The sequence below is a fragment of the Amphiura filiformis genome, unplaced genomic scaffold (assembly GCF_039555335.1).
Source record: "Amphiura filiformis unplaced genomic scaffold, Afil_fr2py scaffold_29, whole genome shotgun sequence".
NCBI lineage: Eukaryota > Metazoa > Echinodermata > Ophiuroidea > Amphilepidida > Amphiuridae > Amphiura > Amphiura filiformis.
In genome coordinates, this window is record NW_027305493.1 from 1,437,711 (window position 1) to 1,509,799 (window position 72,089).

At 36.9% G+C, this 72,089-nt stretch overlaps 1 protein-coding gene and 1 long non-coding RNA gene across 2 annotated transcripts; one reads left to right on the plus strand and one right to left on the minus strand.

Annotated features, from left to right (window-relative positions):
• Positions 1-27,597: 27,597 nt before the first annotated feature.
• Positions 27,598-46,812, plus strand: LOC140143809 (uncharacterized). Its single transcript, XR_011857802.1, has 2 exons — positions 27,598-27,845; positions 41,333-46,812. It is a non-coding gene; the product is annotated as an uncharacterized lncRNA (long non-coding RNA).
• A 6,392-nt stretch (positions 46,813-53,204) lies between these two features.
• On the minus strand, positions 53,205-65,621 carry LOC140143839 (eukaryotic translation initiation factor 4E type 2-like). The gene is made up of 7 exons (XM_072165648.1): positions 65,462-65,621; positions 64,204-64,303; positions 63,344-63,481; positions 60,810-60,914; positions 59,242-59,394; positions 58,242-58,375; positions 53,205-54,925 (listed from the first exon to the last, which is right to left on the minus strand). Exons 1-7 carry the CDS (start codon positions 65,479-65,481, stop codon positions 54,883-54,885), a joined length of 693 nt encoding a protein of 230 aa, XP_072021749.1. The 5' UTR covers positions 65,482-65,621; the 3' UTR covers positions 53,205-54,882.
• Positions 65,622-72,089: the final 6,468 nt, after the last annotated feature.

A 72,089-nucleotide genomic window follows, 5' to 3' on the forward strand; every position in this document is an offset into this window, starting at 1 on the left:
GTCTCTACATCAGCCGCTTTGGCCCGCTCGCTCACACTAGAAATGGAGCGATCCGAACCACAGCGGCTGTGTAGAGAGTAGAGACTGACGTATTGCAATTAATTCAGGATCTCAGCATTTTTCCATTTGCCCATGTGTTTATGATAAACAATCTAAAGGGCGCACGACACCAAATCACTGCGCGATGGTGATGAGTTCCGGTTAAAAGTATATGGCTACTGGAGACAATGTGGTGTCCTTAGGGACCATGTTCTTCGTGAGGTTGGCATGTTCTGATTTAAATGAAAGATGCTAACCTATTAATGACTAAAATAGATATGAAATTATACAAATCGATTTCACCAGAAAAGTAGGCCCTCTCCGAATTACTGCTAACGGAACAAGTTTTAATGCTCGTTTTGGCGTTGAAATAGCGGCGTCGCTTTTCAACATTTTTTAATAAAAAACTGAATCTGTAAAGTTCCCCAAAATTGAAGCTTTTAAAATGCTTTTCAATGGAGGGTTTGGATAATGTGCGAGTTGCGAGTTGCGAGTGCGAGTTGTGAGTTGCGAGTTGCGAGTGCGAGTTGCGAGATGCGAGTTGCGAGTTCGAGTTGCGAGTTGCGAGATGCGAGTTGAAATCTGCGAGTTGCGAGTTGAAATTTGCGAGTTGTCAAAGGAAGTTGCGAGTTGGATTGCGAGTTGCGAGTTGACATTTGCGAGTTGAAATTTGCGAGTTGCGAGTTGAAATTTGCGAGTTGTGAGTTGAAATTTTGTGAGTTGCTAAGAGGAGTTGTGAGTTGAATTGCGAGTTGTTCACAAATTCAACACATGTCAACATAATATTCTTCACATTCTGAATGTTCTGAACATTCAAAGCCATAATGTGTGATTTGTTTACAACTCAGTTTTTATAAAAAAATCTCCATGGCATGGTTAACACTTGGACTACATTGAAAATTAAGTATACAGGAATATGCAAAGGGTAAAGCAGGGCAAGCATTGAATCTGGGTGTCAAAATTGATGCTCACCAGTAATTGTTTATGAATTGCACACATCCCACAATACATTGTACTGTACTTCAGAAATGAAATCACCTAAATTTGCCTTTTATATGGGCATAAGACTACATATGAGAGTATTGACAGTTGCTTTGAAAATATTTCTCCTTAATCCTTATAATATAAAAGACCTATATCTTTTTCAGTAAAAATTGCAGCTGACTTTGGATGTTAAAAGTACACATACATTGTGTAGCACTACTTTCAGGCTCTGTGAATATACTATCAAGCGGGGATGCATTCATCGCGGTTGCTCGCGACACACACTTGCTACGTGTGTGAGGGCCACAGACTGTGGCTAACATTGTGGAGCATAATGGGATGAACAATGTATTTACTGTGACCAGGTTTATGCCATGTGTGGTGGCATGACAGCTCTAAGAGCTGCTCAAAGAACACCATAATAGGCCTACATGTATAACATATGAAAGAGCTTTAGTGGGGTTATGCATCATTGATTCTCCCACTTCTGCACAAACAGGTTATAAATTAGCTAGACTTGTACCCGAGTCTACCTCATCTGAGTCAAGCCGACTTGAGTATACCTCGTCTAAGTCAAGCCGAGTCCATTCGAATCTGAGTCCGAACCACTGACCGAGTCCTTTTGTGTCTGAGTCCGGACTCAAGAACAGGGTGCCGATCAAGTCTGAGCTAAATCCGAGTCCAGCAAAACTAAATGAAATGAGTCCGGCTCAAGTCCTGACTTACTTTGAGTTCATGTTCAAAATTAAAGTTATGAACATTATATCAAGGATTCCAAATAGAGATGAATATGAACCAATCCCATTTATGTATATTGTACACAGCTACAATGTGTGCAAGTGTTATTCTCAGTGTTATTATCTCTTAGATTTCAGCTGTTTGACTAGAATAATCCCGGGAGAATAATAAGGGTTGTGCAAAAATAAATTTAAAAAGGAAAGTGGAAAATTGAGTGAAGCACTGGTTTGGACTTTGGAATGAGGAATAGGTTACACACAGGGTAAATCTGGGCCTGACTGCAAAGGTGTACAATTTGTTACATCCTACATTTTACATGTACATGTAACAGTATGAAACCTGTGTGCTATTTGTGCTACCTGCTACATGTCCCATTCACACCCTAACTGATACACATTGTCATGTATTTTCCGTGTTCACAGATGTTGTTTGAATGTGGAATTCAACAGGACCTTATTCATAAAAATAATTTGAAGTGTTAATGCAACACATCTCCAATATTTTGCAAAATCGTCGGAAATTATGCTAATTTGTGACCGATCGCTATGAATCATGTTAAATTTTGATAAATCACAGCAACTTGAGGTAAATTTTACAAAATTATTTCAAATTTTGATCAATCGGTAAAATTGCCAAAATTCTGCTAATTAGAAAGCTTAAAATCTACAAATTGCTGGAACTTATGCTAAATTGTGACCGATCACTATGAGTCGTTCAAAATTTTCATAAACCACAGCAAATTCAGGTAAATTTTACAAAATAGTTTCAAATTTTGATCAAACGGCTAACATCGCCCAAAATCGCTTAAAATCTACAAAATGGAGATTAATGAGCAGAGATTATGCAAATATATTGTGCGATTTACCACGTTTTCCCATGTGACATGGGGTCTCTTACATTGCGATAAGCCGGATGATTTTGTATGTAAAACTCACACATATGTATGTTAAAATGATCTGGTTTTAATGGGTAATGAAGGTCTAATTCTAATAGGGGATAAAATAGGGGGGTAAAACAATGTCTGTATATTTTGACAAATTTGAAAAATTAGCAACTCGCAACTCAGAAGAACTCACAAATGTTAACTCACAACTCGCAAATTTCAACTCGCAACTCGCAAATTTCAACTCGCAAATGCCAACTCGCAACTCGCAAATCAACTCGCAACTACCCTTGGCAACTCGCAGATACCAACTCGCAACTCGCAAATCAACTCGCAACTGCCATTGGCAACTCGCAAATTTCAACTCGCAACTCGCAGATTTCCAACTCGCATCTCGAAACTCGCAACTCGAACTCGCAACTCGCAAAATACCTTTACCCTTCAATGGAGAAGTTATTTGGTGGTTTACGCCCTAAAGTCGTATCTTTTCGAAAGATGATTGCAGTTGCATGCAGTTTTGCCAATATCATGTCGCAAATGTTTCAGATGAATAAGAAAATCATGAGTGTTTGATAGATGAGGATAAATTCTGCATCAATTCGGATTCTGAAATGGATTGATGGCGCAGATAGAGTGATAAAATGGACCCGGAAGTGACTGTATGAAACGGCGGTAACGCCGATGTTCATTGTTCAGTCTTCCGAATTTGATAAAAGTAATGCTGTAAGCTTTGGTCACAAACACTGCATAAGGGTGGGGGTTAAATTTTTGATAAAAAGGGTGTCTGTCTAAAAAGTGTGGGGGGAATATGTGGGTATTTCTCTGAAAAGGTGTACTATTGGAAGATAGGCAAATATGAATTTGAAAATGATTATAAAAATGTTTCCTTTACATATCTGTAAGGATGTAAGTCTCTAGTGCATGAAAACAATATTTGGCGCAATCTTTAGGGCGCCCTCTATATTATAGAGGGCGTAATCTGAAGGTTGTGCCAGGTGAGCATCATCTCCGTCACATTTAGGCCAAAAAGGAAAAAAGGACAAAAAAATTGTTAAAACTCTTAATTATGAGTTTTATGGATAACTTGTAAGTTGCTTGATTCATGTTTGCTTTTTTTCATGTAAAAAAAAAAATATGATTTTGTACTTTCGTCATTTAGTTGGGACAATGAGATGCAGGCTGTACGGAAAATGTCATGTCTGTTAGTATTTTTTTTATACAAACTTAAGTGCAATATCAGATATTTATTTAGTAGGGTTGGCCACGGTCAAAATTTTTTTTCTTGCTGAGGTGAAAGGACTTTGGTTGGAGGTTACAAAAATGCATTTCGAAAATTCAGCTGAAGTTCGTTGCCATGGCAACGGCCCGATTTGTGTTTTTTACAATGTTCGACTATTTTGGAGCTAAAAAAGTGAAAATTGCCCTTAAAAGGACGCCTTGTTGCCTTAATATACAAGTTGGTATTTAAAAATAAATTGTATCATAAACAAGCCCTATCCTTGTCCTATCTACAAACGAAGTTGTGTTTAGAGATTCGTTTTTTAAATATCGATTTCGGACCTGGCAACACTGCAAGTTTTTCAAATTTGAAAAATGCCATTTTTTACCGATTTTGGCGATACGAAAAATTAACTTTCGCGCTCACCTAGGATTTTGTCGTTATGGTTATTGGTAGAACATACCTTGCCCCCAACATATATAATAATAACAGCTTGGGGAAATTTATTTTTCTAAGGAAGGTGTTGCCAGAAAAACATACATTTTGTAAAAATTCAAAATTCTCATAAAAAGAAAATTTGCTGCATTTTGCCCTAGATTTAGCACATGTGATGTAATGAGTTGTATGTAAAGTCAGTTTATCATCATGGTCAACTATTCTGAATGTTTCGAAACAATAAATGAAGTTTAATTTTAATGCGGTGTTGCCAGATGCCCAAAATTATGAAAGCTACATTACGCAAAATAGCCCAAATAGGACAAGTTTTCATGTATGAATCTAGTCAATCCAGTCAAATCACAGTCTATTATTATAAATCATTTTATCATAATTTCACCTGTTCTGAATGTTTGGAAACAAAAAAGTTCATCATACAGTGTTGCCAGATGCCAAAAGTAGAAAAGGTACAATTCTGGTTTACCCTATGTACCCTGTGTTTTTAATACCATTTTTGGTTTACCGTGCGCACTCTATTTTCATAAACAGATAAATGGACATTTTGTTCCAATTTGCCCCGAATTTAGTACATGTGATGTAATGAATTGTATGTAGAGTCACATTATCACCATGGACAACTATTCTCTATGTTTCGAAACTTTAACTTGCAGTGTTGCCAGATGCCTAAACTATGAAAAAAAGGACCAGTTTTTATGTATGATAAACAATTTCTTTGATGATGCATCTAAAATACAATTAAATTATAATAAATTATGATATGACCCCTTAAACTATTTGTTTAAATTGAAACCCTGGGACCGTTCACAAACACTTGTTAGGGGGGGCTGATGCAAAAGAAAGGGGGCTGAAATGTTTTGACCCTCCTAAGTGGGGGGCCTGATAAAAATGATCAGAAATTTTCCTGGGAAAATTGAGTTTATATGCTTTTCTATGGGGTTGACCCATAATTTTCATGTCAAAAAAGGGGGGGCACTGAAATTTTGAGGTCTGTAAAGGGGGCCAGGGGGGCCGAATTATTTTTTGCATCATGCCCCCCCCTTACAAGTGTTTGTGAACGGTCCCCTGTTTTCAGACGAAAATTTGTATGTTACAAGGAATTCAAAATAATTTTATCATCAAGGGACCCACATAGAGGAATACGACATCGATCGTGAGCCAATCTGCATTCTGTTGCCTGCAAAAGCCGAAGATCAGAATGAATTCTGAAACGACCATGACCAGATATTTTCTTAATTTCTTGGTAAACTTAAAACGTATTAAAAACGCCAAATTGCAGTCACAAAATTGATAATATTAGTAAATCACCAAAGCGAATGGTAACAAAGGTATGCGGAAACGAACTGCATTATCAATAACAAAGTATGTACCCAACGATTTGTCTTTGGCATGTCGCTTTTTGAAATATCACCAAAAATGTTAAATTTTGGGGAAAACACCCCAAAATTGAGAACAAACACGAACCTTCCAAAATAAATACATATTCACACTCGGCGGCCCAGTCACGACCTGCTGCTGTGATTTGGGTTAACTCGTTGTTCCCCTCTTCAGATACCTGTAGGCCTACTTCAAGTATACCCCACGCCTGTACATCAAGAATGTCTTGTTAAACTCAAACTTATGTTCTGGGAACACTTTTTGATCAAATACCTGGTCATATAATCATGAAATTGGAACACTGGTAAAGAGTGTATGTGTATTGAAAAGATTTGATTGGCCAATTTCTTTTCCAACTTTTCAGCAATATCTGAAATGAAAATGAAAATTGGCGATACTGAGGACTTATATTAAAGTAATGAAATTACAATTTTGTTTACTGGAAAGTTTATGTCAATGTTAAAGTGGTTAAGGGATTTGCAATGAGCGTTTCGACAGCATTTTTTGTGGGACATGAGAGCACATCAGACATAGCGAATTGCATTCTGAATACGAAGAATGTCTTTCTGATATCAAATAATTTTCATTTTATGAAATTCACGATATAATACAAATTTTATGACAAATTATTAAAATTTTACATTTTTCACATTTTGGAGATATAACAGCCCTCGAAGTAAATTTTATCAATTTAATGATATAGTCTTAAAGTGTATGTAGCTGGGAGGAAAAGCCGACGATCAATTGAAAATGTTGACCTTTCCCAAAAAGACCTAATTTTTTTTGGTGTTTTGGGAAAAAAATCCATATCTTCTATACGAAAGGTCAAAATTTTCAATTGATCGTCGGCTTTTCATCCCACCTACATACACTTTAGGTAGAAATCGTCAGATTTAAAAAGTTTACTTCGAGTACTGTTAAATATCAAAAATATCAATTTTTAATGATTTGCCATAAAATGTGTATTACATTGCGAATTTCAAAAATTAAAATTATTTGATATCAGAATGCAATTCGATATGTCTGATGTGCTCTAATGTCCCACAATAAATACTGTCCAAACGTTCATACACCTTCCCTTAAGTTAAGTACAAGGTTTAAAAAGCTCTGAGATTGTATGGCATGTATGGTGTATATTTTACAAAATCCTCCTATGTCTGCTAGTATTCGGCATCTGGCAACACTATGTTAAACATTCACAACTGACAAACAGATAGGTTAACATGGTTAAAGGGGTCATATCGTAATTTATTATAAATTAATCGTATTTTAGATACATCATAGTTGTTTATCATACATCAGTTGAGGCATCTGGCAACACTGCATTAAAATTAAAGTTTCGAAACATATAGAATAGTTGTCCATGATGACAATGTGACTCTACATACAATTCATTATATCACATGTACTAAATTCGGGGCAAATTAAAAAAAAAATTCCTTTTATGAAAATATGGTGCCCAGGGTTAACCAGAATTGTATATATTGAAAACACAGGGTACATAGGGTAAACCAAAATTTTACATATCTTTTCTACTTTTTGGCGTCTGGCAACACTGTATGATGAACTTTTTTCTTTCCAAACATTCAGAACAGGTGAAATTATGATCAAATGATTTATAATAATAGACCGTGATTTAACTGGATTGACTAGATTCATACATGAAAACTTAGACCTATTTGGGCTATTTGGCGTAATGTAGCTTTCATAATTTTGGGCATCTGGCAACACCGCATTAAAATTAAACTTCATTTATTGTTTCGAAACATTCAGAATAGTTGACCATGATGATAAACTGACTCTACATACAACTCATTACATCATATGTGCTAAATCTAGGGCAAAATGCAGCAATTTTTTTTACAAATGTATGTTTTTCTAACACCTTCCTTAGAGAAATAAATTTCCCAAGCTGTTCTTATTATATATGTTGGGGGCAAGGTATGTTCTACCAATAACCATAACGACAAAATCCTAGGTGAGCGCAAAAGTTATTTTTTCGTATCGCCAAAATCGGTAAAAAATGGCATTTTTCAAATTTGAAAAACTTGCAGTGTTGCCAGGTCCGAAATCGATATTTAAAAAACGAATCTCTAAACACAACTTCGTTTGTAGATAGAACAAGGATAGGGCTTGTTTATGATGCAATTTATTTTTAAATACCAACTTGTATATTAAGGCAACGAGGCGCCCTTTTAAGGGCAATTTTCACTTTTTTAGCTCCAAAATAGTCGAAAATTGTAAAAAACACAAATCGGGCCGTTGCCATGGCAACGGACTTGAATTTTCGAAATGCATTTTTGTAACCTCCAACCAAAGTCCTTTCACCTCAGCAAGAAAAATTTTTTTGACCGTGGCCAACCCTACTAAATAAATATCTGATATTGCACTTAAGTATATTCATAATTTTGCTTGAAATAACTAAATAAATTTCTATTGACATAGTAAACACATACAATATCAATTACATTTCCAAATAGTAAATTCCATGTTGTCTGGGTCAAAGGTCAAATAAAGGTCAACAACAATTGTGATGGAGATGACAATGCTGTGATGGAGATGATAGTGATGTGACGGAGATGATATTTCTACACAAATTCCTATAGAGAATCATCTCCGTCACAGACATTTGATTTCAGTAATGTTTTCACACTACTTGAAAATGAAATTCATACAGATGAGAAGGTTTAGAATTGGTAAGCATTTTCTGATAAACTAAACTGGACTTCGATGGTGGTGATGTGACGGAGATGATATTTCTACACGAATTCCTATAGAGAATCATCTCCGCCACGGCAAATTGTGACGCCAACTGATGTAGCGGAGATGATGGTTCAGACATTGCTTACGATTAATAGCAGGGTTAAGCTTACCCACGTGTTACATATCACCACAACAGCTTGTGGGACATATTCAACCATCATTATTTTCCGGAAAAATTCAACAATAAGACTTATATCAAATTGATCAGAAACGTTTGGAGATGATGTTGAATAAAGGTACGCGCGTGTATACTTGAAGATACCCTCAAAATTGGCAGGAAAAGAGTGCCAATGTGCACCTATTCCGGGTTGATGTTTTTCGTCGTCTGTAAAAGGCAGCGTACAGGGTCAAATTATTGACCTCTGATATTTGGTCTTCACCTCCAGCCGTTTTGATGCCAATGTGACGGCAATGATGCAAAACCAAGGGACAGCAATTTTTTGACACAAATTTTTGAATTATTCCATAAAATTGACTTTAGAAGTGGTTTTAAGCATTTAAACATTCTTAGACATGATATTTACCCCAGTCAGTGGTAATTTTCACTTCCCACACTTGCTCACAAAAATACTACAAAATCACTAAAATTCGGTGCGTGACATCGGGACATGGGGTTTTCAGGGGGGTCGTCAGATATTGAAGAATTTTTTGACTCCAAGAAATTAATTTTTCCCCACTTGGATGTTCTTAACTATTTTTATACATACAAAAGTCCATGACTAAGCCAAAAAAGAATAAAAAATCCGCTTTTAAAACTTTTGTGAGCGCCGAAAGTCGCGGGACTTAAAAGTTCCCCTTTTCAGAGAATCACCCATAAATGGTGGGGGTTTGACCCCCTGACAAACGTTCGAAATTTGTAGTTACTACAACTGATCATCATACTATTTAATTCACTAGAATCTGTTCGTTTGTTTGTCTGTGTCTGCCTCTTTTCTCAGAGACTAGTGTAGTAGTAGCTCGTTCACGTAGTGATTCCGTTGTCCCACTGGCCTACTAAACGTAGATTGCATGGCGATCGGAGTGTTATCGTCAGAGCACCTCAGACTAGCATAGTAGGGGAAGCATGTTCCTCAAAATTGGTGGTTGGTTGCATCTTTAGTACAACAAGTCACACGTACAATATTTTCTCAATTCGAATTTTATCCTTTCTGGGTATGACTGATTTTGTTACCGTAAAATTTGCGTCAATTCCCGATATCACATATTAGTACCGTACACTATAAATGCACCACATTTTGTAGGCTCCAATTGCTGATTACATAAATGAGAACAACTGGTAACCAGCGGCACTGCAGTACCGGTCTGTTATTCAATTGCGTTGTGTGTGGGTTACGTGTATTTTATGTGTAAAATGCCTATGCGGTGATCCACCCAAAAAACAAAATCATTGTATAGATCCCTGTACTAGGTGCATCTTGACCCCAGCATAAGTTTGTATTGGTTAGTGGGTCAAAGTCACATGAGGTCATCCAGGGGTCATCTGAGGTCAAATTTGCAAAAACTGTTGTAGGGGCATGTAACTTGGTGGGTACAGTCAACCTTTGGAGTCAAATTTTGGGAAGGTCATTTTGAGGTCATCCGGGGTCACATAGGGGTCATCTGAGGTCAAATTACTAAAAACTGTCGTATGGGCATGAAACTTGGTGGGTACAGTCAACATTTGGAGTCAAATTTTGGGAAGGTCATTTTGGGGTCATCGGGGTCATCTGAGGTCAAATTACTAAAACTGTCGTATGGACATGAAACTTGGTGGGTACAGTCAACATTTGGAATCAAATTTTGGGAAGGTCATTTTGGGGTCACCCAGGGGTCATCTGAGGTCAAATTACTAAAAACTGTTGTATGGACATGAAACTGGATACAGTCAACATTTGGAGCCAAATTTTGTGGGGTCGCATGTTCCTCGAACTTGGTGGGTGCATCTTGACCCCAGGCAGAACAAGTTTGTATTGGTTAGTGGGTCAAGGTCACCTGAGGTCATCCAGGGTCATCTGAGGTCAAATTAGCAAAAACTGTCATATGGGCATTAAACTTGGTGGGTACAGTCAACATTTGGAGTCAAATTTTTGGAAGGTCATTTCAGGGTCAACCGGTGTCACCCAGGGGTAATCTGAGGTAAAATTGCTAAAAATGTCATATGGGCATTGGTGGGTACGGCCAATATTTGGAGCCTAATTTTGTGGGGTCGCACAGAACAAGTTTGTATTGGTTAGTGGGTCACGGTCACCAGAGGTCATCCAGGGGTCATCTGAAGTCAAATTAGCAAAACTGTCGTATGGGCATGAAACTTGGTGGGTACAGTCAACATTTAGAACCAAATTTTTGGAAGGTCATCTGAGGTCAAATTACTAAAAACTGTCGTATGTGCATGAAACTTGGTGCGTACAGTCAACATTTAGAGTCAAATTTTTGGAAGCTCATTTCGGAGTCAGCCAGGGGTCACCTGAGGTCAAATTACTAAAAACTGTCGTATGGGCATTAAACTTGGTGGGTACAGTCAACATTTGGAGCCAAATTTTTGGAAAGGCATTTTGGGCTCATCCGGGGTCACCCGGGGGTCATCTGTGGTCAAATTAATTCAAACTGTTGTATGGGCATGAAACTAGGTCGGAACAGTCAACATTTGGAGCCAAATTTTTGTTGGAATGGAAAGGCATTCTGGAGTTATCCAGGGTCACCCAGGGGTCATCTGAGGTCAAATACAAACTGTCGTATCGGCATGAAACTTGGTGGGTACAGTCAACATTTGGAGCCAATTTTCGGTAGGTCATTTTGGGGTCATCCAGTGTCACTCAGGGGTCATTTGAGGTCAAGTTACTAAAAACTGTCGTATGTGCATGAAACTTGGTGGGTACAGTCAACATTTGAAGTCAAAATTTTGGAAGGTCATTTCGGGGTCATCTGAGGTCACCATTAATTTTTAGAGCCAAATTTTGGGAGGTCATGTGGGGGTCGTCTGAGGTCAATTTAGATGAATTCTAATAGTTGTCAAGGCTCCTATAGTTGTTGAAAGCTTCAAATACTAAAAAAGGGGGATTTTAAAATTTTGCAGAACAAATTATTCTTGCTGGTTCAGTAGTAATTTGCACAATAATGAATTATTTTCAGATTTTGCAACTCTAATGCGGCAAAAAATAATAATGCGGCGGAGGAAGATTGACCCCGCATCGAGTTTCAAGGACCGTATTGAATATTTGTGGGGAATTTTTTCAAACTGAAGGTTTAAAAAAATTGACCGACCTACCCAACCTTTCCATAAAGCTACCAACCTATTGCGCGTTCGACTCCAAGAACAATAATTGCTTTCCCACAAAAAAAAGCGTAGAGCCACAGCGCCATTGGTGCTCTTGTTGATGTTAATCATGATGAAAGCATTCAGTTGAACTCGAAATTATACTGATATTAATTACATCAAAATACTAGTATAAAATTGTTATGAAAAAGTTTATATAATTTAGTTATATTAGTGACAGTAAAAGTAAAGTGTACGTAGGCTTATATTATTGAATGCAACATATCATAATGTCATAATTGTATTGGCACTTCAATACTGAACAACTCTGATTTTAGAATCTGCCAGTTTATTAATCGCGAAATTCCATGTTAAAAATAGACTATGGACTTTCAATTTTAAACGGATTTTGAACGGGCAAAGTCCCTAACACTCACACTGTCAATCATACTTGTTTATCAATCAAATTTAACCGCAAGCAAATACAAGACGCGTTCATGCACTTATTGACGCGTTCATGCAATTACACAACACAAAGGCGGGTAGGCCACATACTTGTGTACCATGTAGTTATTAATGGTAATGACAGGTACCCGGAGGATTTAAACCATAACGAGATCGGGGCGACCAATCACAAGCCAGATCCATTTAAAGATGCATTACATCATGGCCAATTTTAGTAGGCCAGATTTCCGACAATCTCATCCATAGAAGCTCATAGACAGCCGTGTTAAGCATCTCTGACCGCAATCCAAAGTCAGTAGTCCAATTGGAAGCTAACAAACAGAGGGAGTAGGGTGACTGAAAAGAACAGATGTGAAAATCTATCAATTGTGCACACATTAAGTAAATCAGAGTTTTAGGCTTAAATACAATATCCAGAGTATGCACAATGGGCAAGTGGACTGCGGGGTAGTTTACATCAATCTTTATAACAAACAAATTATGTCCGTAATCTAGCTACTACGAATTGTGCAGCGAGCAGGGAGTGGGAGTAAATGTGGACGACAAACTGGCAACTGGTACTGTGCAAATATTACAGCTGCTTCTGTCAATAATAATATCGTTGCAACTTCCGCTATGATCAAATGTGATTACACTAGGTCATGAAAATGTCAAAAGTGAAACTAAAACAGGGGCGGAAGCGCGTACGCTTCTCGCCAAAAAATTTGAAGCATTTTGCTTGCAGCAAACAGCAAATCATCCACAAACAGCTGCACTTTAAGTAATTCATTAAATCTTTTGTTCGTACGATATCTATATTGCTTAGCACTTTTAGTTTATGCCAACTTCCACGAACTCGTTTTTATGCATGGTATATCGAAACAATGGTGAGCATTTAGTACAAACCAATTAGGCCTACAAGTAACGCGGTATCAATATTGCAAAGGCAACAATTTTTAAAATTATGACTTGCCATTCTAAAACGATATCTATAGTGCTTAGCACTTTTAGTTTATGCCAACTTCCTCGAACTCGTTTTTATGGTATATCGAAACAATGGTGAGCATTTAGTGCAAACCAAAAAAAAAGTACATGTAGGCCTACGGTATCAATATTGCAAAGGCAACAATTTTTTAGATGATTTGCATTCTAAAACAGTATATGTTTGAACAGTGGCGTATCGACGGGGGGGGGGGGGGGCACGGGCCCTGGGCGCCACCTTGGGCGCCGAATTGACCAATTCAGCATCGATTTTTCGCCCCCCTCCAAGCGATAAAAGTTAAAATCTTCGCGCGCTATTACCGAGTTAGAAAACTTCTCGTGATAAAAAAATCGAACGGTGGTAGGCCAACATGCATTTGCAAATTGCATTTTTGCAAAGTAATACATGTACGTACACCCAGGACATACCGAGTTAATACGCCGCATATTCGCCTCATTTTTTAAATTTTAGCGATTAAAGTCCAAAAATGAGCAAAAACAGCCTAAAATAAATTATCCAGAGTCCAAAAAATACTGTACGGTTACTGCGTACGCCTATATCTTATAGGTGGTACTACACCCCTGGCCAATTTTATGATACTTTTGCATTTTTCTCAAAAGTTATAGCACATTAGTGACAAGTAAGATATGCATATTATAGGGGCAAGGACTACAACTACTGTAATGAAAATTCAGCAACTCAAAGCAAGTAGTTATTGATTTATTGATCAAATATTGGGTTTCCCTCATTTTTGACTGTAACCCCACAACTGTTGTCTGTGCTGAAATAAAATTTACAGTGAAGTAGTTGTAGTCCTTGACCCCTATAATATACATATCTTACTTGTCCCCAATGTGCTATCATTTTTAAGAAAAATACAAAAATAGGCACAAATTTGGGCAGGGGTGTAGTACCCCCTTCAGCATCCTATCCAGGGTCCAAAAAATACACGAGCCGCCAGATTACGGTTTTTGGTCCTTCATTTTCATGATTTATTATTTTTATCAATGAAAATAAGATCCGTTTATATTTTATTTATGATTCTTTTTGTTGTGGCAACTTCTAATTGTCTAACATTTTAGGGCATCGAGTGCACACGACAAGTTTCATTTTTTAAATTCAAAAATGGCAGAATTGTACTTTTCTATTACCATAATATGCTCTCCACAAACAGCTGCACTTTGAGTAATTCATTGAATCTTTTGTTCGTTCGATATATCTATGATAGTTCTTAGCACTTTTAGTTTATGCCAACTTCCTCGAACTCAAGGTCTCAATAATTTTCACTTGCCATTCTAACATTATAAAACAATCTTTACACTCACAATCAAGTTCTATAGGGCCCATAACATGTACGTTTTATTCAACATCGCACATTCGATGCAACATGTCTTCGTTATTTAATCTATTTCCATTCTAGTTCCAATCATGTTTACCTTCTCATGCGCGTATTTTTTTTTTTTTGGGGGGCTTTGGGGCGCCAGCCCCGGGGTCAAAGTAGGGGCGGCAAAAACGAAGGGCGGCGGAAGAAGAAAGGGCGGCAAAAACAGGGGCGGCAAAAACGAAGGGGGCGGCAAAACGAATTAGCAATGAAAAAGGGAGAAAAAAATTGAAAAAGCATAACAATTTTGAAAATAGGTTGCTTTTGGGACGCTAGCGCCTAAAACCCGTTTTTTTTTTTTTTGCTCTTCACTTTTCAAACGACCGTGAAAAAATTGGGTCAACCTTTTCGGGCTGTTAAGGAAGGGGCGGCAAAATTGTTTCTTCTTCAGCCCCCGGGGTTGGGGCGGCCACGGTACGCCACTGCTTCTAATGGTTGTTGACGTAAAATCGATGATATATTTCCAACAGACTATCGACAAAATCATGATAACTGATTTGCCGTCAACAAACATTCGTTATGACAAAAATGAATTGAAATAGATTGAAAAACGAATACTTGTTGAATGAATATTCTACGTCGAATATTTGGAGTCTGTATGGCCCTTAACTATTCGGATTGACTTCCACGATGTAAGGGAGATCGTACACCAGTTACATCCTGAGTAGACAGGGAGCCGGGGGGGCACTCAACTTTAGAAGTGATGGGTATGTGCCTACCGGCGTCGCGAAGTAGGCCCGGGGAAGTAGGGGCCTATTGGTACAAAACGTTGGGGTTTTTTTTTTTTTTTGGGGGGAAGCGGGGGGGTCATTGGATACAAACAAAATGAAAAAGGGGGTCATTGAGTATAATATTTTTTTAAATGGGGGTCATTGGGTAGAAAATTTTGCAAAATGGAGCAAAATTCTATTTCTTGCTCCAAATTTCAGATACAAAATTTGCTGAAATAAGAGAATTTGAAAGTTTTCGCCTTATTTTGTGGCATTTTGATAATACAATTTTAGAAAAAAGGGGTCATTGGGTAGCCGCGCCTAGAAAAGGGGGTCAAGTTGGGTAGCCGCACCTAAAAAAAAAGAAGGGTCATCGGGTATATGCGACTTCAAAAAGGGGGGGGGCATATTGACAGGCACATACCGTCACCGTCGGCCTAACTATATAATACATTAGAGCATATTAAAAACACTTTGACCAAGTTTCAAGGCAAACGTATGCAAAAATAAAGTTCCATGAACATTTATCCATTGATTTTTAGCAAAATATTGGCAAAAAATGACATATTAATGAGCCTTTTCAGTCTTATTCTCATTAACTACATTGATTATTAATAAAAACAACTTGATAAGATACAAAGAAAAATATAAATTGATATATTATGAAAAACCGTATAGCCTATGTCCGATTTGCTTCAAACAAAAGGCATATTGGTCAGTGTACTTCGCCCTACTCCATTATTCTGTTTAAAAAATGGTCAGACCATTTTCTATAGTTTCCAGAAAATGCCTCATATACCACCTTAATAATCTAACTTGTGAGTTTTAACTTGACATGATGTTTGGATAAGCAGATTCCTTTCCGCCACAAGTCCAGTAAAACCGCATATTTCTACGATTTTTAGCCAAATACTTTTACATTATGACGTTGTAGCGATATTACGTTGGGAATGTTGGTACCTATTTTCGTCATGATGCAGTCATGTCTACAGTAGAATTCACCACGACCTTTGCAGGACTTAAACCCCATTAAAAGCTATTAAACCAAGATAACACTCATTGTAACCAGCTCAACTGATTAAATCAGATCTTCTCTGGTTAAATCCACATTACACATGTGTCTGTTTAACCTGTGCAATAAGCAATGAGCTGGTATTATAGTTTCAGTTGGGTGAACGATTATAAAGCGAAAGCAAAGTAACAATACTTGTGGGCTTTTGTTTACGAAATGAGACAATAGTGTGCCTATTGTTAACCAGCGTTCTTGAAAATGATAAGCATAATGGTTTGCAGACTTAACATGGTTTGGAAATAATTTCTTCATATTTTTTGGTGTTATCTGTCGTTTACCTATCCTTCCTAAAACACAAAAGTGCTTATATTTCCAAACACCTAAATTAGCTAAAAAATGTGTACAAAACTATATTTAGAATTTCAGAGAATACTTTAAATATTGCCCGGTTATTTTTCACACAGTGACGTTAACTAGGCAATTGCCTATACTTCTAACATACACTACTTGTAGAGGTTACGCGTCAATTGTGAGAGCTCTGTGTATTGTGTATATAGGAAAACGGACAGTAACTGCAGTATGTATCATTGAAAAGAGGAGACCTTTTATAGTTATCATTGGTATATCAGATCAGGGAAGTGAGACAGATGGAAGCCGGTCAAATATTACACCAAAGTGAGTATCAGACTTACCGCGATGCTGAACAAAAGAAGTACAGGTGGGAGGGGAACAATTGAGCCAACGTGTAGCATGTCGAAAATCAAAGTTCCCGCTTAAAAATCAATAGCAGTACGAAGACATGCCCTAAGTCCCGACAATGGGCTATGTTATATTACCGCAGAGCGTGACTAGTAGTATAAACCCAAACAGATTTCATAAAATCCCTACGCATTACGTTTGGGTTTTGGAAAGAACCTTCTGTTAAATCATGCATGACTCAATTACAAATCTCTACATCCCTTTCTTCTTGTCTATTGATATTTTGAATAGTGTTTATCTTTCCCTAATAGATAGCGCCCTGATCGATTCTTCCTGCATATCAATATGCTTCATTTACATTACATTACAGAGATCGGACACTAATCTCTACAATAACAAACCATAAACAATGATCACCTATATTACAGGTGATATAACAGGATTAGATTAGTAAACTATGATCTATTTGCAAGTATTATAATATACTGCGCCAATAAAGTATCCTTACACTTCGAAAAATAATCACAATTTAAAAACTGAACAATATTGGGGTAAATTTGTTTTTTAATAGATGCACTATCTCATTCAGCACATTATGACAACACATTGAATCCGATGTGACCTCAAGAAGTAAAGTTACAAGCAATTAAATAGACGAAGGTCCAGTTTTAAAAGTGATAAACTGGCCTATACAAGGCGCAAAAAGATTCCCAACAAGCGAAACAAAGACACAACACAGTTTCTTCAATGAAGCGTTATTTAAAGCAGTTTTTCAGTTTTTACTCCTCTGTACTTTTCATAACTTTCATTTTATTTGTCAGTTCTTTTGTTTCAGTTTTCTTTTGTTCCTTTTGTTTTAAATCAAAGCCAAACGCATAAATCAGCCATTCACCACTCTCAAACCAGATGTCTAGTCTGTGGAGTTTTGAATAGGCCAGTTTGTCACTTTTAAAACTGGACCTTCGTCTAATCAAATGCTTGTAACTTTGCTTCTTGAAGTCACATTGGATTCAATGTGGTGTCATAATGTGCAGCATTATAGAGTGCATCTATTAAAAAAACAAATTTACCCCAATATTGTTCAATTTGGAAATTGTGATTATTTATCCAAGTGTAAGGATACTTTATTGGCGCAGTATATATTGATTGAGCAGGAAAGATGTGATACTATTTTTTTGTATAGTAGTCTAGTTGCCGGCGTCAGGTATACATAGAATGGTTTTTTTTATGATGATGACATGTATGATGCAAAATCATTGGTGTTGTGCGTTTGGCAATTTGGGAGGAGGTGGGGTTCAAAATGACCCCATAGGATTATAAAATCAAATACCTCTTTTGCTCAAATACCTCCTTCAAATATATCAAATTATTTACATAAATAAACAAAAATAAATAAATAAATAAATAAATAAATAAACGAAAAAAATTGAACAAATTGTAGCGTAGCATTAAAATAATAAATATAACCATTGCTGGCAGGAGGACTCGAACCAACGATATTGACATTAGCAGTCTGATGCTCTACCACTGACCCATGACAGCATGTAGTGATGAGGGTCGAGTTTTTAGCTTATACAGTGTTTGTCTGTGATAATGCCGCCTCGTGAAAGAAATAAATATATAATATCTCAATTTCTAATTTAAATTTATTTGATAATTTTCTAACCTATATTTTCTTTAGAGCAGGGACAAATATTTCCCCTTTTATCCAATTTGACCGCTAAATAAGAATCTATATACTTCTTTTATTACTAATTTAATTCCGCGATTTGTTCCATTAAGTAATATCAAAGATTAATGTCAAGCATCTCACAACAGATATTTAGTTGGCTTAGTGGTTTTGCACAGTGCTTTTTAACCGGGAGGTACCGAGATCGATTCCCACCTCTGCCTGCAATTTTTTAAAGACTGGGAAATAATAACCTGACATTCGCCGCTGACATTCGTACTGCAGAAGCGGAGTTATAACTTTTAAACTTTGCTCCTTCCGTAAAAGGGTACATTATTTTGGCACTTTTTCTTTTTTTTCCTCATTGCTGGTATTAAATATCAAATGGTCATAATTGGCGGTCACTTCAAATCATCCCCAACTGAACGAGGTTCAGGAAAGTCCTCTTATTGTCAATTGTTGGTTAGCCCACCACTTGAACAGGATTTAGCCAAAGCAAACAAAGACTTAAGCTTTTTACTAATGCTATACATAAGTATAAGCTTATTATCCTCTTCAACAATAGGATTAAAGATTGGTGCTTGACTGGAATTACGTGCTAGTGTCATTGGTTATTGTTAAAAGGCAATAAGGTGTGTAATTGCAATATTTCCTCTGAATAGGAAAGACTCTCTACATCGAACCATGGATGATGAAGGTTCGCAAAACTGTTATTAGCTGTTATTTAGGGGAAGGTATCTTCCAACCCCAATTTCAAATGGCAATGCTCAGAATGCTATTTTCATTTATACAATTTTATTAAAGCTATTTAATCATGTGAAAAGCTACCAATTAAATGTAATTAAGTTCACTCTCAGATAGCAGTGACAAAACAGAAAATGAAATGAAATAAAATTTATTTTATGCAGAATGTAAAGATAATACCCGATTCTAGAACATTCTCATCAACAGCAATTTTGGGATGGCCTGGGCCCACAAAATAGATGCTAGATTAAATTTACAATGTAATTTATGTGTCAAATGCGCATATCAATTTATAGCGATAATTGGCGGTTTAAACGTAAATGACAGATTTTCAATATTTTAATTTTTAAAGAAATCAGTGAGCATATGGGCGAATAAGATTATTTTTGTTTGATTTCTGTAATTATGGACTATAAATTTAATGTCACTGTTACTTTTTCTCGAATAAAGCGACATATTTGAAAATTAATCAAGGAAAAACACAATTTTTGTCGATAATAATGAACCTGTAAATAATCAAACTGCCAATAGGAGCGGTATATCTGATCCACTTCAAAGCCACGTTGACTACATTATTAGCACAAAAGCTTGGGTCGTACCTTCTATAGAATATTACGCAAATAATTCAATAGATGTTGGATTGACCACTTTACAGAACAGTATAGTTTTTTAAATATAAAAATCTAGAATTGTGTTACCTGAATGTTTGACTCCATTTGAAATCTACACCCCCTGTGTGGGAAATTAAGGTCATGCATGTCTTCCAGAGGAAGTGTGTGGATTTCAACTAAAAAGCCCAAAACGTGTAATAGGCAGTGGCGGCACTAGTGGGGGGGGTTCCCCAAATATTTTTCTTGATTTGACTGGACTAGTTTGACATTAAGCTGTTATAATATCTTTCCGGATTTTTTTTAAATCGCCCCATGTCATGGTGGAGACATCCCAATAGACAACTTGCATCGAAAACCGCCACGATTCTAGTTCACATCTTTTTTTTCTTTTTTTGGTGCTGTAAAATATATATCTTGTCTACATTTTAAACGTCTTTTAATTTTAGCTATATACGGTAATATTTTTGCTGAACCATGAAATGGTATCAGCCTATATAGTGTATGTCCCTTACTTACTTACTTATACCAACCATTTGGTCTAAAATGGACATATCTTTAAATGCCACGAAGGTATCAACCCCCCAAGTGGTGTCAAATGAAAGAGAAAGAAGTAAAGAATATGATAAAAATATTTCCTAATGTCAGAGGTCATCCAAGGGGTCACAGGGGTCAAAAAAGGTCATTTTAACCAAAAATGCTCCAATTAAGCTGAAATTTATATGCAATGATCCTTATGACATTCTAAACATGTTTAAAATATTTTAATATTCATTTAAGGTCATTAAGGGGTCATAAAGGGGTCAAAGGTCAAGTTTCCAAAAATGCTCCAATTGAGCTGATATTTAAATGCAATGATCTTTAAGGGGTACTACACCCCTAGCCAATTTATGTGCTTATTTTTTGCGTTTTTCTCAAAAATTATTGCGCATTGGTGACAAGTAAGATATGTATATTATAGGGGCAAGGACTACAACTACTGCACTGAAAATTCAGCAACTCAAGGCAAGTAGTTATTGATTTATTGATCAAATATTGGTTTTCCTCATTTTGACTGTAACTCCATTAACTGTTGTCTGCGCTGAAATAAATTTCCAGCACAGAAATGTTGTCTATTGGGATGTCTCCACCATGATATGGGGCAAGGACTACAACTACTGCACTGAAAATTCAGCAACTCAAGGCAAGTAGTTATTGATTTATTGATCAAATATTGGTTTTCCCTCATTTTTGACTGTAACTCCACAACTGTTGTCTGCGCTGAAATAAATTTCCAGTGTAGCAGTTGTAGTCCTTGCCCCTATAATATACATATCTTACTTGTCACCAATGCTCTATAATTTTTGAGAAAAATGCAAAAATAGGCACAAAATTGGGCAGGGGTGTAGTACCCCCTTAAGACATTCTTAACATGTTTAAAATAATTTAATATTCATTTAAGGTCATTAAGGGGTCACAAAGGGGTGATATATATACATGTACCACAATATACTGCCAAAGCCCCATGGTTCAGCTATGGTGCGGTAACCGCTCTAGTTCAAATGTATATTGTAATGTAATATTGAAATTTAAGGCTTCATTGTGTTTTCATTGTTTGTGCTAATATTTAATGCTAAATAAACAGCTGCACTCGTTCTCTATTACAAAACAAATAATGGGGCGTACATTAACGCGGCTGTGTACTCTAGACATTGTTTCTTTCTCAAAATTTAATTTATTTGATATGTTTGTACTTTGTTATGTTTTTTATAAATACAAGGAATGAAAATCCAGATTTGTAAACTCCAACTGCAATATTTTAAGGATTTTATTTCACTATTCCACTCGTGTTTGAAATTGAAAGAAAATCTTTGTTGTACCAGCAGGGTACACGCACGCAACAACGCATCGCATTGCGTATCGCGCAATTTGTTAACGCACGAATACGCTACGCATACGCGACGCTTATCTGCATGCGCGGCGCATCTTATGGAAGCACCGCGGAAGCACTGATTTCACAAAAACCTAGCGGTCAAATGGCTCCGTTTTAGCTGATAAAATGTGGGTTTTTGCAAGTTCTTTCCCCAGATTTAAATATCAAGTTATGAATGGATTTCGCTCAAACTTCCCAAGGGGCTGTGGATTTACCCGATGTTCACGTAATAATAGGTACAAAAACGAAAACTGCCGAAAGTGCAAAATGTGACCACTTTAAACTTCAACGGCCATTATTTCAATGTTCATATTTTTCTCGGTAAAATGACGATTTAGGTACACGATAACTCAATAAATACAGCATCTATAGGTAAGCAAATATGATCATCGTAAAAAGCATGATCGACTCAAGAAACGGTTTTCTCATAATAACATTTTTTGAAAACATTTAAAAATATTGTTGTAGTGTGTTTTCATACAAAACGTTTTAACGTTATCATGACCTTTATATAACCCGACATTTTAATATTATTAAAACGTTTTCACTTAAACCAAAAGCCAAAATATAACTTATTTAAAACATTTTTAAAACGTTTTTGTGTTTGCTGGGTATATCCACGTCCAGATACTAATTTCGGTTTCTCTAAATGTGGTAAAGGGCAGGGCTTGGAAGAGGCGAATGATGGGTTTCCAGATTATGGGTAGGCCTACCGAACTACCGAAGTAAGCATCACACCTATAAAACAAACAGAGTTGATTGAGTTATGTCAAGTTGGGTCTTGATCATTGAGAGACGCATTTCATAGTAGTTTAAAAAGTCAGGGCAGGTATATGGGTAACGGGTTTGGGTAATTAGAAATAGGCCTATCACGAGAAGCGCCCGACCCGAGAACCGCGAAATCTATTATTGTTATATTAACTCGGATTCGTTTATTCCTTATTCCAAACATCAAAAACAAATCCTATACGTAAAATGATATCCATGCTTATTCTGGAATATCTACTCAATTTTTATATCTGTCATTGCACTTTGCATCAAGAATCCAAACAATCCTCAAAAGTCAAAATCAATCAAACAAAAACAAAGAAATAAAATACACAAAGAAAAATTACTTTTTTTTTTAATTCTTAATAAAGAAATCTTTGGCGTATTTCTTTCTTTATCGTGAATAGGTGGTGGAAACGGGGGGGGGGGGGGGGACACAATCCCTATTAAATTTTGCAATGGGGATGACCCCTAAAATCATAACAGGAGAAGTAGGCCTAATAAAGCAATAATAATTGCCCTGTACATTTGAAGCTAAAATGGTCTGAAATTGAACAGTTTCGTGCAGGCACGCAACAAAAGTCCCAGTAAAACGCAAATATGCTCGTCCAACGACCCCCCCCCCCCCCTAAAGCTGAACTGTGCATAAATAATGACACACACTGGCACCTCCCCACCCACATACACCATGACACAATAAATCAATCAATAGATACATTTAACAAATAAACAATAAATAAGTAAAGGAAATAGTTAAATAAATAAATAATAAAATGTCACACATCCACACACACACCCTACCCCCACACACCCACCAAGACACAAGAAATAGAAATAAATTAATTAATTAAAAAATAAAAAAAAAATAAAAAAAAAAAAATAAATAAATAAATAAATAAATAAATAAATAAATAAATAAATAAATAAATAAATAAATAAATAAATAAATAAATAAATAAATAAATAAATAAATAAATAAATAAATAAATAGATATATAAGAACAAAAAAAATCGTTCATAAAATTTCTCAAAAAATTTTTGATTCATCATGCACTTTATTGAATTAATTATTTTGGATTAAAAACATATTATCCTATTTTGCCAAATGAAACATGTTTTAATTAGTTCTAATTTTAATATTTGGCCAATTTTTGGAAATAAGGACCAAACTAGCGTTTTAAGGTGTTTTTCGTATATACTCTGACAATCAAGCCCAAATATTTGTAGGCCTACTTTTAAGTACAAAGTCTTAAAAGACTACTTTCAGGTCATAATTATGTTTTCTAACAAAATCAAAATTAACATCAATATTAAAGTTATGAGCAAACTCCAAACTTTTGAATGCTATACAAAGTCATGTATAGACGTGTACCAAGTCTTTCAATATATTGACAGCAATTGTTAGAAAACATGCAACATTGTTTCATGTTTTGGAGCAATTTTCCTTCAAATCAGGCCTTGTCGTCTAGATTGTAAAGGCGATTGGTCAATCACTCGAATCACTCTCTGGTGGTCCAATCACTCTCTAGGTCTGGAAGATTATTCGTAATAATATCAGTGGCGTACCGTGGCTGCTCCTACCCCGGGGGGCTGAAGAAAATTCAATTTTGCCGCCCCTTCCTCAAGAGCCCGAAAAGGTTGACCCTATTTTTTCGGTGGTTTGAAAAGTGAAGAGCAAAAAAAAACCAAAAAAAAAAACCAAAAAGGATTAATAGGCGCTATAGCGCCCGCCGCCCTACTTCTTTTTGCCGCCCTTCTCCTTCCGCCACCCCTTCGTTTTTGGCCGTTCCTGCTTTTACCCCTGGGGCTCGCGCCTCAAAGCCCCCCCCAAATACGGGCATGAATATGGAAAGCACTAGTGATCTTTTGTTTTCAGGGATTAAAGGAGTATTTCGTGATCCTACCATCCTATTTTTATGATATTGTTCAGTACATATCCACGAAAAAAGCATAAATTTCAGTTGATTCCGATATTGCGTTTGGGAGTTATGCATGATTATGTGTATTACACTGCTCCATAGAAAATACGTTGTAATTTCGTTCTGGTGCACCAGAACGAAATTCAAATTTCACGATATCTTTGCTAAACGAATTAATCTGCAAGAAATATTTTGTACATAAACATTATGTAGCCAGAGGTTTCCAGTGATATAAAAATCTCAACTTTTTTGAGAAAAGTGGGGGATGAGGCTGTGGATCACGAAATGCCCTTTAAGGCTAATTTACTACTACTCGATTTACTACGATACATTGAAGTGTTGAAACTTGAATATAAGGATGATAAAAATTCCTTTAAAAGGAAATGGGCGTACCAAAGAAAGTGCGCATGATGTAGGGTATTATAAATGTTTATGACATAAGTATTGGAAATAATAGTAGGAATGAGTGAACTGGGATAAGCAAGCAAGCACGTGTAGTATTTTACGATTTTTGAAAAGGTTTTTAAGTGTGATTAAAACGCATTTTTTTTTTATATTGCAAACACAACACAGTGGTATCTGCACAAGGACCCCATTTTGCATAGCCTATATACCGTACTATAATGAAAATGGGGATAGGCCTACAAATTGATGAAGATACCTTGAATCACGGTAGACCTATCTTACCAACACCCAACAACATGCTCTGCAATTGTGATTTGTATTGAACCCCCAACGTGGAGTTGTAAATGTATACGTTATTTGCGCTGTCTACGGTTGCAGGCGTGTCCACGTTTGCATGCTAGGCTTATAGGAACCGAGGAAGGGACTTGTGGGGGGCTTAGCCCCCTCAATAATTTTGGTCTAGGGGCTCAGGGCTACAAAAGGAGAAAAGTTATGTAAGAATGCATAGGCCTATCATATTTAGGTCTATAATATAGGGAGAGAGGGGAGTGTTCGCCTATTTTTTTTTTGACCAGCCCAGCGATGTCAATTTTATGGTTAGGGATGACCTGATTATAGCCCATGTGAAAGCCCTATGTCTTAGCTATATACTACCACAATCCCAGAACTATAGGTCTTACAATAGCAACAGGATAGAGCAAACAAAAAAGTTTTGCAAAGTGGCGAACTTGCCCCATATTGGGGCAGGTTCGCCCATATGGTGGGGTAAGTTCACCCTATTTCATGCTAATCAAACAAAAAGGTTTAAACATTGCATAATAATAACATATTCTGTGCAAACATTTAGCAAGAGTATACAGGGCATTCATTCTCTTCTGGGGAATCACTAAATTTGTTGCAGGGGTCGGGTCAGGGTAAAATGTAGGGCCCAAGCTTAAACGTATCATATTTCAAACTTCAGGGGGATTTTGGATTAGGACATAAACAGTGGTACTATGAGTAATACTGATACCACATAAATTTAAAAAAAACATGCTTTTCAGTAGTTTTACCTTGTTTAATGGTATAATTATCAATATTTTGCATAATACGCTGATGGGGCAGGTTCGCCCTGCAGTTTGGGGTAAGTCCGCCCGGGAAGATATAAGGCGAAGCTGGCGAACATACCCCATCCTCAAAAGGGCGAACGTGCCTCTTGTGCATTTGTATTTTCTTCAGGGTATGCAAAATACAAATCGAATAAGGAGTTTATAACTGCATTAAATCTTTGACAAATCCCATATGCTCCCAATACAGATTTCCATTAAAACCATCTGCATTTATGCATCAATGATAATAGAACATTATTAATGCGGGAAAAAATTACGTTTTGGTGTAATTTTTTGTTTTGCTGCAGTTCGATGAACACGTCCCTATGTCATGTAGCTAATATGAAAAGTTAATAATGACCTATGTCACCTAATTTTGCCATCACCAAATCCCCGATAGCCGTAGTGCTGAGAAACAAGGGGTGGGCGAACCTGCCCCTAGGGCGAACACTCCCCGCTCTCCCCTACTGCGGATGATAAGTTTTAATTATGCATGTAATTATGACAATCCGGTTCTGTCCGGTTTCTATTGTTCTAAATGGGAACCGGGCGGAACCGACGGTCTGAACACTGGTCGAGTTTTGATTTCATCCCTAAATTGGATCAAGTTTTGGGTGATTCGCAGCAAGTGGTGTTTAGTGTCTATGGCGAATGGATAGTCGCTCACCAGAAATTGAGTTTGGGCGAGCGGTGAAGAGCGAGAGCGATTAATGCCTCAAACGGCAAGCCCTGTCAAATGGCAAAATATTTGACTTTTATTGCCAGTTAGTATGGTTAGAACTAGCTAAAGGATTAGGATTTAGCTATAGTTTGGTCAGCTCGTAATGATATTAAATTATTTTGAAATACATAGGCTTATATTGCTCTCACCGGGATTGTAAAATATTTTGTCAACAGTTAAAAAACGTTATGTTTAAATGTTTTGCATCACGTTTTCAAAAATGTTTAATGAATGTTATTAAACGTTTTTGTATATCCTTTTTATAATCCGACATTTAAACTTTTTCTGTAAAATGTTGTGTGTTTGCTGTAGATCTTGCGATAGACCAGGACTACCAGCAATCATACAAATGTTCTTAAAACGTTAGAACGTGTTAGAGACACGTTTTGGTTTAATTCAAAACGTTTTAATAACATTTAAATGTCGGGTTATATAAAGTCATGAAAACGTTTTTAAAACGTTTTATATAAAAAGACACTATCACAACATTTTTGTTATTGTAAAATATTTTGCATGTAGTTTTTAAAAATGTTTTTGGAACGTTATCAAAACGTTTTATTATCTCTAACCCAACAATAAACATTTTATGTAAAACGTTTTGTGCTTGCTGGTCTCTGCTACATAATGTTGCAATTTTAGGGCATCGTCGATTCTGGTCTTTGAACTTGATATTGTCTTGTTTGCCTATAGATACTGTTTGGTATCTAGCTAGTTTGGTGTTCAGTGGTTCCTTGCAGGACGGTCATTGGTTAATGATCGATCGCCTGTAATTTTAGGCGTGGTCTCTTCTGGCTTCATTAATAATTTTAGTGCAATATCATGGATTTGCCATAATGCGACGCCACGGTGTTACGAAATTAATCTTACCATTGGTTAGACTAACATTATTATTAAGAGCTATTAAGCATGCGCAGGAGAACCCAAAAGGTTTGCGAGGCTATAAAAAGCAATGGTTTACAACCAATCCTTACACAGCATCACCAAGACACCTGTGAGGTTTTAAAAAACAATACAGCGATTCTTCACAAAAGAACCTATCGGCGAGACAGAAAACTTACTAGAAAGCATTTTGGCAGACTTTGGAAACGTTTGTTGGTAAGTCTTAGTTGGTGTTCATGTACTGTTAGCGTGTTTGATATTTTACAATATTAACATTTAGGACACTTCGTGATCGACAGAGTACAGCCTCATCCATACAAACATGGAAGCAATACACTTCCATGATACAAACAACTTTTATAGGCCTATTCCAAAATGATCAAACCCAAGACTACGTAATGTCCGGGCGTAATGTTCGTGTGTTATTATATGCGTTCATGTGTTTGATAATGAAATAAAACTGTTAACGTTTGTGTGCATGACATTTCTTGCATATTCGGTGACAAAGATTGTTTTTTGGCCGGCTATCGACAGCCCGAAATGTCAGCACACTGCCCCTGCGAGGAAAAATTTCCAAATGGCATGCCAAATATGACCCCCCCCCCCTCTAGGCAAGAAAAAAATGGCTTCCTCCCCTCTTGGCCTGCTAAAAAATTGTTGCCCCCCCCCTTCCCAATTTGCAAAGTTTGAATGGTCTCGATAATGATGCGTGTGTAGCGAGCAGGAAATTTTGCATGGTTTGATCGTTTCAGTAGTGTTTTCCGAAGCCTTTTTAAAGCGTGTTATTTAAAAGGTGCCCCATAGATGTGTGCCAAAACTATTTGCACCTCCCCTCTCGGCCTGCCAAAAATTGCTTACCTTCCCCTCTCGGCCTGTCAAAAAATCTTTGCCCCCTCCCCAAAAGGGCTCATAATTATTACACAGCCCTATGCGTGACTCTCAAATTCAATTTTCAAATCAAATGAAATTTTGGAAATTGGCTTAAGGGCTGGGGTATGAGCGACCTTGAAGTACCGGTATCTGGAGAGGGGGAGCAATGAGTTACCCCAAATCACAGCGGCAGGTAGTGACTGGGCCGCCGAGTGCTAATATATATTTATTTTGGAAGGTTCGTGTTTGTTTTAAATTTTGGGGCGTTTTTCCAAAATTTGATATTTTTGGTGATATTTCAAAAAAGCGACATGCCAAAGACAACTCTTTGGGCACATAGTTTGTTATTGTTATTGCAGTTCTTTTCCACATACCTACGTATAACATTCGATTGGGTGATTTACTAATATTATATATTTTATGACTGCAATTTGGCGTTTTCAATGCGTTTTACACGTATCATGAAATTAACGCAAATATCTAGTCACGCTGCTTTTAGAATTTTTACCTGATCGTCGGCTTTTGCAGGCAACAGAATGCAGATCGGCTCACGATAGATGTCGTATTCCTCTATGTGGTTCACTTATTGATAAAATGAGTTTGTATTCCTTGTAACAACACACACATTGCCGTCTGATAACCGGGTCTGGTACTGATTTTGGGACAGCCATAGACTTCAGCGCCGTATCAAATCTCATAAAAACCACACGACTGACGACTATGTGTTTATGTTTCCCGCACGAAAGCTTGTGTCTACATCTATTACTATACTTCTTTGGAAACGTTGACCTTTGACCATTCTTTGTATAACGCCCTGATATGACCTTGATATGTTCGCTTGATTGGGTACGTTATATCATCCATTTCATTGAGTTGTTAGGACCAGGCGGTGATGGAAGCGATATCGCCAATTTTGAGGTCGCCATTGGATTAACACATAATCATGAAATCTTCATAAACAATTCTAAATTTGTTATGTGGTGTCAAAGCAAAATTATCTTACTCTAAAACCGTCGGGGTACGACCGTGTACCACAATGCAAGTATGTTAATTTTCCATTTGTAATTGCTAACCGTGTATTTTGAATGGGGCTGTCAGCCCTGTATCTTCGCCAGCCTCGTACGTCACGTGTTGCGCTTCCTATGCCGCCTGGTTAGGACTTGGTCAGTAGATAATACTATACAGGGATACAATAGTTTAACATGGTGTGTGAGCATGGTGAAAGACTCATTATTGATTAGGCGCGGACATATTAAAGGCACAGGTCCTTTGCGTGTATAGCAGAAAATTATAATAGAATGTGTGAATAGAATGTTTGGAATGTTGCAACTAAAATACTAACTGCATTCTGCATTATGTATTTATTTATTTATTTAGGCCTATGCCTATTTATTTATTCACTGACTTATTTATTTATTTTATTTATTTGGTAGGCCCTATATTAGTTAGTAGGCCTAGCTTAAGGTTACACGAAGAAACGTATAAAAACGTATAAAAGACGTATAAAGTTGTTCTCTAAAACCGCGTTTTCTCAGCAATCAAATATCGCAGTGAGTCAAATGTTGGTGCATGGATGTATCTTAACATTATTTTTGTGTGTTTATACAAATTTTTAGAATCCGTTTGAAAATCCTTCGTTTAAATCATTTTTTACGCACCATGTTCACAAGATCAAAAACACGTTCCATGCAGTTTTTTTCAAATATTCGCTCCGTATAAAACCACGCCGAGTGGTTGCTTTCTTCTTTTTTGTATTGTACTACAAATCGACCAAAGAAATAATGTTGCCATGGGGAAGAACCAAATACAGTACCGATTAAATTTTATTAGCCCGTTTTTTGGGAACAATTTTCGAGAATCTTGTACCACAAAACACTGTTATGTTACATTATCGATATCTGGATTGTGGAACGTTAATTTTGATTTCTAACTGCCTACATTATTTCTCAAAAGTATGTCGATTCCTTTACCATTTGAATTTCACTCCAAATTTAAGCTACTTTTGCAAAAATCGAGGTTTTTCGCCATCGATACCTCCGACATTTACAGCGGTGATGAGATTGTTTATCATTTATGCACTATTCGATAATAGTCAGTTTGAGATCAATCGATTTCACAGGTCACTCAGTAGCTCAATCGGTTTAAAGCGCGCCAGACTCACGTTCGACTATATAATACTATAGTTTTGAGCTGGAAAACTTTGGTACGTGCCCAGTCGAGTCACTATGTGGTCCATTCCATCTATTTTTATTTTATTTTTCTCTCACTTTTTCTTTTTTTCTTGTTCGTTTCTTTCTGACTGCAGCGATTGATTGTTTTTGCCCGTTTTTTTTTCATTATAGGGGCCTATAATTCAGGAATTTTTAGGCTATAGGCCTAGGCCTACTAGTCTAATAATAGGCGCGGCCTATGAATATATTTTTACAAATTAGATTAACAAAATATTGGTTGTTGGTTTTGTTACTGTTGTTGTAGTTATTGTTGTAGGCCTATATATTGCATAATCAGGGTAGGTATAGGCATACTAGGCCTATTATAGCCTATACAAGCATTGATTTATTTCACGACAGATATCATCCAGGATAATTTTAAAAATTGAAAATTTAGAAAATCCAAAGGAAAATTGCCGAAAACGGCTGCCCACAATCCTCCCCCATCAGCCCATATGGGAGTATCATGGTCGCCCCTTCCCTATCCCTACAACATAGGATGACTCACGAGCCGCGGTTTGTACGTGGCCCTAGTTCAGATTGATACACTATTGTACGCGTGAATTCATTCTTTTCTGCATGGCTGTTTCCATTATTAAACTTACGCCCCTCTGCAATCAAGCCTTGAAAATCAATTGTATTTAACCTTAATAGTAATATTCCATGATAGGCCTACGTCGGTTTATTATTGATTGTTGATAACTTGACAACTTGATTAATAATCGATTGATAGTCATTTCACATTATATTCCTAGTTTATAGGCCAATTTGAATAGCATCGTACATTAGATAGACCTATCAGTATTGATTTATTCTATTCAGCAATATCAAGGATTACTATCAAACTTCTCAAAGCTAATTGTCAGTTGGCTCAGTGGTAACGCAGTAGGTTTTACAACACGGAGGACCCGGGTTCGATTCCCACCTCTGCCTATTTTTTGCAAGGCTGAGCTAGAAAAAAATGAAATTTCTGGACTGCAAACTTATTTGGCGCGCGATCTGAGCTGGTCCTTTTCTGGCGGCTGTGTCTGTTACAGGCACACTTTTCTGCATCAAACCAGGTTCACGCTCATTACACCTCCCTTAAGCTTTTTTTTGTGGATATCTATTGAACCATACTCACGAAGTACCGGTTCAAAGATTTGCCTCCGTTGGCAACTGTGTGGTTGGCAACGGGTATGTTAGGAAGTGATCTGATTATAATGTCTAGGCCTATGACATTCTATATCCGATGTGCATGTGCAGTGCACTCTATAGGCCTATACTATGTTCGTACATTCCTTATCACATAGGCTATAGGCATATGATTCAAGTATAGGCCTACTCGCATTATTATCAGCAGTTGTTGCAAAACAAATTTCCATGTAAAAACACTGAACATGCTGAAAAGAGCGAAACAGGGGGAAGCCACAGCAGTATTATACGTGAAAGTGTTTCTAAAATGTTTTTAGAATAAGTATGTATTTAATGCTAGTTTATTGCGCAGGCTAACGAAACCTGATTACTTTTTTTTTTTTTTTTACAATGAAATATTTTTATGTAAAAACTGAAGCATCCTATGTATAAAAGAATATGTGAATATTTTCATATATAGGCCTACATGCATAGGCCTATACAAGCCTACCAATTATATTCCGACTTGCTTTCACGGAATAATCAAACATTCGCGCACATGAAGGGTCTTCAAAGACTTAAATTCAAACCCACAAAATGGGCAATGGAGATATTTTGTCTCCATTCTTCATGGTGAGCTGTCTTTCTTTTAATATCACGTGCTATAATATAGGCCTATTAGGCCTTTATGTCAAACCGGGTTTCTTGTAATTTTCATGAGATCAACTTTTTGGCGATTCATTAAATCTTTATATTTAGGCCTACTTTTGTAACGTGCAGGCTACTGTAAAATGACATGCGACAGCTTCCTCTTCCTGTTCTGGGATAGACTATGCCATAGTCGAATTTTATTAAAAATATGTTATTATTAGTCATGATGAACCCATTTCGTTGAACTCAAAATTATACTGATGTTTATTAAAATTAAAGTATTCAATAGTAAAATGGTCATAAAGAGTTAAAAATATTAGACGATTAGTGACAATAAAAGTAATTGAATGCAACATTATCTTGCATAATTATAACGGCTCACTGAACAATTCTGATTTTGGAATCTACCAGTTTATTGATAGCGAACCCCGAACTTTCACTTGGGTAGACTATGCCATAGTCGAATTTTATTAAAAATATGTTATTATTAGTATTAGTCATGATGAACTCATTTCGTTGAACTCAAAATTATACTGATGTTTATTAAAATTAAAGTATTCAATAGTAAAATGGTCATAAAGAGTTAAAAATATCAGACGATTAGTGACAATAAAAGTAGGCCTAATTGAATGCAACATTAGGCCGTATAAAATTAATGTTTTGGTTCTCGTCCAGAGGATTTTCATGAATTGATGAGGGAGGGAGGTGTTTTTTTTTTTTCAATGTAAAATTAGCATTGTCAGTAGTTTTCGGTCTTCTCCAACAGTGCTCGAGGAAACGATGAGGCCCTTTTTTTTTTTCAAATGTGAGATTCTGAGGATAAACCCCTAGAGTACCACAAAAAGACTTGGAAGTGATGCTTGTTCTCTAATAAACTTAGGCCTATTTATATGTACTAGCAGGATACCCGCGCTTCGCGCAGGTCCCCGCTAGATGAGTAAATGGGAGCGTTCACTATAACAGGAAGAATTACTGGACAGGTAGAATCATCGAAAAGATACATTTTGATTTTTCGTTTCCATGTTATTTATTTATTTAAACCCGTTCCCATTTTTTTCTAAATCTGTTATTTGTTATTTCCCTTTTAGCTTCATTTTTTATTTGCTGCTTGTGATTTCCCGTTTCCATGTTTTTTATTTAATTCTGTTATCATTATTATAGCTTCTTCTTTTTTCTTACATTTCCTGATTAGTTTCTTTCCTTCTTTGTTTCGTTCCCGTTTCATTTAGTTAATTTAACCCGTTGGCCTAATTACTCGTACCTCTTTTTGTCATTTTAATTTCATTTTTCTTTATAGTATAGGTCTACCGCTTCATTTTGTTTATACAACACACATATTTTTCCCGTATACGTCCTCTCAGAGCGTGTATGCGGACGTGTTCATCTTTATCATAATCCCGTGACCCGTCCATGTACCTTTTTTGTCCTTTAATTTTTATTAATTTTTCCTTCTTTCTGTATTATCATGTCCACTGGTCTCTGGCTCGCAAGTCGCGTGGCTCTGCGCCGTTTACGCGCGCATTGGCGTAGTGCGAATTACCGCAACTCAACGCAACTCGTCGCATTTCCAAGTTAAAATGTATTTAACTTCATTGCGATATCGCAATGCAGTATTTTGCAGTGCGACAACGCACCGCATCGCAAAGAACGTTTAGACGCATCAACATCAGTTCGCATGCATTATTTTGTCTAATTCCTCTCCCAACAAGTACTACGCGTTCATTAACCTAGCAATATTTGTTTGTCTTTTAACATGTCTTGAATGACAAAGAAAACAGTATTTACCATGATAAAATCATTGACATGCACACAGGGGCGGCGGAACGATTTTGAAAGTGGGGGGCCAGTCAGGCCGGGTGATGTAAAAAAATCAAAATAATGGCCGCGAAGCGGCCATCGCGTCGCGCTTGTGCGACGCAGGGGAGTGTCTGAGGGGATGTGCCCCCTCAGAAGTGAGAAACTTTTGCAAAATGAAGGCCCAATTTAAGCCATTTGGTGGACCATTCTGGCACTATTATTGTGTACAATTTCAGTTTGAAAAATCCGAAAATGGGTTAAATGAAGGCCCAAATTGAAGCCATTCGTGGATAAGTTTTCACTATAATTGTATAAATTATTGCTTTTAGTGTTGGGTGTCCTAATACAGGGGAGTTGGAAAATTTTGCAAAATGAAGGTCCAATTGAAGCCATTTTGTGCATAATTTTTACACGTTCTTTAAGCATGTTAAGGTCTAGAATAGAGATTTGATTATTTATGTTCACCCAGACATGTTACACACAGCACATTATGGGTTAAAAGTGGGGGGGCCAGGTCCCCTCAGTCAAAAAAGTGGAGGGGCCACTGGCCCCCCTGCCCCCCCCCCGGTTCCGCCGCCCTTGCATGCACATGTAGGCCTATTTAATTTTACAGCATAATGTGAAATATTTATTTATCTTTTAATCTGTTTTAAGTGGGAAAAGAGAGTCATATCCCTAGGATCATGATAAAACAGTACAGTAAAAACAATTTTGTATTGTTGTATAATTGATGCATTCTTTTGATTTCACGAAGGAACTCTTGATAAACTTGATGCTATCATTGATTTTCCTGTACAGCACTCTTCCCTAGTAAAAGTGGCACAATTGTGATTTTACCCTTTTGTAGTTAACTATAAACTATAGATGAATCGTGGACAAGGATGATTTGTAATAACCATAGGCGTATATCCCGGGGGGGATGGGGGGGATTTATCCCCCCCAACATTTTGCCAGGGGGGGATGCTCCATACAATCATCCCCCAATGTTGACGCCTGAATATAGGTTTCTGACCAAATTTATCTCATATTTGCCCATTTTAGCCCCAAAAGTGCAAATTTTCGCGCTTCGCGCCCATTTATTCCACTTTTGCACCATATTTCAACAGTTTAGCTTCAAAATAGCAAAAATTTTCTCGCGCTTCGCGCGCATTTGTAACATCAACTTATTCTGTCGCCAAAAGGTGCTGGATTCACTATTCTTCAAGAATTTTTTTCAACACCATCCCCCCCAATGTCAAAAAGAAATCTACGCCACTGGTAATAACTAGGATTAAACTGGTTTTAATCACGGGTTTTCATTTACACATTTACATGAACTTCTATCATGGAGATCGCCATATTGGAATCTAACATAAACACTGATAGATGGCGCTATATAGATTATGACCATCAGGGGGTGATGATCAACTATCAACACTAACCATATCTCGAGATTAAAACAAACAAATTGAACAGAACAAACGGCATTTGAGAGCTAAGCAAGCATCATGTCACAACCGTATTTTCTAATTGCCAAAGAGGGCGCTTTTCACTTGCACAATTTTTTTTTTTTTTTTTTAGACGGGCTGTAGGCCTATAGTGCAGGCATGAGACTGCACCTTCCTAAAAATAACTGAAAAAACTGAAAATGTGCGTGAAATTGGGCAAAAAGTACCAAAAACGGGCTGAAATTAAATAAAGTTGCGGAAATTTTAACTATAAAAAAAACTGAATTCAGTTTTAAACTGAAAATTCTCATGCCTGATAGTGCGCGCTGCCTGTTCCCTGTTTTGTCCTCTTTGTCATTCATTAAAGGACCCAACGGAAACAAGCCTCTATTATTGGAGGTTTTTTGGGCTATCCTTGGTACTCTTTGGAATTTTAAGAATGTTCTCACTTTGTCGTTTTATTATACTGGAACTACTTTGCATTCACCCTATATTTTATGTCTTTTAATATGTGCAATCTGATTGTAATTGTGTGCAATTGTAATTTTTAATGTTTGAGTGCTAAATAAATATGAAATGAAATGAAATATGAAGTACCGGGTGTCCCCAAAAAGGTTACATGTAGATTTTTGAAAATAATCTAAGTTAATGTTAACAATTATAAATATCCTTTTCATGACATAATCTGTACCCTCTACTAGTACCCCTGTGAATGTCAAGTTCACAACCTACGTACTTAATCCGCATTCCACGCATTCCTGAGCAAGCTTTTTACGTGACATAATGCAACACGAGGTTCATTATACCACCGTCACAGCCACCGTGCATTTGGCGGGGCACTTGAGTAGGCCCAGCCATAGCATGGCAAATGCAGTATTTTATTCTGATAAACAAAGAATAAAACTTGTTCACTTTTATTTCAAGATATCAGTCAGAAATGTAAAAACAAACGAGTAGCGATTTCAAGTCAACAAAATCCAAACAAGGCCTAAATGCAAAAGATTGTTTTTCATTTCACTATACTGATGACATGAGATACAGCGTGCAGACCTGCTTTCACCAAAAACGTGTTCTTCTCTAATGACCACCTTCCTTTATTTGTAACCACTAAGAGTCAAGAAGTTCTAAAACTTATTTATTTTCAGTGTACAATACTTTATTTTTCAATTATGTTTCTTTTGTTCAATAAGTTCAACAATGAAAAATAAGACAAACATAAAAGGTAACTAGAGCGGTTCTCGGTTGCGCGGTTTTCGGCATACGCGGTTGGCGTTTATGGTTGTTGGGTGATGGAATGGTAGTGGTTGTGTTTAAATGTGAGTTTCTTTTCAGAACCCTGTATGGGCGAAGCCTGGATGGTGGATGGGGAGTGTGGGTGATTAAAGAAGGAAATAATATGGAAACATACTGCAGTTACTGTCCGTTTTCCTATATACAAGACACAGTGCTTTTTCCCATTGACGCGTGACCTTTACAAATAGCCCTACGTTAACAGTATGGGGATATGACTAGTTAACGTCGCTGTGTGAAAAATAACCGGCCAATATAAAAAGTACTCTTCTAAAGTTCTAGAAAATATAGTTTTTAACATGTCCTAAATTTTTAGCTAATTTAGATGTTTGGAAATATTCGTACTTTGGTGTTTTAGTTAATGTTATAGGTAATAGTACATTGCCTAGTTAACGTCGCTGTGTGAAAAATAACCGGCCAATATTAAAAGTACTCTTCTAAAATTCTAGACAATATAGTTTTGTAACATGTCCTAAATTTTTAGCTAATTTAGGTGTTTGGAGAGGGTCGTACTTTTGTGTTTTAGGAAGGACATGTAAACGACAGATAACACCAAAAAATATGAAGAAATTATTTCCAAACCGTGTTAAGTCAAAAATCATTATGTTGCTCATTTTCAAGAATGCTGGTTTACAAAAAGCACGCCATTGTCTGATTTCGTGAACAAAGCCACATTGTAATAACATTGTTTCCTTTCGTTTCCTTTATAATCGGTTACCCAACTGAAGCTATGAATACCAGCTTTATTGCAATATCGCACATGAAAACAGTCACTTGTGCACAACCAGAGAAGATCCGATTTAATCAGTTGAGCTGTTTCAATGAGTGTTATCTTGGTTTAATAGCTTTTAATGGGGTTAAGTCCTGCAAAGGTCGAGATGAATTCTACTGTAGACATGACTGCATCATGATGTAATAGGCCGCACAGCTGTGTAATGTTTATGTTTTACAAGATGCCCAGAGCACGGGTTGGGATATGGGATATCCCCTCGTGGTGTCGAGTTCACAACAGGTGTTGGTATTGCTTTACCAAAACAACCCGAGCCGTGTGTTGGAAGTTTTTGTATGTATATACAGTTTTTTAGCAATGTTGACTGTACCCACCAAGTTTCATGCCCATACGACAGATTTTAGTCATTTGACCTCCGATGACCCCTAAGTGACCTTGGATTACCCCCAAAATGACCTTCCAAACATTTGACTCTTAATGTTGACTGTACTCACCAAATTTCATGCTGTTACGTCAGTTTTTAGTAATTTGACATCAGATAACCCCTGGGTGACCTCTGATGACACCGAAATTACCTTCCAATAACTTTGACTCTAAATGTTGACTATACCCACCAAGTTTCGTGCCCATAACAGTTTTAGTAATTTGACCTCAGATGCCCCTGGGTGACCTCGGATGACCCTGAAATGACCTTCCAAAATTTTACTCTAAGTGTTGACTATATCCACCAAGTTTCGTGCCCATATGACAGTTTTAGTAATTTGACCTCAGATGAACCCTGGGTGACCTTGGATGACCCTGAAATCTATTCAGCTCTGTAAGAACATCAACTTCAAATACAACTGACCAAGTTTAGGCGATACACCATGTTGTTAAAACCCCTGTAGACCCTATAAGGAACAAACCAAAAGATCGATGACGTCCTATAAACGTAACTAGTTTCATTTCTCAGCCGACCCCCTCCCTCCCTGCCAGAAACGTAATAGTGAAATGTTGAAAATTTTGACATAATAGGCCTAATAATAATGACACATTCTTCAGACCGATGTTTTTGTACAAACGTAATCGAGTATTTTTACCCCCTCACTCCTAAACGAAACCGTTTATAGGACGTCATTTGGTTTGTTCCCTAATACTCAGCATCATCGCACATGTTGACTTCCAAACTTCATCACAACATAAACTTCGAAAATAATCCATTCATACTGTCCCATTTATTGATACGTTCTGTTTGTATCAATTGCCAGTGAGCAAAATACACGTGTTCTGTTCACTATACACAGCAAGGTATAGGTAGCTATGTGCACGATATTACAACCTCTACCTTGCTGCATTTGATTTGCAGTTCTGACATCTGGCCTGCGCCGGTTTAACAACCAGGTCAGACCTTTGGAGCGGGGCTAGACAGGGATGATAGAATGCGGTGTCGTCATAAATTAAATAAAATTTATTACTTTTGGTAAACAAGGGTTGTCTGAGAAGAAAAAATGTGGAAAGGTGAAAAGCAAAATGAAAAAAAGAAGAAAAACAGAAGGGGAAAATGGGGAGGAACGGGAGGGAAGTTATGATTTCCTTTCTCCATGCTAAAAATGAAATGTTGAGATTAAAGTTTTCATTTTTCGTTGGAAAGGGTGTGCCTGAGTGATTGCGTATTAAAACAAACGTTAACAAACAAAAACAAAATTCCCTAAATTGTTATGCCAAAATAAAAAATTTAATCTTGTAAATTTTTGGCTCTATGTAAAGTTTGGAAGGATTTTTGTTTCTCAAAAAAGAAAAAAAATCTGGTGTCACAATGAGTCAAAAGATGTATGTTTTATACAGTAAATGAAGTAAAAATTATTAAATTTCTAATCTTAATATTTCGTCTTTTTGTCAAAAAGTATGTGATAGCCGATTTATTGCTCAACTGCACCAAGTATTTAGTTTTGTTTAGTTGTGGCGTTAAAATACCCAAACAATTAAGTTTCTGACGATACAGTTCTTTCAGGGACACCCTGTATATAGCATGTTTGTACTACAGTATCGACTTTATCGAAGGTCACTGGTAAACTTTGCACTTGATAGTCTGTGACTCGGACCAGACTGTATGTGGCTATCACGATGTTTGTTCGGATCGCCCGACACAAATTGGCTGCATGTGTAGGAGACCAGGTTTGTGCAAACAAATGAACGGTTTTATAGCGAGCGCGAGTGTTTCCAAAAAGCAACACAAAAGCAAACAAAAAATACACCCATTGCCCGCTAGTATTTACCACACGAAATGAACGACTCTAATCATGTACCGCACGAAATGAACGACTCTAATCAGCTGCGGCAATTCCCCAATGGTGGATAGGCCTATACTACACACGTATTTTTATTCGTGCATTTGACGGACTTAGGTGTTTTCGTTATGATTTCTCCTCTCCTGAAGACATTTTATTATAGAAAATCTATCTACTTCTTCATTCGCATACATACTGTACATCCTGCAACTTTCAATCTACACAGTGGCTAGATAACCCGTTAAACGTGCGAACAAATATTGCAAAACAAAATTAAAGTATGGCTCTAGCCTATGGCTAACGCCGGCTCTAGCCTATGGCTATACAATAAAGAAAAATCTGAAAACAAAGATGAGCGTGTGTACGACTTTCGTTGTGCGATATTTTGATGGTTAGCCACTCTTAACACCCCTGTCATCTTGCGCTCATAAGTTAAGTTATTGAAACTTAGCAAACAGTTACAAGAAGGATCAATAAATAATATCTGAAAATATGACATAGGCCTAGTTTTGTTGTACCATCACAAAATGCGGTTCATTTTCTACATGTAACCTTTTTATGGGACACCTTGTACTTTACTACATATGAGTATTCAAACTCATAGCGTAGGCCTATGGGTCGAATATCTAGATTTTGACGAAAATTGTTTGAAAAAAATTCAGAAATCTTAAAGGTATATTTTCAGACAACTTATATTTAGATTTTTTAGGCTCATTCAATTTTTATAGCCTCTTCCGGAAGGAAAACTTATATTAAAAAAAATTCCGACCGACCAGCCTTTCAACACTTCCTAATCCCCCCCCCCCCTGCCTTAATTGGTATGGCAAGTCCGTCCACCCGTAGATTTTTCGTCTCCTTTATAAATAGGACAGCTAACCTTCTTGAAGGATACAATAGGAGGAGGTATAATTCAAAAGGCTTTACCCAAACCATAGACCATTTCGCATCGCACCTTCCTATTGAGGCCGCGGCCGGTCGCCAGTGCAGATCAGTCGGAACACGCTTTTCAATACGGAATAAATGCTAACCTCATCGTGATATCATCCAAGCAGCAAAGTTCATTTCCCATTGAAAAAGCGTTATCCGACGGATCTGCAGTCGACCATTCAGTATAGTCTCGGTCCCAGCCGATTTGTGCTAAACAAACAAAATTTATTGACGGAGGGAACACAAACCGGCTGGGACCGAGACAACCATTCAGTATTGTGCCATTCCTGCCATTCTTCAAGGAGGCTATAATTAACCCTATGGCCCCAAAAGGGTCTACTGTCAGGTTCAGTATTAATAACAAAACATTTAATTAATTAAGGTAAACAAACATGCCAATTTTTGTATTTCTCCGTGACAGAATCCAACCATGAATCGCCCGATGAATCGTCAGCACGTCGCCATGTTCGCGGTCGTCGCTTTGATGTTGGTCGTATCATCAGTCAACATGATTTCGGCTTCCAAGATACACCCATTAAGCGAAGATATATGCGAAGATATTTGTGATTATTGCATGATGTGGTACGATGACGATATTGGTAGTTGCCATCGGAATTGCTGGGGTGTGTCTACATTAGAGCAAATGAAGAGTAAACCCGATGCGGCAGCCTGCTGGAGCGAAGTGATCGTCGGAAGTAACGACCCGTGTACGCTCTATCTCAGGGATCCGCTCCACGACCCGGGCCAAGATTTTGAAATTTGTTGATTGAATGATTATGATTGATTGATTAAATAATTGATTGTCAATTAATGGATTGATTGATTGATTGTTGGTCAGTTTTCGACATATAAATACAAGACATTTAAAATGTTATAAAAATAAAACAAAGATAAATACAGAAATATATTAAAGGTATCGATTATGCCCCTAGGCTTCTCACGAGGGGTTGAAGGTCATAATGGGGACAAAAATTAAAATTTGTTCTACAATGTTGCAGTCAGGAAGTTCGTCAAGGGGCTACGTCCATGTTTAAGATTTGCTCGAAATCGTGAACATGGTGAACTGGCTTTCCGACTGGTTGTAATTAATCCTCAAATTATTCCTCTCATTGGTAGAAAGTAAAAACGTCATTGTTTATTGCACTAGGGTGCTTAGTTCGGAAGTTACAATGTAAATTAGGTGAAAATCTCATGCACAGAATCTAACTTTTCAAAAAGCACCGATTCAATAGTAACTTGTCTCAAATTACTCCTCGCGGCAACCCCAATAGGAAAATGATAATAATTTTAACTATGAGTAGTAGTGTAAGATTCTATCATGTACCGTAGTCATTGCTGTGATTGCTGTTGTATAATACAATCTGAATGTCCAAAAATGGTGTAAAAATACTCGAGGACACTTGACCGATACATAAAAGTGGGTTTTTGGTCGAAATTTATCAAAAATAACGAAGTTCAAAAATTTTGAAATTTTTGGCCAAAATTTTTGAATGTCCAAAAATGGTGTAAAAATAATCCGGAACACTTGATCCATACATAAAAGTGGTTATTAGGTCGAAATTCGCCCAAATAACGAAGTTCAAACATTTTGAAATTTTTGGCTAAAATTTTGGAATGTCCAAAAATAGTGTCAAAATACTCCGGAACACTGGATCGATACATAAAAGTGATTATTAGGTCGAAATTAGCTCAAATAACGAAGTTCAAAATTTTTGAAATTTTTGGCTAAAATTTTTGAATGTCCAAAAATGGTGTAAAATTACTCGTGAACACTTGACCTCGCATGGCTACAAAGAACCACTTACCGCGCAATATCTTTTTCCTCAAAAAAGAATTAATATCTACCAAAACACGTTTCAAAACGTAAAAAGGGGCCAAGTTTAAAAATCTTTCCTGTGTGGCTTTTCACCCTTTTTAAAACTTGGTCCCATTTATGAAAGTTTCTAAAGACCCATACGAAGTCATCTTTAGGCTACTTGTTTGTTTTCTTAGTTGTCAGTGTTCATTTTGTAGAGTAAATTAATTAATGTTCGTGCTTGATTGAAGTTTTTCCGTAAAGACGTTATAATGTATTTTGATTTAAGCAAGAGTAGCAAATACTCACTTTGTTAAATTCTTCATCGTCTTGTGCGATCCTGCGCCTTATGTACAGATGTAGGGTCTATAATATGTAACAGGTTGACAGACAGTCAATTTGCTAAGTACATATAATACTCTACTACTACTACTACTCTTTATGAACACGCAATATAATGAAACATAAACCTTCAAATGTTTTTGATAATACATAGCCTACGTCATATTGCACCGCTTTCGAACAGTCTTAAACCCCCCCGGGCTTAAACCTAATTGTTGCATGTAGAAATTAGGACTCATTCTTCATGTTATTACGGTACCACTTTACTGAATGGGACCAAGTTTAAAAAAGGGTGAAAAGTCACACAGGAAAGATTTAAACTTGGCCCCTTTTTACGTTTTGAAACGTGTTTTGGTAGATTAAGTATACAGTTTGAAAAATGCCGCTAGATTAAAAAGTGTGAGCATGCAGGGCCTGGCATCCTAGTATTACGTAACAAACCGGAAGATGTAGTTTAAGTCTAGACAATAGGCGGATTAGCGGCCATTTTGTCTTCTACATGATTTTATTCACGCGTGTCCTTATACTTTAGTACACAAGTATATAAGTTAACAGGTTTACAATTTTAAAATTATATTTTGTGTATACAATATATTCTGTAGTAAATCGATCAAATGACGGTGATTGTTCAGGTATTATATGCTTGATAGAATTAAATTGTCTATTCTCCTCCGCTGTCATTGTGATTCCAGTCACTCCACGTACCGTGTTGCGAAGGTGGAGGAGACTAATGCTGGTTATATGAAACCAGCATAAAGCTGTATTATCGGAAACGCAAGGGGTAGTAAAATGATGTAGTTTAAGTCGAACAATAGCGTGACGTATAGTTTCCGGCATTGTTCCTATGCAAGTTCACCCTCCTGGTGTGAGGTCTTTGGTCAAAATTCTCTACTTGATAACTTAATCAACATCTTGTCCTCCAGCTTCCTACAGCTGAAAAATCACTGGCGTGTGACCATTAATAAGGATTTGGTGGCTTCTTTTGTGAGCCGAGTACAAAAAGCAGTTACGCGAAGTCAATTGGGTTTAAATGCCCGGTGCTTGTTATTGTTGTGCAGCCAAGAGAAACATGCAGGTGTACAGATCATTTGTCTTCATTGTTTAAATGAACACATGTGACTTCTTATGGGAATTTCCATAACCTGACCACCTTTTCTGACTACCTTTTCTGACCACCTTTTCTGACCATCTTTTTTGACAATCTTATTTGACATTATTTTGATGTTTGCTTCATTGTTATCATCTTTACACTTTGCACAATAATGTTGTACCATTCTGGATGTTAAGTGACATAAAATTGAAATTATCAACTGAAGTGAAATTTGTTTTGTTTTTCCATACTTCCATGGTTTTTCACAGGGCAGTTAACTTCTCAGTTAAGAGAGGAGACAGTTATCATTTCAGGTGCTGGGTCAATAATCAATAGAGTAAACACAATTACCACTTCACAAGGTCACATTCAGGCCTATGGTCAAACCAGGAAAGTTGAAAAAGAAGGAGGGAGAACGGAATTATATCCTTGAGATAATCCCGTAGGTAATCCTGTCGCACCTATTCATAGTCCTTTATTCTCAAGTAGTTACATATCTACTTGAAAGTAGCCTTTGATGTGATGTGGGTTGCCGACTACGGTTCAGGGTGCGGTTGATTAATTTTCACTCCAGAATTGAAACCATATCCAATGTTTCTATAGAGAATCCCTTGAAAGTATGACACGTGTGTGTTAAGTACCTGATGTTGCTCTGAAGGGATGCCACACGTGGATACTATAAGAAAGAAATGTAGTTTTGTAAAGATTCCAAAAAACTCCGCCCATTTTGGAACATATATTAATTATTTAGGAGAGTGTTTTAGGATTTTGTTAGAAAAGGGATGATTTTTGATCATCTATATTTTATTGTTTTATGTATTTTCCTGTCATTTCCTGCAAACTTAATAAAGATATTTTGATAATTGAAAATAGGCTGTATCATAAATCGTAGAGGTTGAAAGCGTAACCAAGCGTGCAAAATTATTATTTGCCATGGAACTTCGGTCATATTTTATTTGAAATAAACTGGATGTTAGGATCTGCATGCATGGTATGCATAGTATTGATGGTATACAGACACTGACCTTTCCCTAAAACTAGTAAGCAGCAACTTGTGTATCACACCCGTCATGGGTTCGAACCCTTTTGTTGTATTTTATTGTTAAACCTAAATAGCGTGATTGCTTTTGAATGAGCGGCAACACACATATTTTGTTTGAGGATAGCTGGATCTATCTCCTTTCTTTACATCTTCTCTGGGTCAAACATGCCCTGATATATCATGTATATTAAGGGTGCAGCATGAATGTGAATATGGATTTAAGGGTATACGAGGTATTGTTGGTCGAAGCAGATTTTCATTTATCTGAATCAATATATTATTGAAAAATAACACTTTGGTGTTTTGCAGAAGTTCATTATACAAATCATATACTTTCGAAAACTTGCTTAGTTTATTGTTTATGAGTTATGTACGTTTTACAAAAGTGTTATTGTTTCAGCCCTCTCTACAACATAACTCAAGAACCACAGGACCTATACTTATATCTGTGATATTTGAATTATTCTACACGCTCGCTATATGAATAAGCCCAATCGCCATAACTTGACAGGTTTTTTGGGACACTTTGACCTCTGACATATCTGGAAAATTGCTGTAATCATTAATTTATTATTGTAATAATGTTATCATTATAAATAATAAAATAATTAATAATACAATAATCAAATTTTTGGGTTTGTTTTTATTCTAGTAACACGTTTTAAGTTATATTTTGTACGCTCAAAACCCCAATTTTTCTGAATTTTCCCGATAGGTCAAAGGACAAAGTGTCCCAAAACTGCAAAATGTGTCCCACAATGCATTGCAAACTTCCAATGCCGATTGGGCTTATTAAACAATGCAATTCTTGCTAAAGCTCACTACCATTTGCAAGGTGATGTGAACTACTTTTTCTGCTGCTTCGACCAACAATACATCGTATACCCTTAATTGTCCATCAGACAGACAAAGTCTGAACAGGGAAGTGCTGAGGGTAACACTAGGGAGCACTCGTTCGAATGAAATCAGGAAAATTGGATGTGTGTGCAAAATTTTATTTTATTTGTTTTAAATAATTTCATTTACCATGAAAGTGTTGTAGTTTTTAAGTTTCAAGTTTTTATTTGGAAATTGCTTTTACATCAGTGGCACTCGATCCGATGGTGCATCCAAGATATTAAATATACAAACAAAACTGTATTAAACAAAACAAAATCACAAATAAGAAAGAAATAACAACCGTGTACCCTTAAAAATGTTGTTTATCTATTAACAAGTCCCAGAGAAAAGCTTGCTAATTATCACCCAGCATGACTGTCTATGATTATGGCGTAAAACACTAGGATCCAAAACATTCTCATCTATTAGTGCACAGTTCTTTAATTCCAATACATTTGTACATTCATTGAATGACCTTTGAAAATTGGGGTACAAAAACCTCATACTCTGCAACTTGAAGTCAAATTTTGCACTATGATTGTTTAGTTAATGTTATTGGACTATGGCATTGGGATAAGGCCATTGTGGTCTATAGTGTAAGAATCAAATATCACAGGGCTCAATCTGGTCAGAAAAGGTAGTCAGAAAAGGTAGTCAGAAAAGGTGGTCAGGTTATGGAAACACCCACTTCTTATAATATATACTGTACATTATCCTTAACAATAAAATGTTTCATGGATTGTAAAGAAAAAAGTGCTACATGTAGATCTTCTTTGTGTCTGTGTATGTAAAATATAAACCTAAAATTACTGAAGTACAAAATGCATCCTAATGATAAAGGGTTCACAAAAAATAACTCCCCCCTAAAATTACAAAACATATTTTTGCCTAACTTGACATTCATTTCGTTGATTTGAAAAAAATAAAAACCTGTGAAGAAAGGAATCGTTTTTCTACCCCCCCCCCCCCACGTTCTTTCGTCTAAAATCTTTTTGTTTTGGCCAAAAATAATCACAATTTCCAACAAGAAATGTCTTTAAAAAAGACAATGCCTCCAAGATACAAATGGGCACCTTTTGTTATTAGTTAAGGAGACACTTATAATGCTAGCTTTAAGGTAACGCTATTGGATATAGATTTTGTCTGATTGAAATATGTGAGCCCATTCTCTCCTGATTACAAGACTGAAAATTTTATTTTAATCGGATATTCGTTACCAAAATATGGCCTGTCAAAATGGCTTTCTTTTATTTTTGTTATGCAATGTTGTCAGGTAGGCCTTATTTTCTAATTATATATGCAAGAGTTATACAAAGTAAAATGTTCAGATCGGCTACAAAATAAGATATAAAACCCATGGATGCCTTTGGCAAATTTCCATTTGCATAATTAATTTGGGCCCTAATCAACTTTTCTAATAAGTGGCCCTGATTAATTATGCAAATTGAAATTTGCCAAAACGCAACCGTAATTTTGTAGTATAGTGTGTGTTCTACCCATAGCCTACCATGCCTCAGTGCCATAGCTCTTTTAATTGTATCTGATTATCTGAAATCTTTACTTTGCATAATTCATGCATGTAATTAGAAAATCATCTGGCAACTGGAAACTGCAAAAATATAGAAAATAAACAGAAAGTTGTTGCCAATTTTTTGTTTTGGTTTCGCGCCATTTTGACAGGCCATATCTCAAGAACCGAATGTAATCTACAGGGCATAAGCTTTAACATACTATAGTATTATTTAAATAGAAAGAAAATCTAAATTTGTGCATTAGCCAATAGGGCCACGGTCACCTAAAGCCATCTTGCAGATAATTCTGATGTATGAAATAAGACCTTCAAACTTTCAGATATGAAGAGTTCCAGATGCAGGCAGCCGTTTCTGTTTTTTAAAATATAGGCCTAAGTTGTATCAAGAGTCATTTCTTGTGGATTTTTTGACTGAAAATTACAATTGTAACGTTTCAGAGTAACAGATTTTCGTATCAGATTCTTTTATGCTTGTTTATTACATTTTGTATTCAGGACTAAAATAATATTAATATTATTATATTTAGGGGCGTCTTTTCATAGGCCATTACTTTTTTGTATGTGTAATTGAATAAAAAATCAAAAACATTATTGTTTTGTTTTCTTTCATTCATTTGTGCTTTGTTTTGCATCGAAAGGGCCAATATCAACACCTTGTTTGTAAGAAGTATTGTGTGGGGAAAGATGATTCTTGCATTTTATTTTTATTTTTATCTTAACAAACAAAAAGCAAATTTCTCAGTCATAGTCTTGAAACGGTCATGGGTATGCATACAAAAATATTGCAATCAGTACTCAGTAGAATGTAAAAAACTGACATACATACCACCAACATGACCAACCACGCATGGGAAGCAAATACTTTAAAACGAATTATTCCGAATTATATCAACGCAATAAAATTGCAATACTTTAGTACATGATTTGAACAGCAATGAAGCCGGCCATAGGCGCGGCTAGGCGCGGCTAGGCGCATCATAGTTGAACACGGCACAGCACATACATCTCGTATGCAGAGAAATCAAATAGCTAGCCGGTCTTTTCAATCCCATCATTTCAACCTATTATTATGATGTAGACACGCATGCACGATGATTGCGGCCTAGTCGAGCCTAGCATGCATGCCAGTCGGCCTGCTGACTCACCGCGTATTAAATGACACAAAAATACCTCAAATTTTGCACAAAACAATCCATGATGTCAAATTATCACATCCAAAGTGTCGCCATGAACGTCAGCTTCAACTTCTCCAGCCAAAGTTTTTGCATTGATAATCAGGTTTCATGTAATCATGAAATTAAACCTTGTTTAATGTGTTTTCCCATTGCCATACACAGCATAACGGTTGTCCGACTTGATTTCTACGATATTGCTGATGTGCTCTATCTTTATTCCATGATGAGGCTACAACCCATAATTAAATACCGAATTAAAAATACTAGTTTGCGTCTGACGTCATGACAAAGGCGCGCCGTGATTGGTTGCTGACCTGCGCAGTATGGCATTTTTGGTCTGGTTGACAGGACGGCATACGCAAGCTAGTCTTTTTAATTCGGTCTTCAATTATACAACATATGAGTTTGAAAAAATTCTAATGCATAATTCATGAGCTTGATAGACTCGCACCATTGGCGCCACGTGCTAGGTGTTTCTAGAATCCCTATAGAATAAGATTAATTTTAATGCTAATTTATTGCACATGCTGAGGAAGCGTGGTTACCTTTTTGAACATTCGGAAATGGCGATAGGCGAATTTATGTATGGCGCAAAGTGGTGGGGGATATATATTGGGCTCTCGATATTGGGCGGAAATTAGAGTACTTGTCAGAATATAAATTTGTACAATCGGTCTATATGCCGCGCAATGTGCGGCATTTTAGGTGTAAATTTCAAATCATACTACCTCCTGGCGGAGGCGAGGCAGAAAAATGATGCTTTCAGAAAAAGTTGCACTTTTCAACATCCTTATTTATGTCCAAATTAGCTTCAACAAATCATTACTTTGTACTACGTAATGGTTGCATGGGTGACTAAGAGACAAAAAGGTGAAGGAAAATAAAGCAATTAAATCAATTGTAACATTGATATCTAGAAAGTGTTGTACATTACATGTATGGGATGTTGAAAAGTGCACATTTTTTTAAAGCATCAATTTTGAAAAATATGATTATTTTTGACCAAAACAAAAAAGATTTTAAGAAGGGATAACTTTGGTAGGGTAGCAAAAGATGCCTCTATTCACATGTTTTTAAATTTTTCAAATCAACAAAATGAATGTTACATGTAAGTTATGCAAAGAAATGTTTTGTAACCCTAAATTGATTTTTCCATTTTTGAAACACCGCTCAATAAAATCTAGAAAAACCCACACATGTCAATGAATCATTGTTTTATACTGAAGATGATTGCATGGGTGACTGGGTAATCATATACATAACAATTAATGAAAACAAAAACACCATTAAATAAATCAAAACATTGATATCGAGAATGTTTTTGTACATTAAATGTATAGCATGTGGAAAAGTGCAACTTTTTCTGAAAGCATCATTTTTGGAAAATGTGATTATGTTTGTTCAAAACAAAAAGATTTTTTAAAGAAAGAACTTTGAGAGGGTAGGTAAATGATTCCTATATTCACAGGTTTTTAGATTTGTCAAATCAATGAAATGTATGTCAAGTTATGCAAAGAAATTATGTCTTGTAATTTTACGGGGGAGTTATTTTTGTGAACCCTTTATTAAGAGTTTTATCCTTTGATAAGAATTCTGTTATCTCATTGGTCAAACACCACTTGGATAAAAATCTGTATTACCTGCATACTCCTCATTAATTTACAGGCAGGTAATATTTCCCGTATTTGCATAACATGACACACACGCTTTCCTAAGACTTCACACGCGGCATGGCTGCACTGTTTAAAAGCAGGGAAGAAACAGGCCTACTTTTCAGTAAGATTATCAAACTAAATTCCCGCAGCAAAAATTATCAACAAGTCGGCAGATAATGGAATTCATGTTCAATAAAGGATAAAATCGCCACCCCCTGTTTGTTCTCACAAAATATGGGAAAATATCTATGGTCTGGTGCTGTATTCCATTCAGCCTGCAGCTTCATGAAATATGTCACCGACCGTATATATTTTCCCGTATTTTGTGAACAAACAGGGGGCAACTAATAGTATCCAGTAGAGAAGGGATAAAATCTTTTACTGAACAAAATGTGCTTGCTTAGGAGTAATTGGTTCCAAATGGGGCTTATTTAGGGAACAACTGAAAAATCAAGGTTTTATCAATGTAACTAGATTTGTTTCATCCTACATGTAATAGTCCTCCCCATCTGTAACAGAACCAGAACTGGATCAAATAACATCAACGTTATAGCATTAAAGCCATAATGTGTGATTTGCTTCACAGCGACGCCCTCAATTTTACTCGGATTTCTACTTTTTGCATAATTATAATGCCCAGCGGTGTATTAAAATACCACGTAAAAGACTAAACCTGAAGTTCTTTTTAAATAACAGTAAAATTTAAATTTTTATATTAAAACCGGAGTTCATCGATCGAATGCTTGCTAACATCTCCGTGGATGTCAGTTTATGTGTACACGTCGGCGCGATGCTCGTGCAGTATTACATGTTACGATCGGCGAGCGTAGTACTAGTACACGCATTGTAGGCGCTGGAATGAAATCGCAATTTTCTTCGTTATACCTCATTTGTTTGGCACGAAATCAATCGAGGATAATCAGTGAAAACAAACATTTAAATAGGAATCTATTTTTATGCAAATCACACATTGCTTTAAGTGAAATATAATTGACACTTTGAATCCTCTCTTTCATTTAGAGGACATTAATCTTTGGACTGTTCCCTTACGATGAAATAGCAGTTTTTTCCACCTGCTTTTTCCTAGAAATATTTCTGATCACCCTAAAAATGTTCATCTTTGAAATATCTCAGAAAGTACTATAAACCTTAACCCTAACAAACCTCATTTTATCTTGTAACGATAAATGTGACATGATCTGGTCCATGGGGGCCAAAGGAGGCATTTTTGAAAATTGAGTTACTGTAATTATTACATGTACAATAGGCTATGATTACTGGAAACACCAAAGGTCTAGCATACTTGGTTTTAAAGTTATGAAGTTTTTTGATGTCTATTTTCTTATGTATTTTATTTGTTTTTTTTAACCTTTATCTGAGTTTCAAATTTGCCGCCTTTGGCCCCCATGGACCAGATCATGTCACATAATTATCGTTAACTATGAGTTCGGCAGATAGCTGAATCCGTGTTCTTCGTTTAGTAAATTCATGTTGTGTATGAATTATTTTTGAATTAGCGAAGAAGGATCAATGCTTTAGATAATATGAGGGCAGCATACATGTATCAGTTTTTAACAATAATCAGCATGGTAGGTAAGCATACGAGGGCGGCACACAGGTTTAGATATTGGTACAGCCCAGTACAGTCGACGATGATCACCATTAAAAAAAATGATATGCTACCCTCCTTATAATGAAAACGTTGATCCCTCATTCACTAATTCAAAAATAAATTCATGTGTAACATGAATTTTCCAAAAAATGAATACCGAAGCGGCTGTCTGCGAAACGCATTACAATATATTCTATACATAGCGAACCTTGTTTTTTGACACTATAGCTAAATTTGGACAAAGTAGCGGCAGACAAAATAACTCCACAAAAAACGACCTGTATGCATATAAATTATTTACATTTTATTTTTGGTTCAAGTATTTTACAATACAATACAATCCATGAAAGTGTATGTTACCATGGTAACATGTTTGCTACACAGCTTTTGATGTTTATTGAAATGTTATTGTCATTGAATGTTTTGCAAATTGTTTTTTCTTGTTGATATTCATAGATGGTGATAAGAAAGAAGCATCATTAATTATGATAGAAAAATGTCCATGTAAACATGACCTTAAACTCAAAATTGAATGCAAGAAACCTGTCATTAGTTGTCAAATGAGCTAATCCATTTGAAATCCATACTCCCCCTGTGAGAGATTTAATTCATCTTCCAGAGAGGAGGGAGTGTGGATATCAAATAGAATAAACAATTGGGTAACTTCCATCTGGAGTGTGAGATTCAAAATAATTCACCCTAGCCAATTTCATTTGAAAAACATACTATACTTCTGTGGAAGGCTGGTCTTAAATGTGACATGATCAAGGGAATGAGTGGGATGTCGGGAATATTGATTTTGAATTACAGGCTTAGAGAGGTGACAAATTCTTATGTTTTACATTGTTTTTGAACTTCCACAAATTGCTCATATCTCCGCAGCCTGATGTCCGATTGAGATGGGGTTTGGATCAAAATATAGCATTTTAAATGGACAAATGATTTTATATTGAAAACCAAAATTTAATATTGCCGACATGTGACTCATTATATTCCCCTTGATCATGTCACAAATCTTTAACAAGAGTATGGCAGATTTCAAATGCCACATCTCAATGATGAGGTGTGCACTCAAATATACAAGCTCTATTCAAAATGGTGTTGCCCAACAGTTTCCTGTGATTATGTACAAGACTAAAGTTTGTTAGAAACTTATATAGGGCGTGAAATTATTCAGCTTTTGTTACTGCAGGCGTCAAGAAAGTCCCAACTCTCGCTCGCGGAAATTCATATATGCATGCGTCAGTCGCGCATTACGCAATGCACAACTAGCGTAAGCATTGTACCCAACTATGTGCACGCCATTCTATATCAATACAGTGTTACGAGTCTTTATTTTTCCGCCTTATATAAGCAGAACAAACTTAACCTCATCAAAATGCAACATAGGATCTACCTAATTTGTAGATCAATATTACATGTGTAACTAACAGGTTATAAAACTTTACATTCTCTTCATTTCAAGAGGATCCATGTTGCATTTGGAAGAAGCAGGCTTGTCAATAAATATCACAACTAATCGTAACTATCATTTTGATACAACCTGTAGTGTGTAACACATACATGATTGACTTGCCCAGAGTTGTAAGGAGTCACGACTTGAGGTAAAATGAGGCGACCGACTCAAGTGATATTCAGTAACTCCGCCCTAATGAATTTGTACGGTGACTTGATTCGAGCCAAAAACTAGCCTAAATGACACGTCTCAACCTGTCAACTGTATGTTTGATGACTTGCTTTCAACCCTGGGACTTGTCCTTTAAGCATAAGATAGCATAAGTGGAGTAGAGGTGAAGGTCATTCAACCAATGTCAGCGAACACAGCATGTGATGGAATCCTGCTATATTCCTTCAACTTATCCAGGAATCGTAATGCCACAAATGGCACTCCGTCCAAAAACGTCCAATTTCATTGGTGTAAAAGATGGGTCTATATTGATCACAAAAATATATCAGAAATACCTGTAAATTTTAGTCTATTGCCCATATACCATGCAAACTGTATTTTGCTGAAAATATAATGCTTTGGAAAAAATGTTGCATTGTTGTTTTAACTAAATTGCAAGGGATGCTACACAACTGTTGTAATCATAAAACTTCCCCTATTTCTGAAATTCATGTTGCTTTAAGTTTTGTGTCGGGAAAATACTGCTTTATAATGCAACCTACTGCTATCACAGTTTCAAAGTTCAAATAGTGCACAAAATGTTGTATTGCACTTTTTGTGCATTTGTCCCAGAAATCTTAATTTTGGAGATGAATTTGCAGTTAATTTTTGCCCCTAGAAATGTTGCCTCCAACATATCCATAATTATATTGCACCCAGTCTACAGTACATGCACAGAGCTGCCAACTATCTGAAACAATTTCAGTATTCTCAAAACTTCAATTCAATATTTGACTGTTTTAACTAATAGCACCGTAGCTGACCATCCAAGATTGGATCAACATGATGGTGATTTTAGTTGTACGTTCCGCACTGAAAGTTGCATGCAAGTGTTGACATCCAGGAGTTAATCAACATAGTGTGGTGTCAGTTAAGTAAGTTGTGGCATTATTTTAAGTGACAAGCTGGGAAAACCATTTTCTGATCATTGAAGTTAAACATGATGTTATACTGTAGCACCATAAATGATCATCCAAGATAGGGCCTACCTCATGGCGATGTTTGCTGTACATTCTGGACTGACAATTAAGTTATGTTATTATTTCCGAGTGAAAGCTGGGACAACCACTGCTGATCATTCACTGGGAAGCTGGACATGATGCAAAAGTTTAACTTGTGGTGGTGTTAGTTGTCCATTTGTTAAATCATGTTTTGTTGACCATCGTATGTTTACAAACCATCTGCTACCGCATAAAAACATCTGTATTCCTAAAACTGGAGTTGTCTCTGTCAAGTTGAAAAAAAAAGAAACAAAATCATTACAAAAAACTAATTTTTTAAGGTTTTGTTGTTGTTTGTACTTTTAACTACAGCATGATTAAAAACATCTCTATTTTTTAGGGTGTAACTTTAAGGGATCTGGAATGAGTGTTTTGAGCGTTTCAACAGTATTTTTTGTGGGACATGAGAGCACATCAGACATATCGAATTGCATTCTGAATACGAAGAATGTCTTTCTGATATCAAATAATTTTCATTTTATGAAATTCATGATATAATACAAATTTTATGACAAAGTATTAAAATTTGATATTTTCCACATTTTTAATATATTTATAACATTAACAGTTCTCGAAGTAAATTTTATAAATCTAATGATATATTCTTAAAGTGTATGTAGCTGGGAGGAAAAGCTGACGATCAATTGAAAATTTTGACCTTTCATATTGAAGATATGGATATTTTTCCCCAAAAGACCTAATTTTTGTTGTGGTTTGGGAAAAAAATCCATATCTTCAATACGAAAGGTCAAAATTTTCAATTGATCGTCGGCTTTTCATCCCACTTACATACACTTTAAGTATAAATCATCAGATTTATAAAGTTTACTGTTAAATATTAAAAATATCAATTTTTAATCATTTGCCATAAAATGTGTATTACCCCCAAATGAAATAAAGCACATTTTACTCAAAAGTTTTGCTAGGCATATCCGTCAGGAGTATCTCCATTTATTTGTAATCCAGAATTGGATTTAACTTCAGCTTATCCAATAAATACGGACCAAAAGGGTCCGTTCCAATACATCAAACGTAGCCTAACTTCTCAAGAGAAAATTTCTCAAGAGAAATTTACAAACATTTATTGAGTCAATTCTTTAATATAAATACCTTAGAAAAGTGCATAACATTAATCCTACTTTTCTGAAGCCGGGAACATTCAGGAAAGTAATCTGGATATTTGACATAATTTCGTTCAACTTCTCATGCACTGTTTCTCAAATATATTAGTAACAAATTATTACTATTTGTAAACACTTATGCAATTACCTATGGTGATCAAATTATTTTCAATTAAATTGGCTTTAAGATGAAATTTTTGTGGCCATGTCCCTTTTTTACCGCCACCTTTTTTAACCATCTAAACACAGTGTGCCTGCTCACCCGTAAGATACAGCCCTCTCGGGAATTTCCCGAGCCCATGCTTAAATTACTTACCCGTAAGGTACGGGCCTCTCAACAACAAGGTGTGGCCCAACTTCTCACAGAGAAGTTAACCCAAATTAATTCCGTATGAGATACGGGGCCCTCCAGGGAATTTCCCCGAGCCCTTTAATTTGCACACACACAAGTGTGGCCTAATTTTCCCTCTCGCAGAGAAGTTAAGGGGGTACTACACCCTTGTGGTAAATTTGTGACTATTTTTGCCTTTTTCTCAAAAAATAATAACACACTGGTAACAAAATTTATGTATATTATTGGGGCATGGAATCCAACTACTACACTGAAATTTCAGTGAATCAAGACAAGCGGTTCAGTAAATATGATAGGAATGAGGTACATCCTAGCGGTACCTCATTTTCTATCATAAATACTGAACCGCTTGTCTTGGGTCACTGAAATTCCAGTGTAGTATTCCTTGCCCCTATAAAATACATAACTTTTGTTACCAGGGTGTAATTAGTTTTTGAGAAAAATACAAAAATAGTCACAAATTTATCTAGGGGTGTAGTACCCCCTTAACCCAAATTAAATCCTTGTAAGGTACATAAATGAATGAAATGAAGAAATGAATGATTGCATTTAAAATGAATGAAACATGAATGACCATGGTGCCCTCCAGGAAATTTCCCACAAACCCCTTTTGCCGATACACAAGTGTGGCCCAACTTCTCGGAGAGAAGTTAACCCGAATTAAGTCCTAGAAAAATACATAAATGAATGAAAGAAATGACTACATGAATGAATAAATAAAAAATGAATGAATGAATGAATATGGGGCACACCATGACTTTAAGCGAGACCTTTTGCACACACACTTGTGGCCCAACTTCTCGCAGAGAAGTTAACCCAAATTAATTCTTACGTAAGCTACAGGGCCCCCAGGAAATTTGCTCAACCCTTTTGCACACACACAAGTGTGGACCAACTTCTCTTTTGCAGAGAAGTTAACCCAAATTAATTCCTCGTAAGATATGGGGCCCTCCAGGGAATTTCCCGGCCCTATTGCACACACACAAGTGTGGTCCCACCTCTTTTCTCACAGAGAAGTTAGCCCAAATTAATTTATTGTAACTAACGGGACCTCCAGGAAATTTCAAACATGCTCAAAGTGTGGCCCAACTTCTTAAAAAGAAGTTAACAGCAATTGATGTATTAACCAGCAAGTTACAACAAAGCCCTTTTTCAGGGATTTCCTGAACCCCTAGATCCGTGTACCCAAATGAGGACTACCTCCCAAAAGAAGTTCATAACTTGTGAACTTATTGAATCCAACCCCTTGGTCCATTAACACCCTCTCTTCCTGGCAGTTTGCCATTACCTAGAGGCTACCATTAAAACTCATATTTCAATACACTTTTGGTATGTGATCCTCGATATCCCATACAATATGGGGCCTCCCAGTCGACTACTGCTCCCCGATAAAATTGAATACTGGAATATGAAAAAAAATAAAAATTTTGGGTGTGGTGGGTGGGAAAATTTTTTCATTACCAAACGCCAGAAACATCTTACTCCTTTCAAGACAGATATCCTTATGGCCGTATCCTGGAAAACTAGGCGGGGCAAGAATGTCATTGACCGCTTCTCATTGGCCACCGCAAACAATAGATCCTAAACATCACTGGCCCTTGGATAATGCCATTCCTAGGCAACCAATCAATAAATCAATCAATTGGATTTGTCCAGGCACTGGTTTTGGACTAGTCTATTCCACAGGAGGTAAATCTGTTTATTGTATATATAGATACAATAAACTTTATTACATGTACATTGCAAATTTCAAAAAATCAAAATTATTTGATATCAGAAGGACATTCTTCGTATTCAGAATACAATTTGATATGTCTGATGTGCTGTAATGTCCCACAATAAATACTGTTCAAATGTTCATACCCCATCCCTTAAGATGTAAATCTCAAACAAAAGCTAATTAAAGCTAGGAAAAACAAAGACTTGTCCTACAGGTCTGACTGACCCATATTTAGCATTTTGGGTATTTCCTTGAGCGGTATGAAATTAAAAACAGCCGTCTTTGGTTGACTTGGACTGAAATTTGGGGAGAAAATCTATTCATTGATGTAAGATTTCTTGCTACTTACTTAATACTATCTGTGTGCGTCTTGTATTCCATGATTGTGTTTGGTGGTAGGTTTAGAACCCTCCTCAAGGTGTCTCGTATTCGAGTCGTGATGTGCTGGTCCCCGGTTCGGTTCCATATAGAAATGATGTCCTCCTGTATAATGTAAACAGATATACCCATGGTTAAAGTCAAATTGTAACTGGTGCATCTGATGTTTCTTTAATCAATCCCACTAGATACAGGGCCTGGTGCACGCACAAGTTTTGTCATGTTTAATGACAATGGCACTTGCTAGTGTAACAAGCTGATTTGTTCGTTTGTTAGTTAGACTGCAACATGGTGATTTTTCCAATTTTGTCATCTTCCAAGAGAGAACTACACCAGGAGTGCTCATTTTAAGAAGGGTGAAATTAGACTCCGAAGATGACCGCCTTGGTGATCTACCAATGAACTACATGACCCCTCCAACTGATAGTAAGACTAGGTTCCTGTGACCAGTCATTGTCCGTAATGACATTGCACATCTCAGTTCCAGCAGTGCAAGCTCTACTCAGCTGACTCTAGCTCAAGGGTCTGCTGGGTAATATAGGGGCATTAACTTATTAGCACGCTGGTTTACGCCACTCATACCAGCTGTTCCTAGCCTGAAAGTAGGATGGAGTGCCCAATCTTTGATGATGGTTTAATTAAATCTATCTCTGAGGGAAGCGGGATGGTTGGATCCTTAAAACCGGTTTAACCCACCAGAGTCTGGTCCTAAGTCCAGAGACCTCAGAGAATTATTGATTGATGCCTACCCAAAAGGAGATATGCAGTTCAAGAAATACTTCCCAAGACATCTTCAAAGAGGCATTATAATGGAGTGCTCATCTGTATAAAGGTGAAATAAGGCTCTGAAGGTGACTGCGCTGGTGCTCTACCAATGAATTACTTCTCTTCTAATGAAACACAGTAAAAACCTGTGCGCACACTAGGCCTAGACCTTCCAATTAGCTGAAGAATGATACACAATTTCTTACCGCAAATCTTATTGAGACGACAGCCCCGCATATTTCCTCCCCAACCATGAATTGTTCCCCTAGCATGGCAAGTATTAAGTTCTCCCACAGACGTGACGCCAGACCTTTTCGTAATCGTACGATCCATTTGCCGCCTCTCTTGTTTGCTTCATCCTGAAAGTGCAAAAGGAAATCAAATTCAATCAATTATCAATCCATTATTAAATCTTATCAAATTATTCAATCAACATCGAGTAGCCGGGCCGAGGAGGCTGCCATGACGAACACTGGTTTGGTACTTCCGGGTTGAGTAAGATTCTGTTTTTTCTGAGGAGCACTGTCGTATTTTTGGCGAAAAAATTAAGGCTTTGCTTGTTTGAGGGCCGATCGATCGTTTTTTTATTATTTTTTTTTCCAAAAAGTGTAGGGTCGGGCCTAATAATAGGGTCGGTCGGGTTACGCCAACATAACAATATTTTTTTTTTGCCTTTTTTTGGCTGCATACACAAAGCTTTGTAATGCTCAGGCATAAAGACGTCGTCATCATTCAATTTTGGGTTTTTGTGGATAAATAACAGAGGTAGACTATTTTGCTTCCCATTATGAGCAATATACCGACCGTACCAAAATGGTGGATTTATCATAATAGCATTACAAACTGGGCAATTTTGAGTCGGTACTCCTTGGGTCTGATCTGTTTGGTTCAAACAAACCATGTGACACGATCAAGGGAAATGAGTCGGATGTCGCTATTAATATTGATTTTGAGATATTAGCAAAGAAAGTGTTCAAATTCTTTTGTTTTCTATTGTTTTCCGCGATTTATAAATTTACGTAACTTCGCAAAGAGAAGTCGTATCAACATAGGGGTTTTCAGTTTCTGAAAGCTCTAAATGTCTTCTTTAGAAATATATGCAAAACTAGAACATGTTTGAAACAAAACTGCTATAAAGCGGTTACATACAATTTAGGAGGTTTTGCTTTTTTACAGGGGGGGCCGGCCAAGATTGACTGCAATTTTGACGTCGTCATTGGTTTTACACGTAAACACAAAAATGTCTCAAATAATTCCAAAAGTGTATGCATGTTATTAAGCACTATTTTAACAGTCTAAATCCGTTGAGGTTCGACAGTGAACCTCATTGTAAGTACTGTTTTTTTTCCCATCGTGTATCAATGTTTGCGTGGTCTAGCGGTAAGAATCTCGACTCCCACGCAGAGGGTCCCGAGATCGATTCCCACTCCCGGCTATAAAAAAATTTTTCCTTCACATTCATTTTGAATCCAAAAATATTTATTTTCATGTGAAAATGTTTACATTGCACTAAGAAATGTATTTTGTGCATTTTTTTTCTGTAACGGGCCAATAGAGCTAAAACGCACCTCGCACGGTGGTGCCCAACGTCCAGGCAGTGTTGCCGTCATATTGTCTGTTTTGTTTACGCTATTGGCTGTTGCCACATGAATAATGTCGGCCACCATCGTCTGCTTTTTTAAACACATTCAGGGGCCAATGCAATGACACATAGGAGGTTTTTCCTGCCCAACAACGATATTCTGGGATCAAAGGAATACTACACCTAACTTACCTCCCACATGGGTTTAATACCCTGTTTGAATAAATGATAATCACTGCTACTTGTCAGCTCACATGGTCTGGCTAAATGACTGTATAATGCCCAGAATTGCTCCACCTGTCAAATGAGAATCAATACACCAATTACTCAATGACAATTTGAAATAAAAGCACTCCACTTGCATGTAACAGCAAGCTTGATGCGAACATACTTTTGGCCATCCAGGACAACCATTTTAGACAACTTGGACCCAAAAAATTGCACTTCCCATGTGTAGTAAAAAGTACATGGACTCCTTTCTAGACCTATTATGTTTCAAATGTTAGAGCTACCCCAACTTCCCAATTACTTGACTAGCGCTGAACAGACTCAAAGACTCCTGGAAGTTTTGATCAGGCTGTCCCTAAGAGTGCAGTGTGAAGGCTCATTCACTTCTTCACTCCTTCACCTTAAGACTCTCATCTAATTTAATATTCTACGCACACCACCAGTGTGAGGTTTTAAATTTTCAATGTAGTCGTGTTTACACCTCAGCAGTATGAAATGTTTCTATATGTTTTCATCGTCATTCTACAAGCCACTCCTACTGTATCGGCAACCAGGGCCGTTCCTAGGGATTTTGCCGCCCTAGGCAAAGCCTCTCCCTGCCGCCCCACCAGAGTGTTAAGTGTTAAGTGTTAAGGGGAGTTACCCCCTTGAAAACTCATCAGTTTTTTTCCAGTGGCGGAGCTAGGGTTTGTGGCGCCCAGGGCTAAGGATACATAATGACCCCCCCATTTCTTGAAACAATTGCGCGAGGAGCGAGCAAAATTTACACAAATAGGGCTTACCACTAATTAATTTTGGTTATAATGATATTGAATATCTGTTTTAAATTGATATTGCAAATGATTTTGTGCGAAAATTTTGGCTTTCATCAATTGGAGGGGCGCAGAATAATCAATTGATCCTGAATTGGTCAATTCGGCGCCCCCTAAGGGAGGCGCTGTCATTTTGTCTTCCCTTTTCTTTCTCTATTCCCGTTTTTTTTTCCTTTTTTCGCCCTTTTTTTGCGCCCCTTTACGTTTGCCGCCCTAGGCGACCGCCTTATCTGGCATAATGGACGGAACGGCCCTGTCGGCAACCTGGACACTTGGTGCTCAATGGTTTTCTAGGGTGAAAGAGTAATCAGAACTCTTCGGAACAGATTTTATCAAATCTACACTGTAATTAGCTCTTAATCAGAACCCATGAGATAACACAAACTTGTCCAGTCTAGTGACTAGGACATAAACCATGTACAGACCCCATGATCACCACAGCACAGATCCTGAGACTGCCCCTTCAATATGATTGCAAAATGTTTACTGACCGCAGACGCAGAGCCCTCGTGATATGACATACATGTACATGCAAGTCCACTTGGTCCAGGTTATTGACTAGGGTACACCCACCATGCACAAAATCTTGTGATCACCACAAGTCCTGAGACATACCCCCTTCCCTTTGATCGTGAAATATTCAATGCTGCAAGCCAAGGCTTAGATTCACTGGCATATCTAGAACAGCTCAGAGAGGGTAGGTCATGGTTTTCACATTGGAAAACACAACAACTTTCTTGAGGACTCATATCAAGGCTCTCTGCTAGTCGGACACGCTGCTAGTCCGAATCTGAAATGCACTGCACTAGTCCGACACGCCAAGTAGTCCAAATCTAAAATACACTCTGCCAGTCCGATATGCCGCTAGTCCGAAAATGAAAACCACTGCGCTAGTCCGAAAATTAAAACCACTGCGCTAGTCCGACTAGCGGTGTGTCGGAATGAAAAAGTGTTTTTAGATTCAGACTAGCGGCGTGTCGGACTGTTGCAGCGGTTTTCATTTTCGGACTAGCGCATGCTTTTTTTCGGACTAGCGCATGCTTTTTTTCCGGACTAGCGCAGACTGCGCAGTGTTTTTCATTTTCGGACTGACGTACCCCTAAGTATAGGGAATTTTTGTAGTCGGACTAGCGATGTGTCACTCTAGAGGCGTGTCGGACTAGCGGCATGTCGGACCGAGCAGTGCACCCTCAGAATCTGAGCCCCCGTACCGGGTGTACCCCAAAAGAAAATGTGTGTACCAAAACTACCAATACATGATAATATGGCAAGCAGATAGAACTGATAATATTAGTTATTAGGTGAAGCGGAGGTATGGTACGGGAAATTATCGTGCGCGAAGTGTCATACTGGGTGAAGCCGAATTTATCATACCACTAAGTCATTCTAAATATTGAAATAATTACGATTTTAAACATTTTAATTGCTGCTAAATAGGAAAAACATTACAAAAAATAGATGACTGTTCCTCGTATTACAGATTGCATGCATTTTACGCGCCCGGTTTACGCGAATCGCCTTTATACGCGTACCTCGCCATACACGCGTATCGGGCGTGCGAAATACGCTCTCACTGACTAGATATAAAGCGTAAAATATGCTCTCACTGACTAGATACGAAAATATATCAGGTTAGCGGTGTTCTTTGATGTTTCCCTTAGTGGTATGATAAATGTTTGTACTTACAGAAGCAAAACTGCCGATAATTTTAATATTCTGTTCGTAATTTACTGATGACGTCTTGTTGCCCGGTGTTCTCCTTGAAAACCAGAGGGAGTAAGTATATTGGAGTGGATGTTCACCCTGGCCTGCCTTTACTTTGGGCTGTGAATGGAAAGATGATGTACAGAGGGGGTAAGAAAGTAAGTATTAAAATTTATCATTTCCACACTATTTATTTTCATGCTTTTTTGCTTTTACACAGGGTTCAGAGGGACTTTCAGAGTTATGCGGGGTCTAATGGCTAAAATCGCCAAAAACGGCCGATTTGACATGATTTTTACAAATTGCAGGGAGCTTCAGCACCCAAAGCCACCCCGACACACCACTGCAAATATATAGGAATGTTGCAAATGTTGAGGTGAAATAGTTCAAAATTATGTGTATCCACATCAAAACGATGCATATTTGTCTCCTGCTACATTTGTCTCTTTTTACAAAGGAATATATAATGCCAGACTCATCTCAAGTGGATGTCACTTAAAATCATCTCCAAGTCACCTTGTTTAGATATATATACAAAAAGCATTCCTAAACTAAAAGACATCATAGAAGACAGGTACGGTAAACAATATCAAATATGTTGAGGTGAATTTAAACTGGTCACACTAAGTATGAAAAGAAATTTGTCCGTCTTTTTCCAAGAGTGGTTGACTTTGAGAGAGCGGATTTTGGTCATTTGACTTAGATACATTACATCAGAGTCACATTCAAATAAAAACAAATTTCCTAATTCTTCTTTCACTTTTTGTTGTTGTTGCAAGCCTCAAAATCAATGGAGGCCACCAGACATCATTTTTCACAAATTACGTCTTAACCAATCTTACCCAGACTACAGCTTTGGATGGATCTGTAGACTGTTGTTGCTCTTTATTTGTAGTAGGTTCTGTTTCTTCTTTATCTTCACCACTATCGTCGTCCTTCAACCTGCAAGACACAATCACAAAGTCAACTTTAGGCGAGTAATTTGTAGTGTTAACATTGAAGTTATTGACATCATTGCCTAGATAAATTTCATATATAGCAGGCTCAGAAATCCGATGCGAATCCACGAATTGATTCACGCAAAGATTCTCGTAAAGCATCAACTGGGCGAATCCATATGGATTTGCGTAATGTAGGTATGCTAAGTGAATTCAAATTTGCCATCAAACTGCATCATTTTACATCAAATTAAAGCCCTTGAATAAAGAAAGCCAAAACTGAAAACATTTTTGTCATAGCACTTTCCGTAACAAAGTTACATCTTGTCAAAGATTGACTTTCATCAAAAAGATTCTGCTAGCAAAATTCCCCAAAACAGCATTTAGGGGTGTTTCTAGATCTTAGTCTCATGGCGATAGCAGCTTTTTTTTAATGGAACTGCTATCAAAATCCTTCTAAAATTCCATGTGCGAGTGGCTCATCGTCATCACCATAAAAAAACATATATTTGGGTCAAGTGAAGTATAGAAAACATATTAAAATGTAGGTTTCCTTCACCGACCTGTTCTCGAAAAAAATTCAAATTTCTACTATCTATGACTATGTAAATATGCATTGTGTTTGGGCCCCGGTCTAGGCGAATTTTGCTGACTAGCAAATGTGTTAACTAAGGTTTGCCTGGGATACCTACATTTGTACGTAATCAATGCATCAATTGGCAGTTTGTACAAGAAAGATTTCAGGAAGTTATGAGGGCAGTATTTTGTTCAAAGGCTAAAGTCTAAGAAGCTAGAAGTTCTCGTACCCAGACAAAACTTTATACCGTAACTTGCGTAAGGCGTAAAAGCCGTAATAAAGTTTTATAAACCATCATGTGTCATGCATGCAATTGCAATATAACCCAAACCTGTACAGTATTAAATGAACAAACAATACATACACAACATTCATAGTTTTAGGCATAAAACTTTTGGCCACAATCTCGGTAGCTGCTGACCTGCTGCTGATGATGCTGCATGCACTGTGCAGTAGGGGTGTGCAGTAAAGTTCTGCAGAATTTGGTAAGCTTACAATTTGATAACTTTCATGCTTTCCCATTTTATTGGCGACAAAACAAGTCTTTTATAATTCCAATAAATAAGATAATCACTCTATACTTACATATCAAATTTGTTGTTCATTTTTTTAATATGTACAATTTTGCAAGTGTTGTTTTAAAATAAAATATGAATACGAGTTTTAGATAATTTATTGCAACTGTGAACTTTCTTTCCGATCTTCGTGATGGATGTCTGCCGAATTCTTCTCTGTCCTGCAATGTTTTTTGCAAGTTCAACGCGAGAGGGCGCTTGCTAATTGAAAAAAATAACGTGCTGTCAATGTATCTTAACTAAGAGACTGTATATAAATAATTGTACCCTTAGTGTGCCCTTAGGGGGCAGTCACTATTTACGCCAGAGGGGGGGATGGAGGATTGAAGGGGGAACACGAAAAAAATTCTATTATGATTGGGGGGAACACAAATTATATTTATTCCATTTGGGGGGAACATGAATTTTTCCCCAGTATATTAAAAAAAAAAAAAAAACCACTGTAAAACAGGAAAAGCAGAGTGACAGAGCGGTAGTACATGTTGATATTAAAGCATATGTGCATATTCACTACTTTATTTAATCTTTTGACAGCCTTGGTGGCATGACATGTTTTCTTGGATTACATGTAACATAAAATACAATGTACAAACAAGGCTGATTCACTACTGATTTTTACAGTGAAAGTCAAAATTGTTCCCAGGAGTTGTGAAAGTGCAGGCTACAGGGCCTCGTTCTTTTAATGTGTAAAATGTGCAAATACTTGCAATGTACGTGCATGTTAGGTGCTACGCAATTATCACCATGAGCTACCATGGCCCCGCAGCCAGCACTTTCACCACAAGCTTCAAAACAAATTTGAAAGTATTTTCATTTTTGCTTTTGCTACAAATACAGATGTTGTTATTACTATTCTACACCTACAAAACAGCACAGTACACTCTTTCAAAACCATTAAAGTACAAAATACAAAATGTATGTGCAAATCTGAAAGCAGACGGAGAAAAAAGTCTTACAGCCTGACTAACCCAGGAAAATATTAATCATATACAATGTATCAATGTACTAACCCACAATTCTAAACTGTTTTCTTGAATGAAAAATGTGTAGGCCTATTATTGATATGATCCAAAAGTAAATTGAATTTTTAACCAGTATATGAAGACAAATATAATTATTACTATTCAAATTTTAATCTTGACAAAAGGACAGATCCCACTACTTTTCTTGGCTTGTAAATTACTTTTTGCTGGGGCATGGGGTACGTCAAACCTAAATTTTGTGAAAAATACAAAATGCTGTCAAGTTTTACCTTTCAAAGTTATGTACCGTACTCAAATCATACATTTTTGGAAAGGGCAAGAGTGTTAGACTCAATTTCCGTCATCAAATTTCACACAAACCAATGATTTTTCCAATTAGGCCAAATTAAAAAAAATGTTTGTCTCAAAGCCCCCGCGCGCATTTAGCAAATGGACACGCATTCGATATCCCACAAATCCAAGTTTTCTTTTTTATTTTCTTAATTTTATTTTACAAACATCCCGAAAATACTGAAAATTTACCCAAACGTTTTGCCTTTTGACATTAATTGAAAAAACATTTGAAAAAAATCTTTAAAAAAAAAAAAAAAAATAGCAAAACAATAAAGTTTTTTGAAAAATAGGTGGGCTTTGAGACAAACAATTAATTTAAGTTGGCCTTAATAGATGAACTTCAGTGTCACATTCTTGCCCCAAAAGAGAAAATACAAAGCAACTTTAGAGGTAACATTGTACAAAATGTGGCCGGGGCCATGAAGGTTTATCAATAGAGTAGACTGAAAATACACAGGTCAAAATTGGCCTGCCCTTTTTAATTTCACCAAGTTCTTCTGCTGTAAATAATAGTATTCAGAATTTTCTCTTCAATAAACAGTGTTGGAAATAACCAGTAAAGCGTAGCAACAAGCTGCACCCTGGGTATGTAGCCTACACAGCCAGAATCTTCAAAATCAACTGGCAACACAGGTATAATGTTAATCACCTTTGAGTCCTACTTGTAGCACCCTCGAGTCGCTTGGTGCACATATTAAACCTGTGTTGCCAGTCACAAGAATCTGCCTGTGAATATAGTACTGTGATATTTAATACATGTACAGGCTAGAGTTCTGTGCACCTGTACTATACTTTTACTAGACTTGTTTCAAGTCCTTTGGCGTCCATAGTTAGTGAATGTAAAATTCATGGAAGCTTTGCCACAGCTTCCAAAAATTTCTACTTGTTTCCAAAGTTTTGAAGTTATCAATCTATTCTTTCAAAATAATTATTTACCATCATATTGTGAAAATCTATTTGACATTTGAATTGCTAGATAGTGGACTTCCTTATCATACTTTACCCCAGGCATACTGTACGTGCACTACAGGGGTAGTGTTTGATCAAAATGCACACCATGCCCACAAGGTATATATACTTCCTCCCTAATATGTTGCCAGCGCCACAAAATTTCTGACCTGACTAAAAATCTGAGGGAGTCCAGTATACTTCGGCCATGGTTCCTATTAGAGCATGAATAGAGAAAAAGCAAGGAGGAAGACTTGATCAAGGCTATACTTTTACCAGTAACTTAATTTTATTTTTCTGTTTATATTCCATTTGTGATTTTAAAAAGGCCAAGAAAAAGAAAACATTTCTTGTACAAACTTATTAATAAACAAGGGGTACAGTATACAGAACTCTTTCCATGATTATGAATACTCATATATTTCATTATTTTAAAAGAGAGACAATAAAAGTACAAAGTAAAAATACATGAAGACCGTAGTATTGTTTTGGTTAGGGAGGGGGGACCCTGAATTTTTTTACCTGATCGGTGGGGGAACCTGAATTTGTTTCTGAAGCCAACAGGGGGAATATGAAAAAATTCGAGGGAAAAGTTGGAAAATCCTCCATCCCCCCCCCTGGCGTAAATAGTGACCGCCCCCTTAGTGTATTGTCGTGGCTCGTGGGTTGGGGTAAGGACCTAAAAACGGTAACGATTTATAATCTTATCTAAAGAAGAAATGATAATGCCACTATGGTGGCATTCGGTGAGAGCAAAATGTAAGCTTTGGGTGAGAACCGAAACAGTGCGGGTGCCACGGAACCGGAAACCTTGAAAATCAAATTTCTAGTTCTAACTGGCTTCAAATTTCTTTGTTTTTTCAAAATCAGTGATAAATGAACTTATAGTTGCTGTTCAAATTGAATTGTAAGTGTCTTTGGGTGACAGATCAAATGAAAAAATAAGGGGTCTTTGGGTGACAGCGATGCTGAAAAGGGGGGGGTCTTAACAGCCCTATAGGCCTACATATCCATAGGCCTACGCGTCACGAAAACCCGGGCCTCCAAAGTTGGAGTGCAGACCGCCCCCCGCCATACCTACGGTAGGCTATATAGTTCAAGCAGAGGATTTTTCGCTGTATCCTGCGAGTGAGATACTTGACAAATCAGAATAGATGATAAGCTTGTAGGCCTAAACATGCATCCCAAGCTTCAATTGGATACCTCGACCAGGTATAATGGTTCCATGTCATTATACGCTTTGGGATAAATGGTCAAAGTAGGGGGAAGTGGGGCAAATTGGTCCACCTAATGTCCCATTTTGCCCCACCAGATTTTACTCGGCTATAATACTAATACCCGACAACTTGCGACAAGTAACCACTACAAAACAAAATGTGCATCACCAAGAGTCTAGTGGACTTACGTTTCACACCAAAATGGTGCCCGTCAGCCCCCGGCTTCATTATTCTATTAAGGAGTCTTTAAGGCGTCCCATTTTACCCCACTGCGAAATTGTTGCTATAAAGAGGCTGGGGTAAAATGGGACAGCTGGGGTAAAATGGGACGCCATTGATTTACTATGGGATTTTTTTGTTGGGGCAAAATGGGACAGTGCGAGTTAGCACACAGTAAATCAATTACCCCAATTTGACACATTTCTAAAAGAAAACTTTTCTTATAATTTTCGAAGAAAAAAGTAACAATTTTTACTTTAATTAATTGAAAAGGTGTCTTAGAAGTTATTTTTTTTAATTTGAGAAACACTAATCCGGGCCATTAATTTAGTTATTTAGCCTCAAGTCGTGACCTCTGCTTAGATATGAAAACAAAATGTAATATTGATTTTGATGTGTTAAGCTTTCGGCCCTCAGAAGTTCCTGTTTTAATGAAGAATGGTACTTTTAATGGGTTGGAAATATAAATAGACATTATATCAAAGTTATTTTGTTGCAAAAATGGGCAAAATGTGATTATTTTAAGGTATAAAAGTGTTTTCGAAATCACTGTCCCAAATTACCCCGTGTCCCAATTTACCCCAGTCTACCCTACGTAGAAAATCATAGAAAAGTTGAAAAACGCGGAATTCGAAAACGAAACATTTTTAATACAAATGTGGAGGTGAATAAAGATTATTTCCAAGTAAACAATATCATCTACTAGGCTACATTATTTTCGATGCGATCATAAATTGCAGGACTGCTCATGTTTGTTTTGGTATATAACGAGTGTGATATATGACTAATAATAATTTCAAAGTTGTGATTTTAGTAATAGGCCTACAAATGTTTTGAGAAAATGTTTGATTTTTGTTGATGTCAGTGGACTACGCGCGGTTGTCTATGGAATGAAATAAGAAAACGACTAACGAGTAGGCCTATAGGCCTACGCTTAGGGTAGGCCTACCCTAACGTTTTGCTGTATAGACGGATCCAACGAGCCAAGGCCAAGTCATGGTCAGGATTTGGTCGGCCATTTGGGTAGCCGCTAGCACCAACCTGGTGTTTTGAGTGCCCAATTGTGCAAATAAAAACCGCCTAACACCTAGAGAAGATGCAAGGACGAGGAGGGTTAATAGAATAATATATACAATAGAGATAATTCCGCAGGTAATCCCGTCGCATCTATTCATACATAGTCCTTTTGTTCGCAAGTACATCCATTTGTTGCGTTTGATGTATGCATAGATACCGCGTGTAGTTAATCCGATTATTATATGGCACTTCAACAGCGAATAGACCATGTATAAGCTGTGTGTTTTGCCGAAGGGAATGGTATTGTGTTGTAAACTTTAATCATTCTTTTGTCTACCTGTGTTTTCGGGGAAGGTGTAACACGGGTGATGGAATGTAGTTTAAAAATTCCGCCAAGGCCGAATCATTTCACATTTTGGGTGCATTGTAGCCGACGCCCGGGAGCCGACGGCTACCCAATTAAAGGCTGCTAGTCAGGTGTAGGAATGCGTGGATTTGGATTCGTCTATCAAATTAATTGAACTTAACTCTTTTTGCTGTGTAACGAAACATCGTGTGCAGTGCAAACTATATATATTTCCATGTTTCGTTTCTGAATTATTACAAACATTTTGAGACCATTGGGTACTTTCTGTGTTTGACCCTATGGAGCTCAAATTTCGACCTTTGACCTTTTCGCCAATAACTCCTGACTGGTTAGTCGTAGGTTGGTCAAACTATATATTTTCTGAATCCTTGTGACCTGAGCAATATTTTGGAATAGGTTTAACCAAATCGGAACAATTTGGGTTTTGTCCCCTGTGTAAACATGGTAAACTTTGACCCCGGATTTCTCGGGATGCTCAAAGGGTGCCCATTGGGCATCCGTTATTTCGTGTTCTACACAGTAAAAAATATTTTAAACAACTGTTTAACATTTTTAAACAACACTGTTTACGCCGGTCACTCTAACAACTTCTGTTTAAAGTTTAAACAACCTTGGGTTGTTTAAACTTTAAACATCCAATTGTTTAAAATTGTTTAACAATTTTTTTAAACAAGAGTTTTTTAACATCTGGGTTGTTTAACTTTAGTTGTTTAAATGTACACAGTTGTTTAAAGTATTTTAAACAACAAATGTTTAAAATAAACAGTTGTTTAAATCTGTTTATGGCTGTTGTTTAAAACAATTGTTTAAAACATACATAGTTGTTTAAACTTGTTGTTTAAACGTTTTAAACATTTTTGTTTGTTGGAATCAATTTACTTGGGAGAATGGGCAAGAACTGACTGTAAAACATGCACATCAGCCCATGCATCTGTGCATGCATGAGCAGTGTGAATGTGATACATTCAGAGGTAAGTGTTTGGTTTAAATATTGTTTGATGTGTTTACACTCACACATACTTGTCACGGCTGCATTACTACTCATAGCTTTGCATCGTTTAGCTTGTAGGCCTACAACACACAACTGTGTGTTCATATAATACTCTATCACATCAAACAATATTTAACCCAAACACTTACCTCTGAATGTATCAATTAGGTCTGGCATTTCCCACTTTTGGAGCAATTTAGTCAATCACATAGTCATCCGCCATGATGATGAATCTGACCCTGATTTCAAGGAAGGAAACCCCTCTTTTACAAAATTTGATCTTTTTTAAACAATTGTTTAAAAGTTCCTTTTTTGGTATTATTCATAAATTAAACACACACTGTTTAAAATTCAAGGACTGTCTTTTAAACAATGTTGTTGAACACTAGGGTAGCGCTAGGTTGCTTTTTGGGGTCCCGGACCCACCAAAATAGAGTTCGGACCCCCTGTTTGTAAATTTATTGCAAGTTCAGGGGTCCCTGCAGACCCCCAGTTTTCAACCTAGCGCTATTGCAGACATACTATTTATGCTGCATTTGTGCAACTCGAACTCACCAAACTCT

Excerpts from the sequence above, each read along its gene's own strand:
- LOC140143839 (XM_072165648.1), bottom strand. The coding sequence starts at position 65,481 with ATGAACAACAAATTTGATAT. Across the intron at positions 60,915-63,343 it reads TTATCGGCAGTTTTGCTTCT|GTGGAGCAATTCTGGGCATT; the intron begins GTAAGTACAAAC and ends CTCATTTGACAG. Across the intron at positions 59,395-60,809 it reads GTATTAAACCCATGTGGGAG|GATGAAGCAAACAAGAGAGG; the intron begins GTAAGTTAGGTG and ends TTGCACTTTCAG.